Raw genomic sequence first — 71,697 nt, 5'->3', positions numbered from 1 at the left:
AAACCATTCCAAACAGCAGAAGCGTCTCGACGTGAGAAGCTTTTCTTTAGCTTCTTACTGTAGCTTCTCTTCGCTGCTTAGATCTCCTCAGTCAGTTTGTTCCGGACCTGCTTACACAGGGCCCGGTCCCCACTGCTGTGAGCCTCTTCCTTATCTCTGTGCAGCTTCCTCAGATGTGAAGTGAACCAAGGTTTATTGTTATTGTATGTGCAGAAGGTCTTGGTCTGCACACATGTTCTCACAGAAAATAATGTATGATGTCACCACTTCACTAAATTGGTTTAAATCAGTGGCTGAAGTTTCAAAAACAGTCCAGTCAGTCAAGAGGGCCTGTAACATCTGCTTTGACTCAATAGTCCACTTTTGAACAGTCTGAGCCACAGGTTTGGAAGCTAAAAATTTCTGCCTGTAGGTTGGGATGAGGTGGACCAGAGAGTGGTCAGAAAGTCTTAAAGCAGCCCTGGTGACAGCATGATATACATCCTTTAAAGTTAGTGTAGTTGAGAGAGTACAGAAAGGTCAACATGGATTCATTCTCATCAGAGGAGGATCCCTCATTATCATGGTTCTCCTCAATGTTATCCTCTGTCTCAGAGATGACTCCTCTGTGTCACCTGCATGTTCAAAGAGGTTGTGTTATGATTTGGGGTTGTTTGGTTTTTAGTATCGGGTTTTTTCCTTATGTTTTTCACTGCTCAAGTTTTGAATCATGCTTCTGTTTATTATTTTCCTGTTTATGCTTTTGTTTCATGTTTTTCTAGTTATAGTTCTATTAGTTTGTTTCCTTGGATTTGCGTTCTGTTCAAGCCATGTTTTGCTCCTGTCATGTTGTGTTCTCTGTTAATCAACTTTATTCGGTTCACCTGCACCTAGTTAATCTGTCTTGCTTCACCTGGTTTACACTCCATATATACACACCTGTTCTGTCATTCATTGCGGAAACATTTTTCTCTGATCATGTCTTGTTCTCATATCAAGTCTTGTTTTTTGATCATGCCATGCCTATCTCGCCTGCCTCCTGTTGAGAGTGAGTTTTTTGTCATTAAACCTTTGCACTTACCGTCACGCTGCCTGCTCCTCTGCATTCTGGGGTCCTATATCTCGCAAACCATAACAGGTTGACCACACCTCATTTACAGAAAACCTCTTAGAAGTCATTTTCAGTTGAGAACGGAGCAGAAAGGGAGTGTTATGGATGTATGATTCTGTGGCCTTTCATAATTATCTCTTTGCTGCCCTAATTAAATATCTCTGCCCTTGTTGCTTATCTGCCGCAGCGCTCACTGCTACAGCTTACACACCATAACTGTTGATTTCATATAAGATGCAACACATAGTCAAAGATAAACTGATGCAAGAGGATGACCTTTAAGAGGGTTAAGAACAGGCATAGATAAAAGCAGGACTCACGCTCCATTCGTTGCTCCTCTCGGTTCATCCCTAAGATGGGCTGAGGGGGGCCCGGTACCGAAGGTGAATGTTACTGTATCTGTTCAGTTGTATACTCTGTACACTGATCATTTTGGCGTTAAATCTTACTTAACCATTTCTCAAAAGAGATGGTTCAGAAGGTTCCTGTGCAAGTTTTTAAGCTTGTGCCACCCCTAAGTGGTATGAAGTATCAATATCTACACAGGAACGGTATTTTTCCATCCCGATAGCATGAGAAATATAAAACTTCTTGCAGTGTTTCCCGTTCTCCATGTTGAATGAACTGTCAATGGTTCACGCACTGATATAGTTATGGTTATGTAGGATAAGAGCCCTAAAGTTTTTTCAAGATGAGAAAATGTCATGTTATTGTGACCTCAAATTGACCCCAAAGAAAATAGAAGGACATCAAACTTCTCAAAGTTTTAATTCCTGCGTATCACTGCTTCATGCTGTTTAATTTTTGTCTCTGGTCTCCCTGATCTCCTCCAGTTTGGCTAAACCAAGTCGAACCTGAACCTGCAGATTCTCAACAGAAACCTCCAGCTGTTTTCTTTCTCTCAGGGCCTCATTTGCAGCCTGAGCTACAAAACACACAGCATCAATTTCACTGACCTCCTTACTAGAGAAGAGGTTATGGAGCTGCTCTGTGATCTCCCAAGAACCGAGATGGTGCAGTTACAGTTCATAGATTTCTCTCCAAAATGGAAACTTTCAATTCAATTCAGTTTATTTATATAGCGCCAATTCATAACACCTGTCGTCCCAAGAAACTTTACAAAGTCAATTAATCAAATCATACAGATTCCAAGTAAAATACATACATTTCAGATTATACTAGTTATCAAACGATGCCAAAAAATTCAGTAAATTATTCAAGTTGGCAAAAACGTTTTGTGGAAACCCAGCAGATTGCATCATGTCACTGACTTGCAGCATTCACTCCTCCTGGTTGAGCACGGCACCCTTTAATGGTGATTTGTTTTTCTTCTAGTGGAACTTTGTAAGCAGGAAAAGGCCTGTTTGTGATGTAAGCAGAGGGCTTTCTCCTTTAACAACATCAGCCAATCATTTAGCTTCTGGCTTTGAATCAGTGCAGATCTGATTTAGTCCCACTGACTGACTGGTAAAAATCTGAAGCTAATATGAATAAATGTTTCAGTGGGAGGATGTTGAACCAATGTAACCAAAGTGTTACAGTAACAATGACCAACAGAGTTGTTGTCAGTGAACTTGACAAAATGAAAAATGATGTGACAGTCAATGTTAGCGCTCCTGATATCTTAGGATCATCTAATGCTGCCATGACTACATCTGAAACTTTCTTGCTGTGAGTAAATCTGTCAGGGTGATAATGTTCTTCCAGTGTAACAAAAGTAGTAGTGTAAAAACCACAACAGTGATGAGAGTTCTTATCAGTAGCAGACACATCTTGATCGTCGGAGCTGATTCTTCTTTGGTGTCAATCTGCCTGTAGTCAAACATGAGAGGACAGACACAAAAATGATGAAACTGTAAGAAACTGTTGTTTTATTATCTAATCAGTCCTCAGGTCATTCATACAGGTGCATTAAAATAGTTTTCATAGAAACTGAGAAACTAACCATGAACAAATTACACAACATCCTCCATGATGAAGGGCTTGCTGGGTAAACAGGTTTAAAAGGTTTAAAACTAAGTAAACTTTTATTACATGTGTTATATATTTCCTAATGTGGGGTTTTGTTGCCACAGAATAAATGTACTCAGACTAAATCTTATTTGGCTCAATGTAAAATTATACTACTGTGATAAAAGGTGAATTTCTTTGAAAACTGTTTAGATGTTAGGGTGCAAATAAAGACCAATTATACATACTCAGTAAATTAGAATATGAGCTAAAATGAGACTTGTTTGTCAGATTAAAATTAGGTATTAAGCATACTTTTCTTTAAGACCACATTTCTCCATTAAATTACTTTTTTGGTCTGATGTAATTTTCTAATCTTAAATGTTGTGTTTTTATTAGCTGTGAGCAGAAAATCATCATAATTAACAGAAATAAAGATTTGAAATCATCCCTTTGTGTATAATTAATCTATATAATGTGTTTCACTCAGTGGTGGAGTTACTGGAATAAATGAACATTTCAATATTATTCTAATTATTAAGTATGACTTTATGTCTAGGTACTTTACTGACTCTATGACAGCTGACCTTTCTAAGAAATGTCAGGATTTGCTCAGTGAAACCACTTCGAAATTAATGTTTTCTAAGATATATTTTTAGTTTTCAGCAAGTAAATGCCAGTCAGGCAGAGGTTTGGTCTTTGCTGCAGCAGGTAACTCAGCTGCAAAATGACCAATGTTAATGATTTAATATATGTTAGATCTGTTGAGTTAAAGATGAATCGCAACAAACCTCGGTTGGGTGTTGGCAACACAACTTGCAGATCCAAATGATCTTAAAGTGTTGTCTGGATTTCCAGTCAGGGTCTGACTAATTCCTGAAAAACAACAACAAACACACAACCTGTTTATGTCTTCTTGATCAGCTGTGAGGGTAAATTATATAAAGATATTTTAAAGGAAATCAGGAAAATAGTAAAAATAGAAAATATCAAACACATAAAGTCCAACAGGTAAGGCTGTATTTGCTTTCTATAAGAGGAATGAATGTTAAATGTAGTTTTATTCTTGTGAGCTTCACATTTGAAATCATTAGGAAGGTGGTGTTATCTGAAGCATTATATACTTATAAATACTAGCAGTTGTCACTGCAAATGTCAACTGCATATCTGAAAATAGACCGTAGTTGCTCACTGTTATCACTACAACTTCATATGACTGGAGGTATTTTAGGAAATGTTTGTTCTCAAGACAAATGCAACTGATAAATGGAACACTGATGTAAACAATGGATAGTGAGAAAAACAAAGTATGACACAGAAGTTAGACGTTGAATACCAAAAGGTTGGATCCAAAGGGAGAGAAAGAAAAAATTAAGAAGAATGAAGAAACTATTTTTCCTGCAAATGGCTCCACCTTTGTATAAATGCAAAAAAAAAAAAAAAAAAACAAGTTTGTTTCCAGCACCCAGAGCGGTGACTACCCAAGAAGCAGTTGAGTACATCTTGGACAGCTCAGTCCATCAATGATCTAACACAGAACCACAGGAGACAGACAACCACACAATCCCTCCAAAGACCAATTGAAAGTCCTCAGCTAGCATGAACATTGGATTATGAGAAGAAATCGGAGCACAAAAAGGGTTCAACCACAGCATCACTTTGCCAACAGCTGATTCAGGCATTTAAAAAAGATACTACATTGATTAAAATAAAGTGGTGCAAACCTTTGTTGATCCTTCTCTGCTCTTTGTGGTTCACGTCCTGCAGGGTGGTGAGTTTTGTTACACTGGATTAATTCACAAAAATATGGGAAAATTAGTCATTGTTTGGATGAGATTTGTTTAAAGAAATAAGATTAGCTTAACAAACGTAATGATCCATCTCCTAAATCAGGGGTGTTAAACTCCAGTCTTCAATAACTGAGGTTCTGCTACTTTTAGATGTGTTCCTGATCCAACACACCTGAAACAATTGGCTGAATTAACTACTCATCATGTAGTTGGGTTCTACACGGTCCGACTAATGGCCCAATCTATTGACTAAGCTGTCTTTACATGTGACACGTGTAAAGACGGCCGTGTCCTACATCATGCTGAAGAAACAAATTCATCATTGTTGAAAAACTTACCTCCAAGGATTCTTCAGAGAACATGAGGCTGAGCTCTGTGATCTTTTACAGTTGCTCCTTTTTAAATACAAAGACTTGGAAACACACGCCTACTTCTACTCAGAATGAAACAAAAATCATTACACCGTTTCTGGCTCTCATTCAACTTTGTAAAGAAATATGTGAGACCGGTCTTCCCCCAAGCAAGTGAAACCTTCGTATACTTCCTTTAGAAAGAGCATCACAAAGTGCCCAGTTTGACTTTTATCACAAACTACCTGAGGCTCTGCAGTGTAGGGCTCAGTTTGAGGTATTTTTACTGTCGTTTCAGTGCAAAACAAATCTTGTCAACAAGGATAATGGAGGAGATGTTTTTGCACCGACATCTTAAAGTGGTGATTGGCTTCAAAGTTTGGTTGAGAAAACGGGTTTCAGGTGTGGTGGTATGTTGGAGTTTATGCATATTGTTTGTTTTCATGCACAGTATTACTGTAAACTTTAACAGATATAGTAATGTCCTCTGAGGTCTTTAATCATTCAGTTGATTTTGGTTCGGGAGAAATTAACAGTTCAATATAACTAAACGGACCAGAACATTTCTGATATACTTTTAAATCCTCGACTTTTCTATGACATTTTATGTCTTGAAGACATGCTTGTAGTCTATCTAACTGGTTGGGTTAATCAGGATTTATGGATAAGTAAAGCTGAGTGTCATCAGCGTAACAGTGAAAATGTATCTTATGCTGCCTGATAATTTTACCTATTGGAAGCATATATATAGTAAAAAGAATTGGCCCAAGTACTGAACCCTGTGATACTTCAAAATTAACCCTGTAGTTTAAAGATGATTTATCATTTACATGAACAAACTGGAATCTGTCAGACAAACACAGTGCTGCTAAGATTCATACACCAGAAGTTAAAACATGTGAGACTGGTCTTCCCCAAGCAAGTGAAACCTTCGTATACTTCCTTTAAGGAGAGCATAACAAAGCGCCCAGTTTGACTGACTTTTATCACAAACCTCCTGTATGCTGGACTTATTGTGTATATGACCACTAGAGCAGGCTATCATTAGGTAGCGTTAGCTTACACGTCCTCTAGCTCGTACCTGTCAACCTGGTACCACTCCATGGCATCCCTCTCTCTCTGGTACTGATCCAGAGTGCTTTGTCTGGCTGCCTGCAGCCTACTCCTGATCGTCCTCCACTGTGATTGCAGCTATAGAGCAGCAGTCAAGGCTGTTGTTGTGTTTGTGTCTCATATCAATTCAATTCAATTCAGTTTTCAATTCAATTCCGTTTATTCATATAGCGCCAATTCACAACACACATCGTCTCAAGGCACTTCACAACAGTCAGGTTCATACATTCTGATTAATCCTAACCATTGAACAGTTCAGTCAGGTTCAGTTATTTATTCAAATTGGATAAAAAGTGTTTCTGTCTAAGGAAACCCAGCAGATTGCATCCAGTCAGTGACTTGCAGCATTCACTCCTCCTGGATGAGCATGTAGAGACAGTGGACAGTCACTGGCGTTGACTTTGCAGCAATCCCTCATACTGAGCATGCATGTAGCGACAGTGGAGAGGAAAAACTCCCTTTTAACAGGAAGAAACCTCCAGCAGAACCAGAACCAGGTTCAGTGTGAGCGGCCATCTGCCACGACCGACTGGGGGTTTGAGAGAACAGAGCAGAGACACAAACAGAACAAAGAAGCACTGATCCAGGAGTACTTTCTATGGGAAGGAAAAGTAAATGTTAGAGTCTGAAAGAGAGCACATAGAGTTAGTTACAGTAGAAGCTCAGTCAGTAGCCATGTCTAGGAGAGAGAAAGGGTTAAACACTGAAAGACAGGGCTATGTGGATCATCTGTAGAAGGTGAGCATCAAGTTGTTGCCAGCAGAAGCTCGGACGATTCCCCTCTCCAGGAAGGTGTCACAGGTAGACACAGAGCCAGGCCAGGTGTAGCTTCTAGGAAGAGAATAGAGAGAACAAAGTTAAAAGCTGAAATAACAGCAAATAATGCAAAATCGGAGAGTAGTGTGAGAATGTAGCGAAGAGGGTGAAAGTGGTCATTATGTCCTCCAGCAGCCTAAGCCTATAGCAGCATAACTACAGAGATAGCTCAGGATAAACTAAGCCACTCTAACTACAAGCTTTATCAAAAAGGAAAGTTTTAAGCCTAGCCTTAAAAGTAGACAGGGTGTCTGCCTCACGGACTAAAACTGGGAGCTGGTTCCACAGGAGAGGAGCCTGATAACTAAAGGATCTGCCTCCCATTCTACTTCTAGAGACTCTAGGAACCACCAGTAAACCTGCAGTCTGAGAACGTAGTGCTCTGTTAGGAACATATGGACCAATCAGATCTCTGATGTAAGTAAGTAAGTAAGTAAAAGTTTATTTATATAGCAACTTTCACAGACTTTAAAGGTCACAAGGTTCTTTACAGAAGTGCACAATTTGTTACGGCTTGAGCAATGGACGAACCCAGAATGCAGACTAGCAGGCAGCATGATGTTAAATGGAAAAATATTTAATAACAAAAAAACTCACTCACAGGAGGTGACGGCAAAAACCGACATGGGCAGGCTTGGCAAGACAGGCTTCGTGTGAACAGCAGGACATGAGCATGAAAATGAAAAATGTTTCCGGGCCTACTAACTGAACAAGGTGTGTTTAAATGGAGCATGATACAGGTGGAACACAAAACTGATTAACATGGTGCAGGTGAACCGAATAAACTTAATTGACAGAACAAAACGTGACTGGAGCAAAACATGGCTTGAACAGAACGCAAATCCAAGGAAACAAACTAATAGAACTATAACTAGAAAAACATGAAACAAAAGCATAACCAGATCCAAAAACTTAACTTGACCGCACATGAACTAGAAGACAAAATCTAAAGCATGACTAGGAAAATAATAAACAGAGACACGATTAAAGACTGGAGCAGGGAAAAACATAAGGAAAAAACCAGAAACCAAAAACCAAACAACCCCAAATCATAACACAATTATACATTAAGATAAAACAATAAAAGCACAATAAATGTAAGAAAAACCATCACTATGATGGTTAAATATAATTGTCACAAGCCTATAGTAGCATAACTACAGTCGATGCACTGGAACTGTTAAAAGATTTGCAAAAGAGATAGGTTTTAAGTTTGCTCTTAAAAACGTCAACAGAATCAAGAGAACGTAATATATGATGGAGCTAGATCATTAACGGCTTTATATGTGAGGAGGAGAATTTTAAATTATATTCTGGATTTAACAAGGAGCCAATGAAGGGAAGCTAAAATAGGAGAAATATGATCTCTCTTTTTAATTTTCATCAGAACTCTTGCTGCAGCATTTTGGATCAGCTGAAGGCTTTTAACTGCATTTTGTGGACATCCTGATAGTAAAGAATTACAATAGTCCAGCCTTGAAGTAACAAATGCATGGACTAGTTTTTCAGCGTCACTCCTGGACAGGATATTTCTAATTTTGGCAATGTTCCGGAGATGAAAGAAAGAAATCCTAGAAACCTGTTTAATATGGGATTTAAATGACATGTCCTGGTCAAAAATAACACCAAGGTTTTTTACTTTATTACTGGAGGTCAATTTAATGCCATCCAAGTTAAGTGATTGACTAAGCAGTTTCTTTTTTAAAGACTCCGAAGATGACAACTTCTGTCTTGTCTGAATTTAGAAGCAAAAAATTTAAAGTCATCCAAGTTTTTATGTCTTGAAGACATGCTTGTAGTCTATCTAACTGGTTGGGCTCATCAGGATTTATGGATAAGTAAAGCTGAGTATTATCAGCGTAACAGTGAAAATTTATCCTATGCTGCCTGATAATTTGACCTATTGGAAGCATATATATAGTAATAGAATTGGCCCAAGTACTGAACCCTGTGGTACTCCGCAATTAACCCTGGAGTTTAAAGATGATTTATCATTTACATGAACAAACTGGAATCTGTCAAACATACACAGTGCTGCTAAGATTCATACACCAGAAGTTAAAACATGTGAGACTGGTCTTCCCCCAAGCAAGTGAAACCGTTGTATACTTCCTTTAAGGAGAGCATAACAAAGCGCCCAGTTTGACTGACTTTTATCACAAACCTCCTGAGGCTCTGCAGTGTAGGGCTCAGTTTGAGGTATTTTTAGTGTCGTTTCAGTGCAAAACAAATCTTGTCAACAAGGAGAATGTTTAATGATAAAACCCATGGTGGATTACCTCTAGGAGGCTATATTGTGAGGAGATGTTTGTGCACCAACATCTTAAAGTGGTGATTGGCTTCAAAGTTTGGTTGAGAAAACGGGTTTCAGGTGTGGTGGTATGTTGGAGTTTATGCATATTGTTTGTTTTCATGCACAGTATTACTGTAAACTTTAACAGATATAGTAATGTCCTCTGAGGTCTTTAATCATTCAGTTGATTTTGGTTCGGGAGAAATTAACAATTCAATATAACTAAACGGACCAGAACATTTCTGATATACTTTTAAATCTCTGACTTTTCTATGAAATATCTGGTATGTGGTTCAGCAACTTTACCAGGAAGAACACATATTTGCTTAGCTATACTTTAAATTCTCAACACTGGTCTGTTTTTTACCTCTGGTTAACATTTTGAAAAAAACTTCCTCTACTTGTTTGCACTATTTAATGAAAGCAAACTTTCAGTTTAAGTTAAATAAAATAATTAAAAGGTATTACAAGAAATATTAAACCTGCCATTTATCCAGTCAGCAGAAGATAAAACTAAATGTAATGATAGTTGTGATTGAGTGACCATCAATGTTTAGATAAGTTTATTTATAAAGCACCGATTCACAATAAAAGTCATCTCAGCGCACTTTAAAGACACACAGATCTAATTTATGTTCAGAAATATGAAGTCAAAACAAACCAGTTATACTGACATTTGAGTTATAATACAAAGCAATCAAATTGAGTTTATTAGTCTAACTGGTCAAATGTTTTCTATTGGAACCCCTCCAGTTACACAGAGTTAGCATGTGGCTTTAATTGCACAGTGAGTTTAACAAAATAAACAGACATTTACAGCTCCTGGAATAGTTTCACTTTTAATATTCTATGGTGCAGGATTTATTTTTTCAAAACTTCCTTAACTGTATTTTCTGTTTCCTCCTGTTGTATTTGTTGCAGTCAACACTCATGATGGTACAGATCACTTGTCTTCAGGAATATTGGTTTTAAATATCAGTCAACTATAATTACAACTATTACCACCTAACGTTGGATCTTTTATTAACTCCAGCTCTTCTGAACATGCATTTATTATGTTGGCCTAAGCAGGCCTAACTTACCTGAGGGAAAACCAACATGTCGATATTATTTGCCTTCCTCCCTCCCTGTTGGATGGAGTAAGGGGGAGTCAGGTTTAGCATAAACCAGCTCAGTTATGATTGAAGTGCAAACACACCCTCCATTACAATAACAATTAAAAACATCGCCTGAAGGATGTTAAAAAAATAAAATAAAATCAGCCCCACTCCATGCTTTTCAATAGTTTATGGAGCTGGAAGCTGTTTGTGTGGAGCTTTCCTGATGGGCCGAACGAAAAGTTTCTCTGGCACTGACAAAAATAAACCAAATCACTTCAATTCAGTTTATTCATATGATGCCAATTCACAGCAAATAACACATTTCTCAGTTATATATTTTAACAGATATTTTTATTTGACTGCTAGAGTTAATTAATGAAACAAACACAGGGCTGCTAAGATTCTTGAACCAGAAGTTAAAACAATGCATTATATAACATTTAAACAAGTTACAACAAGATGCACAAGGAAGGAATAACTCTCCTCTTCATAAATGAATAGAAAAATAAACTTCCACCTTAACACCAAGGAAGGAAGACGTGTTTAAAACAACAAACAGCAGGGGGCGGTAAAGATACACAAAATGATTCCTCAACCAACGTTTACATTAATAAACTGCTACAACTTCAGGCTGAAATTCAAGAAACCTTTTATCAGCTGGTTCCAAATATTGTTGATCTAAATGTCACATTTAGATCCTGTGCTAGAGGAAAGCAGATAACCAAGCCCAAAAAGCATTTCACTGTACAGAACCTTCACAGAACACCTGAACAGAGCAGATGAAGCAGGAAGGAGGCTAAGCAGAGTTAAATGTGGATGATTTGTGTAAATGATCAGATTATAGTGCAGCAGGCATATCTAAGAGTTCGAGATTTCAAAAAGTCTTCATTGAAGGATCCTAGTTGTCATTAAATTTGTGAGTTTCATGTTGAGCAGAGAAACCGAGACATGACAGGATGTCTGAAACAATGACGATGAGTGGATGAAGCAACAGTCTATTAATAATATGGTACCAGGAGCATTTAAAAAATGAATTATTTAGTTTCTTATTCCTGGTCCAGAAGTGTTTCCCTTGGACTTCCAGTAGAACACCTACAGTTAAACCCAATCTTGTTAACGTTAATTAGCTAAATATGAGTTTAACGTAAAAATAAGAACTGAGCATTCAGCCACAGACACTTTGCACAATGTTGTTCAGGAAGACTGGAGGTAAAAGTTCATTAGTTCATCTTGATTCTCACTGTGGGTCTGCTTAAAATGTGGTTTTACAGCATCTATAATTATAATATTTTCTGTTTCTGGCTGAAATAATAGTTTTAAACCAAAGCAGACCGAGTAAGAAATGTACCACAGGATTAAAATCTAAGTAACCCCGAGGAGACCTGTTGACTTAAAACTTCACATCAAGCGACTCTTGACGGCTCAGAGGTTTTTCTCCTTTCTCCACCTTAGCCATGAACTCTGCTTTTTCTTTCATCTTCATCAGTGACTCAACCCGTTTTTTCCAGCCTGGTTTGGCTTCCTGTTTCTCTCCTTCAATGAGCATCTCAATGTACTCAGGAGTGGACAGAGGATTGGGCTTCAGTGCTATCTCTTTCAGTCTGTTCAGACACTTTGTCGACTTCTCCATCAGTTTCTTCACCTCATTCTGCATTATGTCATATTCACCCTTCAGTTGCCTCATCAGTCCCTCAACAGTCATCTTCTGCCCTGTGGCTTTTTCATAGTTTTCTTTCAGCTCTTTCACTGTCCGTTTCTCTGTAACATCTTTATAGTCCCACCTGTACCTTTGATTGAAATGTACGTTCCAGTTACATTTTCCTTTACACTCACGGCAGCGTCCAGTATTTTGGTCAATCGCCCAACATCCTCTTTTATTAGCATCATTTGGTATACCACAAGGAAAGTGACAGGTGACCTGACACTGCTGACAGTTGGTGATGTAGTCCCCAGAACCAGAGATATCAACTTGTACAGGTTTTTTGAGAGAGACATCAAACTCAAAGTTCTCATTTGTCTTAATCGCTGCTTCATGCTCTTTAATTTTTTCTCTGGTCTCCCTGATTTCCTCCAGTTTGGCTAAACCAAGTCTAACCTGAACCTGCAGATTCTCAACTGAAACCTCCAGCTGTTTTCTTTCTCTCAGGACCTCATTTGTCAGTGTCAAACTTTTGGTTTCTATCTGATTTAGAGCAGTAAAAAATCTTTTCATGCTTTTCGTTCCCATGTTCCAAAACATCTGATCAAAGTTTTCTTCGTCATCGTCCCCACTCTGGGTGTCTGCCGATTTATTGTCAGCAAACAGAGCAGAGTTGTTGAATTTGAAGTGAACTGGAATACCGTCTTTACTTTTAGGACATGGGACGCCTGACTCTATGATCCCTTCTAGAACTGGTGGCTTCTGACCATCTGCAAACGTCACCAGAATCCTGATGTTTTCTGCTATATCTTTGCCAAAGATTGAGAGAATGGAATCAAAGACGTATCTTTGTGTTGACGTGAGACGGGCTAAAGCAGCCTGAGCTACAAAACACACAGCATCGATTTCACTGACCCCGTCCTTACTGGCGAAGAGGTTCTGGAGCTGCACTGTGATCTCCCTGTCCCTCTCTATGCCTCTGGTGTCCCCAAAGCCTGGTGTGTCTATAATGGTCAGAGAGAAGGGAACCTCAAATCCGTCCCTGTAGAAGAGTTTGTACACAGTGACCTCGGAGGTCTGACTGTGAGCTTGGCATTTAGTTTGACCTTCGTCCACCAACTTGAACCGATATGTGTCTCCCCATTTAACACCTAGAATGTAATTTATCATCCCATTGATGAGAGTTGACTTCCCAGCACCAGTGGCTCCAAGAACCATGATGGTGCGGCTTTGTTGTTTGGAACCAAATTTGCTGGGTTCCCCAAAACTGAAGAACCTGCACCCATTTATTTTGATTTTCTCCTCTTTTAGAGGAATTCTATAAACAGGCAGCGGTCCTAGCTGTGGTTCCAGCAACGTGCTCTTAGCTTTAACAGCATCAGAAAACCTTTTTGAGCTCTCTGACTTGAAGAAGTTCATGGCTGGTTGCAGATAATCTTTTGAGAATAAATTGTTTAGCCAGATGACACAAAAATAGGCTTCACAGTGTGGACCTTGAGATTCTTTTCTCAGCCAAATCTGCAGGAAGAAACCAGAAATATATATTTAAAATTCTTACCAAGCAGCATGTTTGATATCAGTTCAGTTGTAAGACACGTTCCAGATGAAGACAGTTTATTATAATAATGCAAACGTCCATTTGTCTCTTTTTTTTCTAACAAGACCTGATCACGTTTAAATGAAATGTTCTGATCCTTCCAGTTTTCATATAGCTCACACACAGTAAAACACAAGTAGAGGCATAAGAGTTTTATACTGTCATTGACATCTTTCTGAAAAAATGATAGTTTACTGTATCATACTGACTTATTATTCAGTTAATGATATTTAGCATCTTCTATGTTATATTTTCACTCATATAAATATTTAGTATCTAAAGGCCTTTCTATGAAGACTATAGTTCCTTACCTGCCAAGAAAAAGAGGACGGATTCTGTCAAATGTTTTAACCCAAACCAGCAGCTGGGACGGTCTGCAGATAAAGGAGGACTGATTTTAGGATAACTTGTAGTACCATGTTCTAAATGAAACCATGAGTACAGATTGCATTTCATACCCGAATATTTGTATTCAGTACTACTCCTGCAGCTTAATTAGTTTGATTAAAATAACCATGTTGGGGTCATCCGTTTTGGTCGGATAGACCGACTGGGCCGCGCAGTTCAACAAACGTCGCAGCTCTGATGTCACCCGGAATTATAAAACCCGTGGAAACCTCACGGGACGACGCAACAAAGACGCAAATCTGGAGCGACAGAAACTCGCAGGCGAGTTAATTTTCTCCACGCAGTCATTCCCGGAAGAGCTTGAAAACTGGACTTCTGATAGAAGGTCAGAAGATTTAATTACCGATCAAAGACCACACCGGTGCAGGTGAAAAACCCACAAAGGTTTGTTGCCAAGGAGATGAGTTTTCCTCCTTGCTGATTCAGTCGACTGCAACGGTTCCTCATATGTTCCCCGTTTTGGACGGATGAGAACTTTACCGTTTTTGAGTTGATCACGGAAGCGTGTCACTCTGGTCCCCCACATCGATTTTCTTTAGACCTGACACATCCTCAAACCGGTGGAGAGAAGAAATCAACGTCAAAGTAGTTTTATTTTTTTTTTATATTAAATTGGATAGGTGAATTTAGAAGTCTGGGCAGGATGAGGCATAGTTAAGGTGATTTAGAATCACCATTAGTTAATCCAGGGTATCAACTTGTTGCACGCAATACTGATTAAAGTGTTTTACGCTGAGCTGTTTTGATTTGCTGTGCAGCTGAATCGCGGAGCGCGGATGGGATCAGCAAGGTGCCTGTTTTTGTCCGGCTGATCTCAAATCAGCCAGGAGTTAGAAGTTTTTCCATTCAAAGCAGCTGTGGTCCTGGCCTCGTGGCCCGACCACTCCTTTGTCCCAGTTTTAATACTGGAGTTTTTCCACTGAGTTCCCGCCGCAGTTTTATGACCCATTGTTCGAGATTTGGGGCAATCAGCTGCTAATGGCTAAGGCTGCAGCCCACAGTCTACCAGCTGATAGCCGAAATCGAGACGCATCAGCACACCAGGAGAGCTTCTCTGTCCAAGTTAACCCAAATTGCACATTTTGTCCATAAAACTGATGGTTTAATCTTCATAGACACTCAATGCGTATATTATTTTTCTTTTATTATTATTGTTGTTGGGTATTCATTTTTAGGTGAAGGTTTTTGGACCAGACTAGTTATTATATCAGGGCTATATTGGTGAAGCGGCTGATTAAACAGTGATGTTTAACGTGGTTTGATTGATAATTATCAATTATGAATGATAATTAACTATCTGTAATTATTAAGTGCTCTGAGCCCATAATCTCAACACCAGAGGACATCTCTGATTTCTATTCATAAGCAAGGACTTTTGGTTAAGAAAATTATTTTTTCTTAGTTATGATTTTTAATTATAATTTTTGCTAAATATTCATCAGTTAATAATCATAATCCTTACAACCAACTGTCATGGTTTTAAAAGATTTATTTTGGTGGGCAAACCAACCACCCCTAAAAAAAGCCATGAACCCTAGAGTTATAAAAAAATTTTTAAATCTAATAAAACAAAATTATTTAGGATGAAGATGAAAAGGTTGTATTGAAATGAGGGAGTCCCAGAGGAAACTCAGCTGACTGTTCCTGCTGTAGGTCTACTGCCTGTGGTTATGTCAGCCATTTCCCCATTGAGACAAAGCCATGTTTTATTTATAATTTAACTATGAATTTATATTTTTAATTTGATTATTTTGTTGATCAAATCTGACAATGTTTTGTTGTGCAACCTCTGTCTGCACACACAGCTCTGGTTGTAGGAGAGATATGCACAGAGATCAATGTTTCACTATGCATAACGTTTAACAGCTTTTAAAACGAAGCAAAAAGTATCTGAAACAAGAAAGTAGGTTTTTACTGAACAAAAGCAACTGTACTGAAATATGTCACAAGCTGAATTAGTTGTGTAATATTAAGGCGTGAGACACATCTGTATGGTTTGAGTGAGGATGGTTAGGCTATGCAAGTTTCAGGTGTTGTCGGATCATTTTCAATCATTTTTCTAGCAGAGTGAAACCAAGATGGAGACTTCAGCAACATGAACGTCAGACCTGGAAGGGCATTAATCCTGTTTTAATCCTCATAAGGTGTTTTATTTTACCACCCTGTAAAGTTAACACATTTCCAAGCATAGAAATGGCCATTTTATCACTAATCAGCTTTATTCATAGCTGAGATTATATCACAGAAAACATCCCAGTACTGCTACAATTTTAAGATATTTTTTATATTTTACTGCAGGTACAACCATAAACAGAAACAATATAATAACCATCTATGCGTTCTTCCATAGGAAAATATACAGTTACATAACTAAACATTTTAACTATACTGTTATGGGATTGTTCAGTTATCAGAAATACAATATGAAATAAGCATGATTTAAAACCTCTTTAAAATGCTCAGTGGACAGAACAGGAACATGGCTGATAAAGGGAAATATGGGACAAAGAGCTATGCACCTGTTTTCACACCTTTGCTTATAATTTACTAATGCATTTTTTTAAAAATGAGATAAAGTGGAACAAACCTTTGTTGACTTTTTTCTGCTCAGGTTCTGTAGTTTTTCTGCTCTGGATTCATCCACTAAAAATATCAATAGAGACAGGATTGGACCACAAAAAAACAACAACTTCAAAACCATGTTCAACACAGTGAGGATACCTACCAATCAGACTGCTGTGCATCAGAAAGTGAGGATGAATTCTGTTAGAATCTGCTGAACTTCCTTTTATACACATACTTGGACCCACCCATCGTCTCAAAACAAAACTGAAACAATGAAAGTCCTCCCAAAACGGACACCCACACCGTTATACATCTATATCATCAGTCTGACTTCAGAATAAGAAGTTAAACATTCAATGAATCAGTCATCCAGTGCAGTGTTGGCTTCTCTTTTGTATTTTAGATTTGAAATTATAGCTAAATTAAGGCCAGATAAAAAAAAAAATCATATTTTTGTTTACCTCATGATTTTATTTGACATTGAGCCATTTTATGTTAATATTGGTACCTGCATAACTGTGCAGGCTTTAAAAGGTGCAGTAAAATCTGGTAGCAGTCCTGAGAACTAATTATGCTCCACAGAAAGCAGAGTTGGATGAAGACCTTCTATAAAATGAGTAACCAGGAAGAATATTGATAAATTGGTCAACTACCAAAGTCAGCAACAGTTGCTACTCTTATACAAAGACATTCAGCTACATTTTATGTTGGGGGAAAAAATGCTCTGCTTTAACTTTACTTCATGCATCCTGGACAGGGAGAGGTTCATTTGCACCCTGCGAACAGACAACATTGAGCTGCACTATCTCTATAATCTGTGCTGTTATACATCTGGATTAACAGAACGTTCTGGACTGAAATGTTTGTGTAGTCATCTAATATTATATTGATCCTGTGAAGCTTCCTGAGTTATCAGAAATATTAGCTTCATCTAAACCTTCAACTTGTATGTTAGACCCAATCCCAACCAAATTATTTAAGGAAGTGTTCCCTCTGATTACCAGCCCCATTTTAGATATGATTCATCTATCTTTAGTAAATGGATCAGAACCACAGGCTTTTAAGTTGGCTGTAATTAAACCTTTACTTAAGAAACCTTCACTTGATTGAGATGATTTAATAAATTACAGACCTATATCCAATCTTCCATTCTTATCTAAAATTCTTGAGAAAATAGTTGCTAATCAAATGTGTGAACATTTATACAGCAATGACCTGTTTGAAGAGTTTCAGTCAGGTTTCAGAGCTCATCATAGCACTGAAACAGCTCTGCTGAAAGTCACTAATGATATTCTTATGGCCTCAGATAATGGACTTGTGTCTGTTCTGGTTCTGTTAGATCTCAGTGCTGCATTTGATCCAGTTGATCATAATATTCTCTTAGAAAGGCTGGAATATGCTGTAGGGATCAGGGGAACAGCGCTAGGCTGGTTTAAATCTTATCTGTCTGACAGATTCCAGTTTGTTCATGTAAATGATAAATCATCTTTAAACTCCAGGGTTAATTGTGGAGTAACACAGGGTTCAGTACTTGGGCCAATTCTCTTTACTATATATATGCTTCCAATAGGTCAAATTATCAGGCAGCATGGGATCAATTTTCACTGTTACGCTGATGATACTCAGCTTTACTTATCCATAAATCCTGATGAACCCAACCAGTTAGATAGACTACAAGCATGTCTTGAAGACATAAAAACTTGGACGTTAAATTTTTTGCTTCTAAATTCAGACAAGACAGAATTTGTCGTCTTTGGACCGGAGTCTTTAAAAAAGAAACTTAATCAATCAGTTAATGTGGATGGCATTAAATTGAACTCTTGTAATAAAGTAAAGTACCTCGTGTTATTTTTGACAAGGACAGGTCATTCGCATTTTAAACAAGTTTTCTAGTATTTCCTTCTTTCACCTCCGGAACATTGCCAAAATTAAAAATATCCTGTCCAGGATTGACGCTGAAAAACTAGTCCATGCATTTGTTACTTCAAGGCTGGACTATTGTAATTCTTTACTATCAGGATGTCCACAAAATGCAGTTAAAAGCCTTCAGCTGATTCAAAATGCTGCAGCAAGAGTTTTGATGAAAATTAAAAAGAGAGATCATATTTCTCCTATTTCAGCTTCCCTTCATTGGCTCCCTGTTAAATCCAGAATATAATTTAAAATTCTCCTCCTCACATATAAAGCCCTTAATGATCTAGCTCCATCATACATCAGAGATCTGATTGGTCCATATGTTCCTAACAGAGCACTTTGTTCTCAGACTGCAGGTTTACTGGTGGTTCCTAGAGTCTCTAGAAGTAGAATGGGAGGCAGATCCTTTAGTTATCAAGCTCCTCTCCTGTGGAACCAGCTCCCAGTTTTAGTCCGTGAGGCAGACACCCTGTCTACTTTTAAGGCTTAAAACTTTCCTTTTTGATAAAGCTTGTAGTTAGAGTGGCTTAGGTTATCCTGAGCTTTCTCTGTAGTTATGCTGCTATAGGCTTAGGCTGCTGGAGGACATAATGACCACTTTCACCCTCTTCACTACATTCTCATACTACTCTCCAATTTTGTATTATTTGCTATTATTTGAGCTATACATTTTCTCTATTTTCTCTCTTCATAGAAGCGACATCTGGCCTGGCGTTCTGTTTAGCTTCCTGGAGGGGGGGCATCGGCTGAGCTCCTGCTGCCAACAACTTCATATTCTCCTTCTCCTTCATATTGGAATAAGCATACTTGATGTGGAATCTGTCTGTATGACTGAACTAAATGGATTTTTTGGTAAAGTGGCTTGAATCAGAATCAGAATCAGAATCAGAAAAGCTTTATTGCCAAGTACGTTTTTGGACATACAAGGAATTTGTTTTGGCGTAGTCGGTGCAATACAATACAAATTAAACAGTATAAACATATCTACAATATAATATAAATATATGTGCACAAACAACATTGGTTGTAAGTTGGCTCTATATCTATGAACAGAATTGAATTAAACCCATTAAAGGAACAACTCCCACCATTTTCAGTCTATTAAAGGATAAATTAACAGTGCCTACTTTGATTCAGTTTTTGAGTCCAGGTAATGGTTAAGGACATATTTGTGGATGTATAAGCTACTACCTCCATTAAAGAGCCTTCTGCCCATTTTTGTTATCTGTTTCAGTCCGTTGAAAACAGAACCATAATTGGTCCAAACCACAATCACCAGGTCAGATCTTAAAGAAAACCAGACATCATTATGGGCACAGTGATGGTAATAATTTTAATAGAATAAGAACTGGTGTAATTTGTGCTTTTTTACATAATAATATTCACATGTATTTTTCATTGCAACTGTACATTTCAACACCCTTTTTCCCCTGTGTTTAACCCATAACCTACAATCCAGTAGGCTGCCACTGTGCAGGGGCCAGGGAGCACAGAGTGGATGGCTGTGTTTCAAACCGGGAAACTTGCAGCCTCTACAAGGAGCAAACATCCTTCTCTCTTAACACAAGGTCACCACTTCCCCAGACAGTTCTTGATCCAAGGGTGGGGGAGGGTGATACGATTTGCTCTTTAGCAGTTTGTTCAAAGTTTATGGGCCTACTTCTACTCAAACTGAAACTGAGGGAATAATGCAACAGTTGATATTCAGGATGTGGTTACTAGAGGGTGTGCAATCTGTTATCAGCAGGGACCGTAAACCCCCGATGAGAGTAATCCTGAGACAGGCATAGCCGGGGGGGGGGATGGTTCAATGGTTCAAACCATTTCTAGGAAATGAACCTATTTCTCCTTCAGCTTTGCCTCCATGTCCTGAATAAACATTAAGAGGAGTGTCTCCCTCGCTGAGGATAAAAGCTTGAAGATCATACCTCTGTGTTAAAGCTCAGACACATTTCTGCAGTAAGTATCCTTTTTCTTTTTGGTCTTTGCTTTTCTTTTTACATTTGGTTAAATCAAATTTACTCCAGCTTTGAAGGTATTTTAAATGATTTCTGATCTGCTTCTTGTGTAGTCAGTCCTTTATTTGGACAGTTTTTTTAATGTTATAGGACCTCCACATTAACTTACACTAACAGTTCATACTTTATAATTGCTTCTCAGTGTTTAGGGTAATGCTGAATTCATGTCAGCCTTGCTATGAAAGTATTTTCCTATCTTATAAGTTGTATACAATCACAACCTCTTTTTACAGAACAGTTTCTGCCCCCACCCCATCCACCCACCCCACCCATTCTCTTTTTCTCTTCATTAATGTTGTAATTATTATTATTACTATAGATTTTAGAGTACTATTTGAGAGTACTTTTCTGAACCTTTTATGCTCTAGAAAACAAGATGGACTCTGAAAGAATGATAGAGGTGGCCACTCTTGGCAGACCATTCAGCCTTGGGATGCTGTACGACTGCCGCCAGGACACAGTCATTCCTGGTAAGGATTTACATTTTTTTTATTTTCAAATACAGTATATAGTTAAAGAACGATGAAATGCTGCATCTAGAACTCTCACAGGATTTTGTCATTGCACACATACCTCGGGATTGTCTCTAGCTTTGATTGTGGGACTTCCCTCCTGCAGATATTCTGTCAATTCTTTCCAGTCACTTAATTATATTGTTCTATCAATCATTTGCTGGACTGCCTTATAGGCACCTTTTCACAGCCACCATCTTTGTTCTTGTCTGAGTATGGTGGACATTCGTCTCTATTGCTGTAAAATAATTAATAGCACCTCGCTTCTGTCAAAAGTTAAATGACAGGTTGATGGATTAAAATCTCGATCAAAATAAATAATCAATGATTTATCACCCGTATCTTTCTTCTCTCCCTGCCCAAACCAAACCCCACCCTAACTGTCACCTTATCTCCCCACCCACCAACACCTGGACCCATCTTAGTGTCACTTAATCCCAGCCAAGGCTCAGGGGTTAATGAAGGTCACGGAAAACTGGGTAATTAATAGTCACTAAACTATAAAACCTTAAAAATAACTAAAGCAAGTGAATGAATGAATAAATAAATAAAGAATAGTTTAATTCATTTGACTATATTCATATACAGACAGTGGAAAGGTTTTGGGCAGGTGTGAAAAATGCTTATCTATAAATCCCTTAGAGATAGGGTGAGGAACTCGGCCATCCGGGAGGGGCTCGGAGTAGAGCCGCTGCTCCTCCACATCGAGAGGAGCCAGTTGAGGTGGCTCGGGCATCTATATCGGATGCCTCCTGGACGCCTCCCTCGCGGAACCAAGATGCACCGGCAACAGATCCGACTAAGTGCGGGGAATTCTTACCAAACTCCTGCTCCGCTTGTACAGAGACCGGATGGCCCCTAATAAAGGGCCCATGACTCCGTACTCCTGGAGCACCCCCCATAGGGCAACATGAGGGACACAGTCGGATGCCTTCTCCAGGTCCACAAAACACATGTGGACCGGTTGGGAAAACTCCCATGAACCCTTGAGTACCCTGCAGAGGGTGTAGAGCTGGTCCGGTGTTCCACAGCTGGGACAAAAACCACACTGCTCCTACTGAAGCCGAGGTCGACTATCGGCGGACTCCCCTCTCCAATACCCTGGCATAGGCCTTCTCAGGGAGGCTGAGGAGTGTTATCCCCCTATAGTTGGAACACACCTCCGGTCACCCTTCTTATGAAGGGGGACCACCACCCCTGTCTGCCAGTCCAGGGGCACTGTCCCCGACCGCCACACAATGTTGACGAGGCGTGTCAACCATTACAGCCCCACAACATCGAGAGACTTCAGGTACTTGGGGTGGATCTCATCCACCCCTGAAGCCCTTCACCCATAGAGCTTTTTAACCACCTTCCTGACTTCAGCCTGTTTGATGAAGGAGTCCAACCCCAAGTCCCCAGCCTCTGCCGAACTCATCTCAGGCCAGAGTTTTGCCTCTGCCAGAGCCGAGGCTGCAGCACGCTTGGCCTCATGATACCCGTCAGCCGCCTGAGGAGTCCCAAAAGCCAACTGTCAGGTTTAACCAACCTAACAATACTTATAACAACACAAAAAGAAAAGAGAGACAAAGTATTAGGTATTTTACTCGCTTTGCGAGGAGAAACGGTCAAGATATACCCAGTTACAGATCTCGCACCGCTCTGAAGCCTATCCGACCGCCTCCTCTTTTTATTGTCTTTCGGGGGTCCCTAGTTTACAAAAACATTGTTCTCTAAAGGATGGGGGAAAACAACAACTGCATCGCAAACAGGTCATAAACAGCTTTATCTTTTAACAACACATTTCCCACAGTCTCCTCCAACTTGTAGGGTCAGTTGTGCCTTTTGTTGAGTGTAATCAGCCTTCATCTTTATGACCTCCTCAACTGGACTGCTTCCTTCTCTGCTAGCTCAGCACCATTTATGACCTTTGCCTGCAGACAAACTCACACATCCTTTACTCACACAAACATCATGAAAGGTTATGAGATCAAATAGTCAAGTTAAAGAATAGCAGAAAATATAAGATAAATCTATATTTAATTATTCCAACACCAACCACAGCCAGTAGGACTCCTTCTTCAGCTTGACAGCATCCCTTAATGCCAGTGTCCACCACCGAGTTCTGGGATTGCCCACATTCCAGAACGACAGTCAGAGACCTGTCCACAACCCGAAGGCACAGGGATGCGACCCTCTCATCCACTGGGGTAAACCCCATCACGAGACGGCTGAGCTGGGGGGCAACAAGCAAACCCACCCCAGCTTGCCGTCTCTCCCCACGGGCCACTCCAGAGTAGAAGAGAGTCCACCTCTCTCGAAGAGATGGGAGGTGGAGGTGAGCCCAATTATTTCTAGTTGATATCTGTCGACCTCCTGCACAAGCTCAGGCTCCTTCCCCCCAAGTGGGGTTACATTCCACGTCCCTAAAACCAGCGCAAGCATCCAGAGATCAGGCCACCGAGATCTCCACCTTCATCCGCTGCTCAATCCTCTTTGCACTGGTCTTTCATGGTTCCCCCTGCAGGTGGTGGGCCCACTAGGGGATGGGCTCGCGTCTCTATTTTGGGCTCTGCCCGGCCGGGTCCCGCGATGAGCAAACCGGCCACCAGGTGTTCTCCGACGAGTCCCTTCCCCAGGCCTGGCTCCGGGGCGGGACAATGGCTCCACCGTACCAGGCGACGTCACATGCCTCGATTGTGTGGTCCTCATGAAGGTGTCTTGAACCGCTCTTTGTCTGACCTGTCACGTAGAGCCTGTTTCCCATGGGAGACCCTACTAGGGGCATTTATGCCCCGGACAACATAGCCTCTAGGATCATTCGAGCACTCAAACCCCTCCACCACGTAAGGTGGCGGGTAAAGGAGGGGCCGCCAATAGTAAGGACTATTGGTTTAGTAAATGTTCACATGGATAAAGAGTTAAACAGTTGATAACACAGTGACATTTGCTGTGGTTTTGATTCATAATTATAAATTATTAATGATAATGAAGTAATTGTAATTATTAAGTGTTGTAAGCCCAATAATCACACCACCAGAGTGTATCTCTGATCTTTATTCGTAAGAAATGATTTTTGGTTAGAATTTATTTCATCCAAAGTATGATTTTTAAAATTTAGATAAATATTATAAACAATAATCATAATTCTTACAAGGGTGAGGCAAGTAGCTCCTTTGCCTATTTTTTCATCACTTGACCATTTAGATTTTTTACCCACTGCACGGTCTCTAACTATTGGTGTGTTTTCTCTTCTGCTTGGGTATGCATAACAAGCAGAACACTTTCCCCTAATCTTTAATGTAGTTTCTTAGTTGCACATCCACAGCAACATTGTAAAAATGTAGATCTTCCTCAGCTAAAAGGTGATGTTATGTTTCTGAATTTACTTTTAGAATTTGGATTTTTGTGTCCATTTAAAAGATAAAGCTAAAGATGAGACTGAAAGTTTGACCCTGTATGTATGATTTAATTTATTAAGTTTTAATGTTTGTTTAAAAGTTAATTTAAAAAAGTAAAAGTCAAACAAAGAACTTCGTAAAGAACATTTTAAAGTTGTTCAAAAGTTTTAGGGACACAACAAAATTGTAGTAGTAGTTAGCTTACACATTCTTTAAGACAAGGATAGGAAAACAGAAGAATAGAAACAACCTTTATTGTCAGCAGCAAAGTGAGAGGCAAGGCTAGCAGATTCACACAAAGGTAAAAACATAAAAACAGAAATTCTCCTTTTTACAGCAAAAGAAAACAAAACTCTGCAGTTATTCAAAATGGCATACTCGGATTCAAGACCTGTAACTCAGTGATAATTTTAAAAATTTACAAAATGTGCATGAGCATAAATAAAACAACAGACAACAAGAAGTGAAAATGCAACCACAGATTTAAAGAGGCTCTTCAGTAGCGCCCCCAGTCTCCTTAGCAGGTAGAGTCTGCTCTGACCCTTCCTGTAAAGAGCATCGGTGGAGTGAATCCAGTCCAGTTTATTGTTCAGGTGAACCTCCAGGTACTTATCAGAGTCCACTATCTCAATGTCAGTTCCCTGGATGTTCACTGGTGTCAGTGTGGTGGGTTTGCACCTGTGGAAATTCACCACCAGCTCCTTGGTTTTATCCGTGTTGATCGGGTTCTGCTGACACCAGTCCACAAAGTTAATTATTCAATGTTGCCTACAACTGAACCAGCACCCAGCCAGTCAGGTTCTGCTCCTTTAGCCAAATGAATATATGGTGTTGTTGGGACCCACAGCCATGAGTTACAACAGGAAATGTGGTACGGACTTTTCTGGAACTTTCAAAATGAATTGCATTAACCTACTACCGGCACAACTTAGGAATTGGGGGTAGCAGCGGACTTCCCATGATGCCACTGGCTGTATAAAAGCACCCCCCTTTCCAATGGTCCGATCTCTTCCACACCGGTGATCATCGGGATAGGGGAGGCAAGCGCACTAATGTCTCTTTACTGGCAAACAGACATAAACTCTTCAAACTGGATCCAAGGGTGTCATACAATCATCGATCATATGCACTAAGATAAGTACAAATGAATCACTCTGTGTATCCGGTAGATTCATTCATGGAAGGGAATTAAGGTACAAGCCTGGCTTGACTTTCTCTCTGAGGCCTGGAGAAGCAAACGGTGTTCCAAAGGAGTCCCAGTAGAGAATCTGTCTCTACAAGCCGAGTGAAGCGGTTTTCCCTCCCTGAGAGAAGGACAACAGGAGCCGCATCACCATGGTTACGGTAACGTGCAGTTTGGCCGGCCGACAGAACAGCCGCCACAACCTACAGCTAAGGAGGTTAGCTATAGCTAACCATTGTTCACTGTGGATGCTTTCTTCAAACTTCGCCTCCCTGGACAACGTTCCTCACCACAGTTCATGAGTTTAGGTGTTTGGGCAGAATAATACAGGTCCTTCTCAAAAAATTAGCATATTGTGATAAAGTTCATTATTTTCTATAATGTAATGATGAAAATTTAATATTCATATATTTTAGATTCATTGCACATTAACTGAAATATTTCAGGTCCTTTATTGTCTTAATACGGATGATTTTGGCATACAGCTCATGAAAACCCAAAATTCCTATCTCACAAAATTAGCATATTTCATCCGACCAATAAAAGAAAAGTGTTTTTAATACAAAAAACGTCAACCTTCAAATAATCATGTACAGTTATGCACTCAATACTTGGTCAGGAATCCTTTTGCAGAAATGACTGCTTCAATGCGGCGTGGCATGGAGGCAATCAGCCTGTGGCACTGCTGAGGTCTTATGGAGGCCCAGGATGCTTCGATAGCGGCCTTTAGCTCATCCAGAGTGTTGGGTCTTGAGTCTCTCAACGTTCTCTTCACAATATCCCACAGATTCTCTATGGGGTTCAGGTCAGGAGAGTTGGCAGGCCAATTGAGCACAGTGATACCATGGTCAGTAAACCATTTACCAGTGGTTTTGGCACTGTGAGCAGGTGCCAGGTCGTGCTGAAAAATGAAATCTTCATCTCCATAAAGCTTTTCAGCAGATGGAAGCATGAAGTGCTCCAAAATCTCCTGATAGCTAGCTGCATTGACCCTGCCCTTGATAAAACACAGTGGACCAACACCAGCAGCTGACACGGCACCCCAGACCATCACTGACTGTGGGTACTTGACACTGGACTTCTGGCATTTTGGCATTTCCTTCTCCCCAGTCTTCCTCCAGACTCTGGAACCTTGATTTCCGAATGACATGCAGAATTTGCTTTCATCCGAAAAAAGTACTTTGGACCACTGAGCAACAGTCCAGTGCTGCTTCTCTGTAGCCCAGGTCTGGGGAATGCGGCACCTGTAGACCATTTCCTGCACACGCCTGTGCACGGTGGCTCTGGATGTTTCTACTCCAGACTCAGTCCACTGCTTCCGCAGGTCCCCCTAGGTCTGGAATCGGCCCTTCTTCACAATCTTCCTCAGGGTCCGGTCACCTATTCTCGTTGTGCAGCGTTTTCTGCCACACTTTTTCCTTCCCACAGACTTCCCACTGAGGTGCCTTGATACAGCACTCTGGGAACAACCTATTCGTTCAGAAATTTCTTTCTGTGTCTTACCCTCTTGCTTGAGGGTGTCAATAGTGGCCTTCTGGACAGCAGTCAGGTCGGCAGTCTTACCCATGATTGGGGTTTTGAGTGATGAACCAGGCTGGGAGTTTTAAAGGCCTCAGGAATCTTTTGCAGGTGTTTAGAGTTAACTCATTGATTCAGATGATTAGGTTCATAGCTCATTTAGAGACCCTTTTAATGATATGCTAATTTTTTGAGATAGGAAATTTGGGTTTTCATGAGCTGTATGCCAAAATCATCCGTATTAAGACAATAAAAGACCTGAAATATTTCAGTTAGTGTGCAATGAATCTAAAATATATGAATGTTAAATTTTCATCATGACATTATGGAAAATAATGAACTTTATCACAATATGCTAATTTTTTGAGAAGGACCTGTATAGAAGTGATTTAGATTGAAATGATCTAAACGTTTTTCATTTTATGAAGTTTTGTTTTGTTTGTGTTGAACTCAGCTATCTTGGTGCTAGCAGGCTATCTGCAGCACACGTGCTCAGGTTGTGTTCTGTGTTTGTGTGTTTTCAAAGTTCAGACAAACTTTATTTAAAGGGGTGATTTTAAACACAGAAGATCGGCCATAACGCGCCGTCCGCGATTATGCATTTTAACCCTTTTATTAACTGTATTTTAAAGGTATGTGTTTGATTCTGGTGTTAAGCTATCAGCCTCCTTTGTTAGCTTCAACTGCTAACAGCTAAGGACACGTGCTTGCTGCCAAATAATATTTACCCAGAAAGGTTAGTTTTAAATCCAGTAAATAATGTGTCCCTAACATCATTTTACTAAATCTGATAACTAAGTAATCACCATTAAGCCCCATTTCTCCAGAAAGATTTTGCTCTTTTCCAAAATATTCCCTTAATAATATTTCTTTAAATATTATTTCAATAATATTTCAATAAAAGCCCTATTGGATCAGCAGAGAGAAATGAGATTAAATGTTAAGTTAATTTCCCTCATTTTACTCATTTGGATAATTGTAGCTCAGTTTCTCTTTTTGCTTTTGACAGTTTATTCATCCATTCTCCATGTTTCAGCCTTTATATTAGACAAGTTAGGTGAGGGATGTTGTTGGAGATATCATTACCTCCTTTCAAAACACTGTGCCTTGATACGTTACTGAAGTTTGCTATATTGACTCCCTGATTAATTTATTGATTGATTTAAAAAAGTGCATAGGTTATTAGGAAATGTAAAGCTATTTTTGGATACTCTAAAAGTGAAATGTTATGACTTGTCATTAATGGTAACTGCTAGTATTCCGACTCAGCATATTGCCTCTCAAAATCCCAAAATATACACATCTTCTGTCTTTTTCTACAGGATTAACACTGTGGGACTGTGCTGACTTGGAAAAAGACACAAGAGAAAGCCCGAAACCAAACAGTGACTTTGAGATAGTTGCTTCTGAATCAATTGAGGACAAATCTTCATCCCTGGCTGTTGAAGCATCTTTAAAAGCAAGTTTTTTAGGTGGACTAGTTAAAGTTGAAGGATCAGCCAAATACCTCAATGATCAGATGACATCCAAAAATCAAGCCAGAGTTACACTGAAATACAAAACTACCACAAAGTTCCAAGAATTGTCAATGAATCATCTTGGAAGAGGAAACGTGAAGCATTCATATGTTTTTGAGAACAAACTAGCAACACATGTGGTCACAGGCATTCTTTATGGAGCTCAAGCGTTTTTTGTCTTTGACCAAGAAAAATCTGAGACGGAAAGTCATCAAGACATTCAAGGCAACTTGAAAGTGTTGATAGAGAAGATTCCATGCCTATCCATTGAAGGTGAAGGTTCCTTAAAATTGGAAGATAAGGACATTGAAAAAATAAAGAAATTCTCTTGCAAATTCCATGGAGACTTCCTACTTCAGAAAACTCCAACAACCTTTCAGGATGCAGTAGAAGTCTACCAAAGTCTGCCGAAGCTGCTGGGAGCCAGTGGAGAAAATGCCGTCCCAATCAAGGTCTGGATGTTGCCTCTGACAAACTTAGATTCTTCTGCAGCTAAACTTGTTCGTGAAATAAGTGTAGGATTAGTTCAAGAAGTACAAAGTGTCCTGGAGGAGCTAAGTGAGCTGGAAATAAGGTGCAATGATGCAATGAGAAACATCACAACACAGCAGTTTTCACAGATTAGCAAAAAAATTAAAAGTTTTAAAAGCATGTGCTCTGAGTTCAGGCTTGGATTTCAACAAACATTAGCGAAGAAACTTCCATCAATCCGAGGAGGAGGAGAAGAAGAGTCTGAGCTTGCAGATGTCTTAAAGGGGAGGCATTCCTCACCTTTCAACAGCAAAAATCTAAATGAATGGATGGACTGCAAAGAGAGAGAAATACATATCCTGAAATCTTTCACCAGGATGATGAAAAACACCAAAATCATCCCGTCTCAAAATGAGGTTGATGAAGAACTTCTCAGTGCAGACCATGCTTTATGTTTTGTCTTCACCTCACTGGAAAGACATGAACCATACCTCTCTGCTTTGTCAAACCACCTCAAAGGCAGAACCGGGACAGACGATTCACACATTTATGATGTCGAGAAGGAACAATGGTATCTCTCAAACAATGTGGCAGATGAGATGAGAAGAAAAGTGAAACTCTTCAGTGATTTTGCAGAGGCTAACAAGGAGAGTACTGCATTCCTGACAGTAGGTTTAACAGATAAGAAACATGAAGGTTCGACCATCTACCTTTACAAAGACGGACTTTCTATCAGTGAAAACTTTGAGCCTCCTTCAAAGCCTGAAAGTGTGACAGCAGCTGACATAAACCACAACAGTGTGACTCTGAACATTTCCCCTCCCTTATTTGGAGCAGAGAACATCACCTCCTACTCTGTTGAGTACCGGGTCAGTGGAGAAGATGAATGGAAACAAAAGATAGAACCAAAATCTGCAGAACTCACAGTGAGCCACCTGAAGCCAAACACAGAGTATGTGTTCAGATGCAGAGCAGTGACCTCAGCAGGTGTTGGACCAGCCAATGCAATCAATGATCCCATTAAAACTTTACCCTGCAGTCCTCCTGGAGAATCTCAAGTTGAACCAAACTCATCTGAGATTTCACTTAGTTGGGAGAAACCAGCTGAGCTCGGACCAGATGTTCAGATTCTGAGCTACATTGTGGAATACGCAAGCACAGCCAATAGTTCAAAGGTAGAAGATCTCCTTTGGAACCAAACAAGGTCAAGAGGTGAAAAGGCCACAATTTCAGGACTTCACTCAGAAACACAATATTCAGTCAGGGTCAGATGTGACTGTGGTGGAGCCGGCAGAAGCAAGGAAAACAAGATTGTTAAAGTTTGTACAACAAAGCGGGAATTTGGGCGACTTGCTGAATATCTAAAAGACATAAGCAAGAAAACCAACTCCAGTCTCCCATCAGTTTATGAACTCCCACTGAGAAAGGATGACATGGACATAGATGGCTGCCAAAGGTACATATTTGGTAAAGAAAGTCTAAGACCCAACCGTACCATCATGCTCCTTGGAGCAACCGGATCAGGAAAGTCCACTCTCATCAATGGGATGATCAACTACATTGTTGGCGTCAAGTGGAATGACGGTTTCAGATTTAAATTAATTAATGAAGATTCATCAATGTCCCAAGCTCACAGTCAGACCTCAGAAGTCACTGTGTATGAAATCTACCACCAGGATGGGTTTAAAATCCCTTACTCCCTGACTGTTATAGATACACCAGGCTTTGGAGATACCAGGGGAGTTACAAGAGATCGGGAGATCACAGAGCAAATCCGAAGGATTTTTACCTCTGCTGAGGGAGTCACAGAGATTGATGCAGTATGCTTTGTGACTCAGGCCTCTCTGGCACGTCTAACGGCTACACAGAAATATGTGTTTGAGTCCGTTCTCTCCATCTTTGGTAAAGACGTGGCAGAGAACATTGTCATGCTGGTCACTTTTGCCGATGGAAAGCAGCCGCCAGTTCTTGAAGCAATAAATTTATCTGGCGTTCCATGTCCCAAAAATGACTTAGGATTTCCAGTTCATTTCAAGTTTAACAACTCTGCACTGTTTGCACATACTAAATGCCATGAGAGCAGAGCTCATGATGAGGAATCTGCTGAAGACGAGGATGAAAGCTTTGATGAAATGTTTTGGAAGATGGGCGTCAAAAGCATGGAGAAGTTCTTCACTGCTTTGGGGAAAATGACCTCCAAAAGCCTGCTGATGACCAAGGAAGTTTTAAAAGAACGAAAGCAACTTGAGACGGCCATTGAAGGTTTGCAACCACAAGTCAGAGCTGGGTTAGCAAAACTTGAAGAAATTAAGACAACCAAACAAAAGATCAAGGAGCATGAAGCCATCATAACTTCAAATGAAAACTTTGAGATTGAAGTGGATGTTATCAAGCCAATCCAAAAACAGCTCAGTGGGAAAGGAGAGTTCATCACCAACTGTCAGAAGTGTTCAATAACCTGCCACTACCCATGCATAATAGCAGAAGACAATAAGAAACATGGCTGCAATGCAATGGATAACAAAGGGATGTGTACTGTTTGTCCTGGAAAATGCATTTGGAATGTGCATTTCAATCAAAAATACAAGTGGGAGTACGTTCAAGTAAAGGAGAAGAAGACAGTACAGGAACTGAAAAGCAAGTACGAAAAAGCAGCAAAAGAAAAGCTGACTACTGAGCAGCTGATTGAGAGGCAAGAGGAAGAGATTGCTCATCTGCAGGACATAATGCTTTCTCTCATGGATCAGTCAGCCGACTGTATCACTCGTCTTCAGGAGATCGCCCTGAGGCCAAACCCTCTGGCTGCCCCAGATTACATCGACATGCTGATTGAAGGAGAGAAAGCAGAGGCTAAAAAGGGCTATGAGGCGCGAATCAAGTCTTTGGAGGAAATGAAGGAGAAGGCCCAACTCATGTCCAAAGTGTCTCAACAAGACAAACTCACAAAACCAGAAGAGCAACTTTCTGCAGAGAGACAGAAGAGGAAAGAAAGCGGGGGATATTTAAAAAGGGTTTTAAATTTCTTTGGATTTTCAGGATAACTCCAGCAGGTCTGTGGATATGTTGGAACGGTCGTGAGGCTTTTACCAGAACCGATGGATCAAATCGTTTGAAGTGGAATTGTCCCCAAAGCAGAAAAGTGTTGTTTGCACTTGTTAAATTATACTCAGTTTATTAAATACTTAGTGTTGATGGTGAATCTGATGTTATTAAATGTTTGAGATAAAAGTTTGTAAATCTTTATAATCAGCAATGCACGAATTATACAAATTACAATATTTCGGTATGATTCCAATATTTCTAACAATTATTTCAAACACTTTCAAGGCAGGAATTCAAGCCATTGATCTGTTGTAAATTTCTGACTGCTGGCTTTATGTAGTTGGGTTAGTAGAAGTGTATTTAATGTGTTTGGGCCTATAAGACTGGGTTTGATGCTTATTGTTTACTGTCGTATTTTATCTGCTTTGCTTCGATTATTTTGGGTTCAGTTGTTTCTTCTTTTTCTTAATCGCTTCTTTAGCCTGATATCTGATTTCATTTAGTTGGTACTGGTTTCCTGTCAGGCTGCATCTGGGCACTTAATCCAGGCCCTTTAACCAGGTCTTCTGTCAGGTAGAAAGGATTGAACTGTCAGCTCTTAATGGTGCGCTTCATTTCGCAGATTTTTGTTGTAATTTCATTTTAAGGAAGAAATAAACCTTGCAAACATCTGCATTAAAATATCTGTAAAATGTCCCTTATATGAAAAATCTTTGAGAAAATACTGTTTGCCTGTGTGATTAAGTGTTGTACTGAAAAAATAAATGTTTCAATACTGAATGCATTTAGCCTCCTTTGCTTTAAAGTCCTCTGTTTAAAACCTGAGTGTAGACGGTATAATTGTTAATGATAAGTGAAACCATTTACCTGGAAGAAATGAATTTCTAATTAATTTCCATATAATTTTATTGGAGAACCAGGAGCATCGAGACACAAATCTGGCCCAACTAAAAATGTTCTGTTAACGTTTTATTTTTTAAGGGGGTTATAAAACAGAACATTTTAAAGTTAACTTTATTTTTCTGGTCTTTGTTGTCACCTTAATTCTCATAGCAAGGCTGATAAAAGCACTGGTCATGTAATAAAGGAACGACAGATGAATGTTTATTTAAATAAACTTATGCCAAATTAACAGCTGCTGCTTTATTGGATTTTTAACAACAACAAAAAACACTTATTAAATGTGGGCAATTTTTGCCAAAGATTAGATTATAATGCAGCAGACGTTAAACATTTCTAAAATCTTTCAGGGAAGGATCCCGGTTCTCATTAAATTTGTGATTTAACTTTGTGACTAAAGGAGCTACATCCATTAACATTTACTTTTCCTTCCCATAGAAAGTACTCCTGGATCAGTGCTTCTTTGTTTTCTTTGTGTCTTTGCTCTGTTCTCTCAAACCCCCAGTCAGTCGTGGCAGATGGCCGCTCACACTGAGCCTGGTTCTGGTTCTGCTGGAGGTTTCTTCCTGTTAAAAGGGAGTTTTTCCTCTCCACTGTCGCTACATGCATGCTCAGTATGAGGGATTGCTGCAAAGTCAACACCAGTGACTGTCCACTGTCTCTACATGCTCATCCAGGAGGAGTGAATGCTGCAAGTCACTGACTGGATGCAATCTGCTGGGTTTCCTTAGACAGAAAAACTTTTTAACCAATTTGAATAAAAAACTGAACCTGACTGTTGTGAAGAGCCTTGAGACGACATGTTGTGATTTGGCGCTATATAAATAAAACTGAATTGAATTTTTATTTTGAACAGAAAGCACACATGACAGGATGTGTAAAAACCAGCGACTGGAAGGAGCAGTCCACCAGTACAGTGGTGTGGTGTTTTCTGTGTGGGTGCCATCAGGGATATGATGGGCCCGCTGCCTGCCACCAGGACCAAACTGGGCTCTGTTGGGTTTTCTTAACTTTTAACCTGCTTAGGGCTAGATTAGCAGGTGAGTTGGTGCCCACTCCTCACCTGGGGTGGTGGGGTGATGGTCTCTCCTGCAGGGGCAGTCTTGCTGCCATGGGCGCTTATGCGGGTGCCAGGCCACCAAGGTCGCTGGGTTCTAGACTTGACTTGAGTGGAGGAAACTAACAGCAACATCATGCTGGGGGTTGGGTGCTTCTTCTTCAGCAATGACAGGGAAGCTGAACAGAGTTTATGGGGAAGATGGAAGGAGGTAAATCCAGGACAATCCTAGAAGCTGCAGAAGACCCAAGACTGGGGTGAAGTTCACCTTCCAGCAGGACACCACCCTGAACATCCACCCAGAAGACCAATCCTCCCTTTAAACTGGACAGAAAAACTGCAAATCAAAACCTAAAACTGCAAATCCAGCTGAGGTTACCTTCATAAAAGAAAAACTGAAACATGAGATGCCATGTTTAATGGATTTTATTATTCCAACGTTTTCCAAGCCTTTGAATCACTTCTCCCAGATTTCAGAACCAGATCAGGTGGAAACTTAATGGAGACTTTACAGAAACATCACAAATGTGTGTACATAACGTTACATGCAAGTATTTACAGTTTCATGTTGTACATGTTGGATCCACAGTGAAGTTCAAGTGTCGCGGTGTGAGCAACCTGCGAGTAAACTTTGACCTAAACATCAGATCAGTCCGCCTGAATCAGCGGGATCCGTTTCTACTTTTATTTCTATGAGCCGCCTTCTTCAGTCTGAAACCACAGAACAAAGAAACTCTTCAGATCATGGCTGAACTTTTCTGGTCTGGATGTGTCTGAAACATGAAACAGTTTTAAACGATCCTCTGATGAAGACTACGGACTTAAGGTGCATTCTGCTTACCGAGAAAAAGACGGTTCTGATTGGTCTTCATTGGGTTATTTCAGTCCTGCTCAGGGAATCAAAATCAGCCAATGAGAACAGAGCAGCTGTTGGGTCAGCAGTTCATAATAAAAGGTCATTCTGGTTAGAGTCTGGGTATGTCCCAGAGCGATCAGTGATTGATGCCGTTTGTTTAATTGGCGAAATGAAACCAACCAACCAGGAAGGACTTCATAAATCAAACATACGACTCAACCCTGCATTTCTGACCAATATTAGTGAACCGTACACTCATAGCACTCATCTTTTTAAGTTCTTTTAAATATGCAAAACTATAAATTATACAACAGAATCAAACTGGCTTTAAACTTTCACCCATAAATACAAACAACAGGAATCAGAACATAAGGCTGAACATTTAAACCCAAATCAGCATCTTTCCTTCAAAATAAAAGCAGCTGCACCATATCTAGACAAGCTCATACTGTAACAACCTGGGAGTCAACCTCCATGATGAGGCATGAACTCAGGACACTTCCTGGAACATGAGCTTGTTTCATGTTTCTGACGTCTTACAGAAACAACTTTAATAAAGCGGAGCTTTAAAAGCAGTCTGGCCGTTTCTTTATCCTTCAGACTCTGAAGAACTTCCAGCGAGCTGAAACAAACCCTGGATGTTGATTCTGTGGCTCGTATGAGTTAGCAGTTCTGTCACTTTAATTCTCTTCAGTTTTATGTGAATCACTTTCTGAGCTGCAAGCATCTTCGACGCTTCAGAACCTGATGAACCCTGCAGCTCGTTTCTGCTCGGCTCCACACCGTCCTATTAACACCTCAGAGGAGCAGCTGTGTTATAAACACACTCCTGTTTAACTTTGGTTCTGGTCGGAGTGCTGAGAAACGAAGATTCAACATGAACAGAAACACCGAGTTACGCTTTAAATTCACTGCAGAACTCTGCTAGAGAAAATAAACAGTTTTTTTGTAAAAATGATTGACCAGAAATCTAAAAGAATCAGAACAAGTTAACCTAAACTCTGCCTGTCCTTCAGCACCGAATCATGACCCGACTCATTATTAACCACCTTCCTCAGCAGCTCCCCTCACATTTTACACAGAACAACATTTGTGAGGAACTGTGATGTAGAAAGTTGTATCGTTGTAACACTGATCAGGTTTGACTCAGCAAAACGTAAAAAAATATTTCTATATAAAACTAAACTAATTGACTCAGAAGATGAAGGTCAGAGGGTATCGTTAAAAGAACCGGGTTCACAGTAAAAGTTGACCCAGAAAAAACTCCCAGACTCTGGAGCTGAGGTTCAATCTCCATTTGGAGAAAGGAACGGCACCTCCTCAACTCATCTCCAGCTGCAACATCTGAACCAAACTGAGAAGCTCCATCAACAGCATCAAAGATTCCTTCAGGGTTCATGCAGCTATTTTTAAACTAAACGATGTGAAAATGTAAACTAAAACACAATGACGACTGGAGGATGTAAACGACATATACAAACGGTTTCCCGCTCAGTATCCCAGATCCAGCTGGATTTTATGCTCGAACATAGCGATGAGCAGCATGATGCAGAAGCCCAGCAGGATGCCGGCGTTCTGCAGGAGGAAGAAGCCACAGTGGCTGAAGCCGTTGTCCCCGGCGTCGTTGTGCAGCATCTCTGGCACCTGAAGCAGAGGTTCAAAAAACAGACAGGAAATAAATCATGGACATTAGGTGCCAGTTATATTGCATTCAAAGGGAAGAAATGATGTAATGTGATTAATCGGGCAGAGGTCCAAGTCTGGTTCCTGGAGAGCTCCTGTCCTGCAGCCTTTAGAAGACTAGACTCATGAGCTCAGACTAAAAATCTAGTTTTTTAACAGCATTTGCCACCAGAGGGCAGCCTCAGGCAGGTTGGTTGAGTTTATGAGAAGCAGCTGAATGTGTGTCATTAACCAGGCTGAGCAGACGCTGACCCAACAGCTTCTCTGCTCCGTCGGTTCCGTCCAGAGGGTCGAACTCACCATGTCCACGAGAGCCACGTACATGAAGAGCCCGGCCGTGAGGGCGAAGATCCACATGCAGATGTTTTCAGCGTAGTGTCCGATCAAAATGCCCGTCACCATGCCGAGGTAGGCCATCATGGCCGACAGCACGTTGTAAAGGATGGCCTGACGCACCGTCATGCCCGCCTTCAAGAGCACCGCAAAGTCACCTGGAGACCGAACACAGATCATCAGACGTGACCTAAGACAGAAACTGTCACATAGCAACACTTTCAGGAGAGTCTGTGAAAAATATCACAGCAAAATTAGGTTAACCACTCCTTCAGTTTGTTCTACGTCACTTTAAATCATCAGATGGAGTCTAAAACTCAGAGATGAGTTTGTCTTCAAGCAATATTTCTGCTGCTGTTTCCCCCTCTCCGCCAAACCGAGTCTGGATTTAATAAATGATCCGAAGCAATGAAAGGCTTCAGTTTAGCACAGCATCAGGGTAAAACTCAAGGTAACACCTGGAAACTAGACGCTACGCCTGCAGAGAGGTATTACAGAAAACTGCTCCAACTGGTTTCAATGGGATGACCATCAGTGTTCAGTCTGCCGTCCAGATCGACACCAAAGGGTTTAAACTCCTCTACCAGCTCCACTTCTTGTCCCATGATGAAAATAATGTTTTCATTACACCTTCAAACATCCTTAAATCTAAATAAAATATTTTAGTCTGAATGCTGCAGATAAACCCGACCCCAACACTGGAGACATTTTTGTGTCGTTGTTTCAAAAGTTCAAAATAGATTCATCGAATTTTTTCATTAAAAACTCAACTAAAAACATCCCATAATGACAACCTGATTGCTTTTCATTTCTGCAATTATTTTCTAAATAAAAAACTAAGAAAACACATGTACATAAGTATTCACAACCTTTGCACCGAGGCTTAAAACTCAGGTTCATCCTGTTTCCGCTGATCGTCCTCGAGATGTTTCTGCAGCTTAACTGGAAACCATCTGTGTTAAACTCAGTTTGACTGGGCGGGATTTGGAAAGGCGCACACCTGTCTCTAAGACCCCAGAGGTGACAGTCAAAGCACAAACCACACAGGAAGACGAAGGAAACGTCTGTAGTAGTCTGTAGACAGGATTGTCACAAGGCACAAATCTGAGGAAAGGTACAGAAATATCTGAGAGGCCTCCATCATCACCTTCAGGACTTCTTCCTAGAGAAGCCGACCGTCTACACTGAATTGGGGGGAGAAGGGCTTTCAGTGATGGAGGTGACCAAGAACCTGATGGTCACGCTGTTAGAGCTCCAGCACTGATCTGAGGTGAAAGGAGAACTATCCAGGACAACCATCTCTGTAATAATCCACCAATCAGGCCTGTATCTGGTCAGAAAACCAGGTGGTTCTTACCCTCACAGTGAAGCATGGTGGTGGTAGCGTCATGCTGTGGGGATGCTTTTCAATGGCAGGAACTGGAAGACTAATCGGAACAGAAGGACAAATAATGCAGCAATGCAGAAACATCCTGGATGAAAACCTTCTCCAGAGCGCTCTGGCCCTCAAACTGGGGCGACGGTTCATCTTCAGCTGGACAACGACCCAAAGCATCCATACAAGATCTCACAGGTCTGGTTTCAGAATGCCAGGACTAACCCTAACCCGGTCCTGGAGCGGCCCAGTCAGAGCCAGACCTGAGCCCAATGGAACATCTCTGGGAAGATCTGAAAACGGCTGCACAAATGTTTCCCATCCAACCTGGTGGATCTTGAGAGGTTCTGCTAAGATGAAAGGGCCAAATGGGCCAAAGATCGGCGTGTCGAGCTTGTGGCGCCATATTCAAGACGACCCTAAGCTGTAATTGCCGCCAAAAAGTGCATCAACAAAGTATTGAGCAAAAGGTGTGAACACTTATGTCCAAATGATCTCTTAAATCTTTAAGTTTAGAAATATTAGAACCATTTTTTGTCTTCATTATACGGGGGATTTGTGTAGTTTTGATGGGAAAAAATAACTTTGGAAAAAGCTGCAACATAAAAGAAAGTGAAAAAATGAAAGCGCTGTGAATACTTTCCTGATATATCACTGACAGGCATGTTAAACAGTGCAGTGGAGAGAAAGATTACACTACATGTACTTCTACTAACGATGTCAACATTTATGCTGACATTAAACTGATAACGTTAATGAATTTATAAAAAGAAACAGAACCTTTTCAGATTGTTAGAAACGTTTTCCGTAGTAACGGTGCACCTTCACCTGAGTGGTGGTGTTCAGTTCCTTAAACTAAAGTACGTTTTTCTGATTAAGGTAAAACTGTTCGAGGAACCCAAGTATACCAACATATACTGTCTGCCTGTCTAGAGATGTTATTTGTAAGCCGGGGAACTGAGATAGAACCGAGTTGGATTCAAAGTGATGTACAACGTCTGACTGCACCACTGGAACTGGAGCAAACAGTAGCAGCAGGAGCTTTGTGTGATGGTGCTGCCTCTCCTTCCAACGAGCAGCAGGACTGGAGGTCTTACCCAACTCATGAGGCAACTCATGGCAGAAAACGGCCACAGACGTACTGAGTCCACTGGACAGACTCTCAGTGAAGGCAGCTCCTGCAGAAAGACACGGAGACATTAGAGACAAAGGTCCAAAGGTCGCACAAAAACAGGTTTTCAGCTGTGATTCCCTCCGACTTCCTGAGTCATTTTGAGATTTTTCAGCCTGAGCAGAAAGCAGCTCACCGATGGCGAGGCCGTCGCTGAAGTTGTGCAGCCCGTCACCCATGATGACCATCCAAGCGAGCGTGGCCACTCCGGCCTGCTGGAAGTGCTGCTCCGAGTACGAGTGGGAGTGGCTGTGCGGGTGGTGGTTCTGGGAGTGGTGGTGATGCAGGATGTGGTGGTAGTCATGGTGATGGTGATGCATGCTGTCGGCCTGGCCCACCGTGTCATGGAAGTGGGAGTGGCATTTGTTCTCGCAGTCCTCCGCTAAGTACCCTGCGGCGCCACCTGAAGGTTGGCCATAGCTCTCTGGCGAGACAATGGAGACCTGCGGCGTCAACATCACCTGCTCCTCCTCCGCCACGCTGCTGGAGTGGTCGACAAACGTGCTGGCGCCGTTAGTCTCCACGTCTGCGCATAGAAAACACACATCCAGACCAAACAGACTGAAATGTCTCCTGCACCAAGCTCAGTATTGATGTTTTAATATCAACTCAGATGCTGTTTTTCTCCTGGATGTCGCCTCACCTTCACTTGGCTTCACCTCGCTCTCCTCCAGAGCGGGCTGCTTCTCTGGATCTGACTTAACGTTCTGGTCCCATTTCTTCTGGATCTGTATGGACACCAAAGATCATCTGTTTTATTAATAAAGGTGCATCTGGCGCCATCTGCTGGAAAGTCTTTTAGTGTCATCTTCCTAAAACTGCATCAAAATAATCATCAGCAGATATTTTACTGGCATAGAGAGCGGAGAGGCGTGGTTAGGATATAATCAGCTACATATTGTGCAACCCTTCTGCATGCGGGACGACCCAGGAGTTCACCGTCAGTTATCAGCCCTTTATCACACCAGAGTGAGCATTGATGAAAAAGATCTCAGGCGAGTTTCTAACCTTCTGTTTCTTGTCTTTGTACATTTTTCCCAGCGTCAGGAAGTGTTCAATCAGGAACATGAAGTAGACTCCTCCCAGAGCGGTCAGGCCTTTCCACATGCCATCCAGGTTTTCCCCATTTCCTTCATGGAGGTGATGTTCTTCGAGGTCCACACCAGGCTCCTCATGGTGATGGTGCTGATGGCTTCCCTGAGACTGAAGAGAGGAAAAAGAAGAACTTTGATACACTGCAGCTGCTCCACGTCTGGAGGCCCCGTCCTGTTTTAGTATCTGTAGCATCTCCACTGATGTTGGTACATGGAGTTAAATTAGTGGAAAGAAAAACTGTCTCGAATCAACTAACTGATGGTGTCTGATGTACCAAACAATCAGGTTTTCTCTGCAGCGCCACATGGTTAAAGGTGTGTGGCTGAAACCACTAAGTGTACATTATCATGCAAGCACAGCAGGTGGAAATTTAAGTGATGTAAAACTTGACACGTTTTTTAGATGTAGGATTTATTCCTGTCCTGTACGAGTTTCTCTGCATGTTTAAAGATCTTTAAATGTGACCTTGGTTTGAAACTGAGGTTAGACACCTGGACTGCTGCGGTCCCCAGCCAAGAACTGAGCCTGGAGGACAAACCAATTTAAGGCTTTGTCAAATATTACGTGAGGAAGGAGAGCTGTTAGATCAGTGAGGCTCCATTACTCACAGGAAGTTAGGGATACCTGGCTCTCATTATAGTGATATTATATGAGGAAACATTTAAGCAGAAGCATGCAGTGGTGATTTCCACATCTCCAACAATTTATTGAAACAAAAGCCAACAACAGTGGTGGATTTACCACAACATTATATGTCAATGTCTAAATAACGTGTCATGTGACCTTCAGCATCAACTACAGCTCGACAACAACTTCTCGGGCTGTTCAGAAGTCCACTTATTATCTTCTGAGGCATGGCATCCCATTCATTCCTCAGGTCACTGAGGTTCTGTGGTACATAGTTACGAGCCTCTAGACGGCGACTCGGCTGATCCAATGGGTTTTCTGTGGGATTCAGGTCTGGAGAAGCTGCAGGTCACTCCATTCGAGGTACCTGAGTCTCTAGTAGCTGTTCCCTAAAGATGGGACCTCAAGGAGCTGGAGCATTGTTATCCATGAAGATGAAACTAGCCCTGTTTTGGTCATGCAGGGTCACAATGACTGGATTAATATAATTCAGGTAGTATGGGCTAGTCACTATACAGAGTGTAGGGTGGTTCTGTATTGACCAACAGTGGCTGATGCATACCGCTCTCCTTGATGCCATCAACATTGTTGGATCATCACTTCTGCTCAAAGGGAATTGATTTTCATCAGAAAACCACAGTGAGGTCACTGGTCACCCATCCAGTGGAAATGCAGGTTGTCCATCACGTAGATCAATTTCTGTGACTCTTCCAGTCTCTGTATCTTTGTCGCAACCTGCTGACGGCACTCTGTGACTCTCTAAGCTCATTGGCCACTTCAGTCTGAGAACTTCCTGTTTGAAGCCTCGAAATGGCTACTGTTGATCAGCTGTTAGGTGTCGTCAAAATGTGACCAAACACCTGTTGTGAACTTTGCTGTTAAGCTCCCTGTTAGGGACAAGTACTGAAACGCTGAACATTTGGACATGTGCGTTCAAAGGTTCAGAGGTCATCCCATTAAGTTCACCTGGAAAAGCTTTAGAGTATTTTAGGTTCATGCTGAAATTTCACTCAAAAGCTGAACATCAATGACTTTTAGTGAGTAGTGAATGTATCTTTATTTTTTGAAAAATAAACAAAGGGTCAGATTATTCTGATCAAAATGTAGAATTCAAAAAGACGGGACCAATGACTCATCCTTGCGGTACACCATAAGCCACGCCGAGGTAGCTGGTTACTGACAGTGATAAAAGTTCTACAGGTAGAAACGCTGAAAAAAATTTGATTCTGAACTTTTATTCTAAAATTTGGAGAAAGACAAATGGTTTAATTTACAACAGCTAGACTTTCATCTTATAAGAACATTATTCTCTTATTAATCCATCTCTCCACCAATGTCACAGATTTTATGTTACCGTCCATTAAGGTTGTAAATAAATCTGAGAGTTTAATTCTTTAATTTCTTTAAAATGACAGCACCAACTCTAGTGTACGAGAAGTGGTCACCTTCCTCCACATGGACTCACGTGAGGTATGAGGTGCAGGAAGGCGTCGCCGCTCAGCGTTCCCACAGCCAGCGCCACCAGGAAGCTGAGGAGGAACTTGAAGAAGACTTTGTTCATGAGCGGGATGAGGACGACGCCGAGCAGGGAGAGCATACTGATGATGGTGATGGCGAGGAAGCCGCCGACCCACGCTGCAACAAACCAACGTATGGCAGAAACTCAAACCGTGACGATCAGCCGTTAGCTGAAGTTCAAACCAAAACGTTTAGTTCAGGCAAAGGTTGGGAAAACTGGTTGGAATCTTTGAAAGGTAACAAAACTAAAAAGCCTTAAAAGTTGTTTTTTATTAAATTATTAAATTATACAATTATTACATAAATGTAGAATTATTAGAGACAGTCTAGAAATGTAAAACCTGAAGAACTGCTGAGTTTTCTCCTCTTTGCTGTGAGTCTGTTTAACGCAGCCGGAGACGGCGAGGAAATCTGACCCGTTAAAGAGGAAAGAATCAGTTCCAAGCATTTTTCTGCTCCATCACTAAGCCGACCCGTTTCCCTTAAAGCCTCAGTCGGAACTGGTCTTACCTGCCGTGATGTGCTTGGTGGTTTCTCCGCCGCCGTGCTCGCTGTGGTTATGGTCTCCATGGTGACTGTGAGAATGTTTATGCCCTGAAAACACAGAGAAATACGTTGCATCAGACAACTTAGCTGCTATGATCTGGTTCAGGTTTAGACTGGACCCGACGGCGAGCAGCTCTTCTGTAAAGACTTTATTTTTAAGCACTAATGCAGAACTTTGCTCAGTTTGTGGCTGATGTTAAAACTCCCGCCAATCAATACAGGTTCGTCTCAATGAATGAAAATATTTTATTTTAGTAATTTAATTCAAAATGTGAAACCTAACATGTTTAAACGAATTACCAACTAACTTATTAGTAAATGGTAAATAGCCTGTATTTGTTTAGCGCTTTTTAAGTCCCCAGAGACCCCAAAGCGCTTCACGCTACAACCAGTCATCCACCCATTCATCCACCCATTCATCCACCCATTCATCCACCCACTGACAGTGCTGAGCTACCTTGTAGCCACAGCTGCGTCACATCCAGCCTAAACGTGTTAAGACAAGGAAGTCTGGTGACCAACAGGAGCACCTTCAGCTCCATCGGTCTGATGCCATCAGCCTCCACGCCTCCTGCTGCATCTCCCTCCATCTTCCCTCCTTTTATTAGCTTGACTGTTTCTATGGATTATGTTATAGAACATTTTAGTTCCTTGCTTGATTTGCTCCTTGATTCTCTACAGGAACTGACAAAAGTCTTAGAACCCCTCAGTGTTGATCCATTCTTCTCTTATTTAGTCTTAGAGTAATGGTTTCTCAGCCTTGCAGCTGTGTGAGATAATATGTACGCCACGCTGTTAAGATTATGTCTGGGACAACAGGTCTCATGAAAGTCAGCTTGAAAACTGTTGTAGCTTCTAGGAGAACCTTTGCTTTGTCTGGTCAGAATGATTTGGCAGCACTACTGAGAACTTCTCCAATGCTGTAAAATCCTTCTCTCTTGCAAGATTAAAATAAAACTGATTCTGAGTGACAATCATCCGTCTCTGGATACGAATTTTTCTTGAACAATTACGTAGATATTTGACGCTGGATGAACAAATTTAACTTTTTAGGGTTTCTTTGGACCTGCTGTGTTTATAAAAACACTCAGAAGAAGCTAATCTGCAGTTATCTGAACTACAGAGAGCGCTGCTTCCTGCCTCAAACCGAACCAGAAGAGAAACTAAACCTGTTTAACCAATTATGATGAAGTCTCTGATTAGAACCTGTTAATCCGGATCACTCCACAAACACAAGGTGTTTACGGTAAAAACAGTCGTGAAAAGCTTGCTGTACAGGTGGACAACACACCTCTCACTGTGACCTGTCTCAGCTGTACCCTCACCTCCATTTAACATCAGCCAGGTTTAACAGGAAGTGTCTGACGCTCCTACCTCTGTCCTCATAGCGGGAGGCGTCTCCATGCAGGAGACACGCCCCACTGTCGATCTGGTTGAGGAGGGCGGGGCACAGGTAGACGAAGTCTCCGAGGGCGACGACCCCGTCTTGTGACATCCCGTGTGAGAAGAGGAGACCAGAGGCGTTCAAACACTGCAGGAGAAAATAGCGAAACTTTTAAAACATCTGACCTAATCTGGGTTCATCCAAATGAAAACCTGAGTTTAAAACATCTCAACTTTCATCCAATTAATTAATCAGCTAAACCGTCACTAAATGCTTTTTGTCTTTGGATTTTTCAGCAGCTGCAGGTCATCAAATTCAAAAATCTGTTGCAGCTTCTCAGCTTTATTTCAACATTTAGTCAACAGGAGACAAAATGAGTGATGTACCAATAAATCCAACAGTGTGATCGGCACTGAAATTAAAAAATAAATTCATGTAATGAATTCAAACTTTGATCTCCAAACATTTACAGTCCATAAACGCATCAGGAAGCAGCCTGGTTGGTCTGATTAATTATCCGTTTTAATTTTAGTGACAATCAGATGAAGTTCAGGGGGACAGGCTGTGATGCAGGAATGGAGAAAAACTCCTGATTTCTTAAATTTTCAGTTGGATTCAACTAGCAGCTCTGCTCTGCTACCTGCAGGACAGTCTTACCTTTAAGGGTCATAATTGTTATGTTTCCTTGTTGAATTTATTATTTTCCTTTAGAAAATCAATTAAAAATTGTAATTTAACAGGTCAGACCTCAAAGGAAACAGAATCGGCCGCTAAAAGCCTGATGGGTGCATCTATAGACAAGCTGCTCCTTTTAAATCACTTCCTGTTTCATGAATAACATCTACAGCATCAGGAGTCGCACCTCTTCAGTGTCCAGGCTGCGGTTCTGCAGATGATCCTGATCCTGGTCATCATGGTCGTGATGGTGATCGTGGTCATGACCATGACCGTGATGGTGGTCGTGATGGTGATCGTGGTCATGACCATGATGGTGATTTTCTGCAGCCGTCTGTGCTGGCCTCTCTTTAACGGCCGTGGCGGTTCCTTCTCCAGATGGACCCGCTCCATCCAAGCTTCTCTTTTGTGTTTTCACCAACAAACCGGCGCCTTTCCCCGATGTGGTTCTGACATCCTGACCTGCCGGTGCTGAGATGTTGGGTTTCATCTGGTGCAGGTCGAGGTGACTGTCCGATTCCTCAGTTCTGTTCTGATTTGCAGTCCGGTTCCTGTGGACATGGTGGTGATAGTGGTGGTGACCATGTTGGTGATGATGATCATGGTGGTGGCCTGCTTGTTCCCGGTGCTTCACCATGATATTCCTGATCCGACCGAGACCGACGCTCCGCATCAGACGCTTCAGACCATCCAGAGAGATGGTTCCGTTTTCTCCGTACCTGTTTGGACCAATAAAACATGGCGGTTACAGCTCGAAGAGAATGTGGAGAACCAACTTAACGAAGGTGACCGGGTTTCACCAGGAGCTCTAACCTCATGGGTTACTATGATTAAATAATGGATCTGAACCAGCTCTGATGAGTTCTGTATCACTTTGGCACCACTTTGTTGCTTTAAATCCGCCGCATTCTTCTGAGACTGATACAATATTTATTTCTTGTCATTTTAATGATTTGTTTCTGAACTGAAATATTAAACTTTTTCACAGTATTTCCATTCTTTGAAATGTCCTTGTAAATAAAGTTGACCTTGACCTTAGATCCATCGGACTACAGTTGAATTCGTTGTTCAACAGACCAACACAAAGAGGCGCATCATGTGATGTGAAAGGAAACCGATACATGGCCTCAGTTTAGTCCACTAACAGAATCAGAAGAGTGTATTCAGCCCCCTCTACTCTGATACCCCAGAAGAAAAGACAAGAGTCTATCTGTGTGTAATTTCATTTAATTCGGTTTATTTATGCAGAACTAATTGACAATAATCACCATCCAAGGCGCTTTACAGGTCCAATTTATTTCCAATTATACACATAAATCCATTTATATGGACAGACTGGACCCAAAAATCCGGTCCAATCTGAACCTAAATGTAATACAAGACTGTATAATTCGCTTTATAGTGCTAATGGGTCGAAGGTCATCTGTGTAAGGAAGCCCAGCAGACCCAATACCTTCGCAGCGATCCCTCGTTCTGAGCGAGCATGTGGCGACGGCGGAAAGGAATGGGTCCAGTTTACCAGGCTCAGTATCTGGAGAGACCAGCTGGACTTTCCATTCCACATGAAGCCCGCCACACATTTCAGAACCATGGATCAGTCTTCTTCCACCAAACAATCACGTGTTACTTGTGCTGTTCTCTCACATAAGACCTCAATAAAACAGTGAAGCCTGTGTCAGCGTGGCGAAACAACGAACCTGGTTTATTACAGCTTTTAGAAAACTTTACAGCCTGTGGAGCTATAATGACCCAATTCTTCTCCGGCTTCGTTTCTGTATTACTGAGCGTTAAAAGACAGACTTTTAGTACGACTGTTTACATCGGCAGCAGCCAACAACGATACAAGCACTTTACCCAGCAACCTCACCTGTGGAACAGCGCCTCCAGGTGTTCCCTCCTGCTCTGCTCGGCTCTCTGAGAGTCAACCACAGCCGACAGGAACCGGGAGCCGCCGGGAGCCTCCGTGGTGGATGGGGAGCAGTCTGAAGCTGCCAAAACGCCGCTCGCAGTGAACAAAAGCATCACAGCCAGGATGGCTGCACTCATCTGCTCGTTCATCATCTCTGCTGAGACAAAACATCATGTCTGAATTATCAGAGTACAGAAAACTGTGGTGAGCAGCAGTACAGATGCCTCCATGTTTCTCTTCTCCTGCCAAGCAGCCAGACTTTTCTGAAATCTTTTCAAACATTTTTTTCCTTTCTTTCAGGAGACCTCTCACAATTTTTCTTTGGACTTTGGGTTTCAGTCCTGTCTTTGTACCTGACATCATGCTGTGCAGAGTATGCATGAAAGCAGATGGCCGCAAACCTTTACCCAGAAGATGAACAGCACCTGCAAGTCGGTCTGAGTAAAATAAGCGGACAAAGTTCAAAGAAAACCTTAAAGACCTGCAGAAGGCGCAGAGAAAAGTGAGAAAAATAAAAAAATTCAGGAACGTCTTGAAAGGTTTCGACAAAGCTCCAGAAATCCTGCTTTAGTTTAGAGGAAACCTGCCACAGACCGGTAAGGAAAACAGGACCCGCTGTGGTTCTGTTGAGGAGTGTAGAAACAAGAGCGGTTCTGCAGACTAACCAGCCAAAAGGAAGTGAACTACACTGTTCTGGTGAATCAGATACCTGCTAAGTGATTCCAGCATCTGCTAAATGTAACAAGTGGTGACATCAACCTCCTCATATGAACCAGACTCAGTTTTCCTTCACACATCAGAGCAGAAATCCCCACATTTATCATCTCTAACCTTTAAAACCAGTTTTCAGAGGAAGGAAGTGAAACAGCGTGCTGACTGGGCTCAAAGGGGAACTCTTCTGAACTACTTGGTCTTTTACTTATGTGCAATACGTCCAGTATTTTATATTTTGTCAACTCACCTAAACACTTACTAAGGAAAAAAGATTTGGCCTGCTGAGGGAAGGAAACTGAATTAAAAACGGTTATAATCTGATCCAACAGCAGCTGCAGATCTGGCTGTTATAAACAGTCACTTTTAAACAATAGGAGCCACATGTCAGGGTAATTATGGAAGCAGATTACTCTAAAAACACCAATTATTCTAGAAATCCTGTTAAAGGATGTTCTGAACATCCCTTAAACTCACTGTGGAGTTAATAAAAAGACAGATGAGATCAGGAAAATATCGGGTTTATGGTTTGCTGGAAGATAAGCCGAATTAAAGAAGAGCTTCTAATAAATATCGTGGCATAAAATCATACTGCTCTTCATCACCGTGGCAAAGAAATATTTAAATGTTTGCTTTTCAGAACAGAGTTCGGCTTAGATTTCAGAAAGAGAAAACCATGTCAGATTATTACTTTAGAGCAAAATCAGCGTGATTGTACTAATTATTAGAGGAAATAGAGGTAAATATCTATCATTGGTTGAGATAAACTGTATGTTAACTGGGTTATCCTACTTGTTATCAGCCCGAAAATGGTTTCATAGCTCGGTGGATGCTGACAGACGGGATGTTCCAGGTGGCTGCGGCCCGGAATCAGGCCTCATGCTCCCGCCCAGTCCGGACCTCTGTCTGCCGGTCAAATCTAACCATAAAACTTTAATGAACACCGTGTACAGCGGCCACACACGTCCGTTTTCCACTCCAGACCCACTCACAACCCAGAGGTAAACAGAAACACGTTGTTTTTGTGCGCTCCGCACCAGTCCGGTGCCGTGTGCACAAAGGCGGTAAAACCCGGAAACTGTGCCGCTGAATGCTGCCCCCGCTGTGCGGAGAGGACCGCAGCGGAGCAGCAGGAGCTCCAGGCGGCAGAAAACTCAACTAAACCGACAATTAAATATACGAAACCGACTTACAGCGGGGGAACAGGGTCCTTTATGGTCCTCCCAGGTTCTGCTCGGTGTCTTCTGGTCCTCCGCTTCGGTCAGTATTGAATGAGCACTGTGGCGCCTTCACGCCCTGTCGGAAATCTGGGCTTCCCCCAGGGATGGATGAGTCTGAGGAAGATGCAAATCTCATCATCCCCATCCAGAAACATTCTGGATGGGGATGGATGGGATACCTGTCAAATAAACCAACTAAAGGAGAGAAGAACATTTTTATTTGTACCAAGGTGGCAAAATCTGCTGTTTTAAAGCAACAGAATATCTAGACCTTACTGAAAAGAAAAATGTTAATATAAAAAATAATTCATTCTGCAAAATAGTAACAATTATCAGGCTGATTTATTTTAGATTTGAAAATTGCATATATAATTATTAAACAAATAACCAGAAGCAACGTTGAAACTTTTACCCAACTAAGAAACTGGCCATGTCTGAAAAAGAAGATGACTTTTTTTATTGACTTGTATTATGGATCTGTGTATCTGTAACAATTTCTGCTGGTATATAATGTTTTCATATATCCAAACTTTTAAAAATCATTTCCAGGCTCACTTACAAACTCTTAAAGAAAATCCCACAGACATCTTTTATTTAACTGGTAACCTAAAACTGAAATATTAGTAACTGAAGACAAAACCCCACCCCTCCCACATTTAAATGTCGAAACATTTCCATATGGTTGGATCGTGAAAGGTGAAGAACCTACCTTCTAATGATGTCTAAATGGGATGAAAGGTGCTTGAGGTCCGTAAAAACAGGCCAAGCCTGTCTCAGGTTAAATTTGGAGGGACCACTGCCATAAAAAAGTCAACATTTTCAATAATTCTTCATAGGCTGAAGAAAGACAAGCATTGGGGACCTTAAATCGGCATAAAAAACATGTCCATGTCTGGATGGTAGTCATTTTAGGCTCCAGGGAGAATATAGTGCTGCAGACTTTTTTGTCATTGTTGCCTGAAAAACAAAGAGGAGAGGAAACAATCCAGACTATTTTAACGTGTTTAAATGTTTTATCTGTGAACTAATATGTGATCTTTGTGATTGGGAGAAATGCCATCAACTTCAAGTGTTATGGCTACACTGGATTATTTTATTGGCCATAAATGCTTGAATCCCACTCCAGTGTTGTGTGTTGACTCTTTTATTATGTGTGCTGTGTGTTATTACAACCCAGAAACTGTTGGGAACCCAAACCGTTCTTTCTTATAGGAGGACAGAGATTTTTGTGCATATGTTTGTGAAAAAAACAGTAAAATCTTTGCTTTTCTGCAGATTTTCAGATCTCTTATCAACAAACAGAGATTTATTGTAGAAATTCTCCACATTGGCTCTGATCTGTACGCCCAGATGTGTTGTTCTAACTTATGAAGCAGTTTATTATACAGGTCCTTCTCAAAATATTAGCATATTGTGATAAAGTTCATTATTTTCCATAATGTCATGATGAAAATTTAACATTCATATATTTTAGATTCATTGCACACTAACTGAAATATTTCAGGTCTTTTATTGTCTTAATACGGATGATTTTGGCATACAGCTCATGAAAACCCAAAATTCCTATCTCACAAAATTAGCATATTTCATCCGACCAATAAAAGAAAAGTGTTTTTAATACAAAAAACGTCAACCTTCAAATAATCATGTACAGTTATGCACTCAATACTTGGTCGGGAATCCTTTTGCAGAAATGACTGCTTCAATGCGGCGTGGCATGGAGGCAATCAGCCTGTGGCACTGCTGAGGTCTTATGGAGGCCCAGAATGCTTCAATAGCGGCCTTTAGCTCATCCAGAGTGTTGGGTCTTGAGTCTCTCAACGTTCTCTTCACAATATCCCACAGATTCTCTATGGGGTTCAGGTCAGGAGAGTTGGCAGGCCAATTGAGCACAGTGATACCATGGTCAGTAAACCATTTACCAGTGGTTTTGGCATTGTGAGCAGGTGCCAGGTCGTGCTGAAAAATTAAATCTTCATCTCCATAAAGCTTTTCAGCAGATAGAAGCATGAAGTGCTCCAAAATCTCCTGATAGCTAGCTGCATTGACCCTGCCCTTGATAAAACACAGTGGACCAACACCAGCAGCTGACACGGCACCCCAGACCATCACTGACTGTGGGTACTTGACACTGGACTTCTGGCATTTTGGCATTTCCTTCTCCCCAGTCTTCCTCCAGACTCTGGCACCTTGATTTCTGAATGACATGCAGAATTTGCTTTCATCCAAAAAAAGTACTTTGGACCACTGAGCAACAGTCCAGTGCTGCTTCTCTGTAGCCCAGGTCTGGGGAACGGGGCACCTGCAGCCCATTTCCTGCACACGCCTGTGCACGGTGGCTCTGGATGTTTCTACTCCAGACTCAGTCCACTGCTTCCGCAGGTCCCCCAAGGTCTGGAATCGGCCCTTCTCCACAATCTTCCTCAGGGTCCGGTCACCTCTTCTCGTTGTGCAGCGTTTTCTGCCACACTTTTTCCTTCCCACAGACTTCCCACTGAGGTGCCTTGATACAGCACTCTGGGAACAGCCTATTCGTTCAGAAATTTCTTTCTGTGTCTTACCCTCTTGCTTGAGGGTGTCAATAGTGGCCTTCTGGACAGCAGTCAGGTCGGCAGTCTTACCCATGATTGGGGTTTTGAGTGATGAACCAGGCTGGGAGTTTTAAAGGCCTCAGGAATCTTTTGCAGGTGTTTAGAGTTAACTCGTTGATTCAGATGATTAGGTTCATAGCTCGTTTAGAGACCCTTTTAATGATATGTTAATTTTGTGAGATAGGAATTTTGGGTTTTCATGAGCTGTATGCCAAAATCATCCGTATTAAGACAATAAAAGACCTGAAATATTTCAGTTAGTGTGCAATGAATCTAAAATATATGAATGTTAAATTTTCATCATTACATTATGGAAAATAATGAACTTTATCACAATATGCTAATATTTTGAGAAGGACCTGTATGTATAAGCTCAAACAAGCAAATGAAACCCCATTTCTACACTGTGAGGCTACAAGAGGTACAGAATTTGGATTACACCCAGTAACCGCCATGAGAGAAACATTTATCCAGACTGCAGAAAACCAAACCTGTAGTTTTCATGAAGATGTGAATTCCTTTCAGTTTGACCTCTTTTTGCTGCTGTCGGTATTAAAAACCAAACATCTCTGTGATAATAATGAGCTGAGTCTACTCTTGCAGCCCATGGAGCAGCACCTATACAGGAAATTAGCGTCTACATGTTCCTGGTATTGCCTACTTTATTATTGTTTTTCTTTGGACTTGGTCGTTTTTACTCATATTTGGTATTTCGAAGGCATTAAGTTGAAAACTTGTCTATGCAGATTAAACACTTTCCTAATACATGATTCCTACGTCCCATTTAAGTTATTTTTCTACAGCTACAAAAGCATCAAACAGGCATTTAGAAAAAACTCTAAATAAAATAGAAATGTTCTGAAGTTTGCCACCAGAAATATGAAACATTGATTATGTTTGGGTATTAAAATAAAGACAATATTGTGATGAAATTCAGTGTTTTAAAAAATGCTGGGATCACAGCAGAAAAGGAGCACCTGAATGCTTCAAAGGAGGAGCTGAAGGAGGACAGGCTGGACAACATGTGACTGCTTCAGGAACATGTGATGGTCTCGTCATGCTCAGATCTGATGGGAGGGAGGAGGAGAAGAAGAGGATTAGTTGGGAAAATACTGTCAGCGTTACTCTGCTTTAACTGAGAGACGTCCAGTCAACCTGGAACAAAGGACTTAATAAAGAAGCTGTCCTCTACGTGTCCCCTGACAAACTTTATTCAGGACCTCTTTTCTTTCAACAAAAATCCGTTTATTGGCTCAAATCCTAATTAAATACATAGTTTGTTGTACTGTGAGAAGATGTGAAAAGGTTAAAGGTGTAAATACTTTTGCTCTGTACTGTTTATGCAGATTGTGTCCTTCAGCTGATGTTGCATCCATATTTTTAGAATTATTTATCATTATGATGATTTATATTCCTTTTAAAGTAGTTTTCAATGGGTTGTGGTTTAATAGTAGATTCTGTTTGAGTATTAGTGTCATAATGAATGTTTAATCTTAGTTCAGGTTCTGGTTTGAGAGCTTTGTGTATTTTCACCCTCAGCTGTCTATATTTCACCAGTTTAGCCTTGATCTTCTCCACATGTCTGGTCTTCATGTGTTTTTGTGCTAATGTTTCATCCATTAATGAATTTATGACCATTTCTCGTCATTTATGTGGTTTATTGGCTCTTCTCTACTGTTTAATAATAAAAGAAACTTTATATTTCTTGTTTTTCATCTGTGTTTCTCCAGTTTGCCCTCCGTGGTTTCTGATGGAGCAAAACACTCCTGCTCCTAAGCATCTGTTTTCCAAATAGAGAAAAGCAGCAGCTTTTCTTGCCTCATGATAAAAACATATTTCTGGAAAACCATCCAAGCAGAGACATTGTCCTGCATGTCGTTGTTCTGCTTTAAAGAAGAAGACATTCAAGCTGCAGCTGTCCTGTTGCTGTGGAAAATCGCCTCGTTTCAGTTGCTGCTTTTTCCTCAAAGAAAACATGGGATCAGATGGTAAGAGTCTCACACACAGTCGAGATAACAGCTTTCCAAGCTGATCCCAGATGGATCCCAGCACCCAGATTCGTAAACAAACCCACCCAGAACACAAACATAGGAGAGGGCCCTCTGCTTCCATCTGACTGCTCTGGTCTCACAGCTTAGAGCCTCAAACAGCTCATGTGGACGAAGATACCCTGGAGTGAGCTCTTCAGGACGATTTCACTGACAGTTTCAATCAGCTGCTTCAGTACTGCTCTCAGTTTTCAATCTCACTGTCAGAAATGATGTGCAACAATCAACAGGTTAAACATCGAGCTATCTAGTACATTCAGTCAGTCTGTCCGTCCGCTGTACCGTTACACGTCAACAAGAAAGCACTGCAACCCACTCCAGCACAGGCTGAGGATCATGGCCTAAAGATGAAGTAGTAGAGGATACTTGTAAGAGCGCGTGATGCCATGTTCATTGTCTATGAGTGTCGGGGGAGGACTGTGGGTCGGACCAAAGCGCAGACAAGAGCTCGGTAGCCGCATCATAATTTATTCCACACTCCAGGTAGTATGGCAAAACGTAGCAAAACGAAGCATGAACAAAACAGTCATGGTACACGTAGCATAAACGAAGCATAGACATAGAAACGTAGACAACACCGACATAGAAACAAGGAACCAGCGAGGAAATAAACAAACCAACTAATATACACAGAGCACAGAGAGGGGAACAAAAGGCAGGTAATCAAAGAAACGGAACAGGTGTGACAAATACAAAGGCTGAGGACGGGTGAAAGGACTAAAACAGAAAACACAAACTAAGCAAGAGAATAAATCAGAGGAGGAAATAAAGAACTAGAATAACTATGAACTAAAGTAAACAGAGAAACTAGAGGGGAACATAGAAACAATAACTTAAGAAATAAACAAAGAGCCATAAGGAGAATCAAAATGACAAAATAAACCAACAAGTCCAAAATGTCACTCCATGACAATGAGGAGATAACAGAAAGGTGTGCTTTATAAAATCTTGGCTGTGTAACCTTGGATCTTACTCATGCTGCCAGCCGACAACAATCAGTCTCCTTCCTTTTAATGTCTTTTTATTTTGAAAGCTGAAAATCAACTAAAGCTGGTTTTTTCTGTCTCATTAGTGACATTTCTGTATGCAGGTTTCCTATTTTTTACTCTCAGATAGTGTAGAGATGAAAAATTGTGAAATTTCAAACAAAATTAAGTACTCACCAAAAAAATAAGAATGATCGTGGGTTAATTTCATCACTAAAAAGACCAGAGATGAAGAAATAACTTTATTCAGGCATTACGACATCACATGTTGGGAATAAAACTCCTGGATCACAACCATTCTTTGTTTTTCTCTCCCATGAGTTTTACTTTATTTACTTTATTATTGTTTTCATGCTAAATGTGCAGGTTTTATGTTCTCTGGCTGGAATTATAGGGAAATTGTTCCCTGTGTGAACAAACAATGGTGAGATTATATCAAGGAGGATGACCTTAAACTACTAAACAGTCCCAAGAGAGCTCAATAAATCATGCTGTGTTAGAAGGCAACAACCTGAAGCAGAAATGAAGGAAAAGTCCTGGAGAAACACAGAAAAAATCTTTAATGATCATTTTATAAGATATTTATTCCTTTGTGTAGGTTTAAAATCCTTCTCTGAACAGATACGTCATTTCAAACTGAGAACTCCGGAGGCAGGTTATTCTGCTGGATAGAAACAACTTACTACATTGTTTTGCATCTTAAACTCTTGGATGAAGTGTCAGTGGAGCTGTGGACAAATAGTTTAAAGATCTTGATCTCCTCTCAGAGCTCCTCTCACCCTGCCCACAACATCAATATTAGCCTGAGCTTGTGCTTCTGTGTGGGCGTGGGGACTTTCCAAAGTGTCGTAACTCTGTAAGCTGAAAGATCTTCACTCACTGCAAAATCAGACTCAAAGTTGAACCTCAGAGCTTAAGCTGAAGGTTTCGATTCAAAGCTTGCCTTCATTGAAGAACGGAACCAAACATAAACTACAGAGGAGGTGAAATCCCAGTATGAAACCACCTCCTCCTGCTAGTGTCTCACTGTTGTTAAAATGATCAAAGTATTAACATGAACTGGAATGTTGTCCCGTTGGGTCTCTGCTCACTAAACAGCTGATGTTGTGCATTATTCTGTCTGTGCTCACAGAGAGGTCAGAGAGACAGGTCAGAGACAGGTCACCAAGACATCAGAGACACCAGAGATGTCCATACCTTTTATTCCCGTTCAAGATGAGATGATTGTTTCTACACCATGCCACAAAGTGGTCCACCAGATCCCTGTAGTCAGCTTCTTGTCCATCTCTGATCCACCCCACGACTGCAGAATCATCCGAGTATTTCTGCAGATGACAGGAGTCTGTCTTGTACTGGAAGTCTGAGGTGTACAGAGTGAAAAGGAATGGTGAGAGTACAGTCCCCTGTGGTGCTCCTGTGCTGCTAATTACCTGGTTAGACTCACAACCCTTCAGTCTCACAAACTGTGGTCGGTTTGCCAGGTAGTCTTTGATCCAGGAGATTGTTGAGGCCTCCACCTGAGTCTTCTGGAGTTTCTGACAAAACAAAACAAATCAGATTGATTGTGTTAAATGCACTGGAGAAATCAAAGAACATGATCCTCACAGTGCTGCTGGCTTTGTCCAGATGACAGTGGGTTTGTTGCAGCAGGTATATGATGGCCTCTTCAACTCCAACTCCACAGCAATAAGCAAACCGAAGCAGGTCCTGATGGTTTATTGTTTGCTTACTCAGGTGGGCCAACAGGAGTCTCTCTAGGACCTTCATGATGTGGGATGTCAGGGCAACAGGTCTATAGTCATTGAGGACTGATGGGTGAGTTTTCTTTGGTACCGGAACAAGACAGGAGGTCTTCCACAACACCGGAACCTTCTTCTGGGCCAGGCTAAGGTTGAAGAGGTGCTGCAGAATCCCACAGAGCTGCTCTGCACAGGACTCTAGGGCTTACATGATCTGGACCTGCAGCCTCATTACGATTCAGTTTCTCCAGTTGTTCCTTCACCTGACTTCTTGAAACACACAGGTGGAAGGGGGAGGCAAAGGGAGCATCAGCATCTTCTGATTTGGTTGAAGGCAAACATGTAGAAACAGAAGTGTCCATGGCTGACGTGGAAGATAAAAAAAACATTTGAGGTGTGACAGGAAAGCTGTGGGTCAAAGGAGGGTGGGATGTCTGTTTGGCTGTGAGCAGATGAGGAGGACGCTGAGCTTGTTTCTGAACTGAACCTATTGAAGAATGTGTTTAGTCCAGACATCCATCTGTCCAATCTTCCTTCTGCTTGAAGCCTGTGATCTTCTTCATCCAGACCACACATCTTTGATGTTGTTTTGCTCTCCAGCTTCTTCTTATACACCTCCTTGCTGTTTCTTATCTTGACTTTAGGTTGCTCCTGTATACTATTGAGTAATTCCCTGTCTCCCTCTCTGAAGGCTCTTCTTTCTTGTTAAGCTGGTCCTTCAGGTCACTGGTGATCCAGGGCTTGTTACTGGGGAAACATCTTACCGTTCTGGTGGGGATGGTGTTATCCACACAGAAGTTAATATAGTCGGTTACACACTCTGTCGTGGCATTGATAAAAGAACACTGGTGAATTCTGGGTAAAAAATATGGACGAAACCTCACTGCTAACAGTTCAATGTCTGGGCTGCAAAGACGACACTTCACAGTAATATGTGCTGATGATACCATCTGCTGTACACAAGTACTGCCAGTCCGTCTCTTTTGTGTTTGCTGCTCCTCTTTAAATCTCTGTCGGCTCAGATTCTCAGATGCTCCATATATCAGCCCCTTATAAAAGCAACATAGCTACTTTAAAAATGCATCAATATCAGCATCAGTGCAGCTCTGACAGTCAGGTGGGAATATATCCTAAAAGCATAGGTCTGCAACTCTCCCACGCAGATGGGTGATCTCTGGGGGTCCCTATCCACAGGGGTGGGGTGAGATAGGCTGGTAACCAGGTGGGGAACTGGGGGAATGGTGCTGGCATCTTAGCATCCACCTCCTTCTCCTGAACATATGCAACAGCACACAACAATGGGAGCTTGTAGGTGTAGGGGGGAGGGTACCTGACAGTGCCAGATGGAATCCTGATTAAATAAAGGAATAAAGGAGTCATTAATTAGGATACCATCTCCAGATCTCCTTTATGTAGAGCAAAGCTGCCTTGGAACATGTAGGCAACCAGTTTCTCCAAATGATACACCTGAAATTCCAAGAAAAGACACCTGGAAAAGTCCAGTTCCAAAAATGCTATAAAATCTTACAGACTGATAATTTATTAACATAAATCTCTTAAGCAACTTCCACCCAATCAAAAAACACCAAGCAATCAACAAGTTAGAGGATTTTTAATCTTTTAAATGAAATAAATGTTTGCCATGAAAAATTCACACAACATGACTTATTTCCATAAAACAAATGTTTTTGTCTGGGGATGCATGGTGGTGCAGTTGGTAGCACTGTTGCCTTGCAGCAAGAAGGTCCTGGGTTCAATTCCTGGCCAGGGGTCTTTCTGCATGGAGTTTGCACATTCTCCCCGTGCATGTGTGGGCTCTCACTGGGTACTCTGTCTTTCTCCCACAGTCCAAAGACATACCAGTTAGGTTAATTGGTCTCTCTAAATTGCCCTTAGGTGTATGAATGAGTGTGTGCATGGTTGTTTGTGTGTTGCCCTGCGACAGGGATCCTGTCCAGGGTGTACCCTGCCTCTCGCCCATAGACTGCTGGAGATAGGCACCAGCTCCCCTGAGACCTACTATGGAATAAGCGGTAGAAAATGACATTTTACAGTCCTGTAGTGACATAAAACCAGTTTAAAATGTTTTTCTGCCTTTTTTAAGGATTTTTTTCCTGATCAACATAGTCCAACACTGAATAATTATCAAGTTGGTGACCATTTAAATGTAAGTTTTATTACATAAGGACAACATCTTTGTAATGAAGAAATAATTGGATTTTCCATTTAACAGATGTATGGAGGTGGTGGATTTTTAATCACAGTGTTTTAATGACATTTTTTTTGTCGGTCTTGGAAATGCCAAGAGATTACCAAAACATTTGCTTTGATGCATTATCATTTTTCACAGCATCCAGTTTAAAATGTATTATTAAATGCCCCAGTGACTCCAATTAAAACATCCATTACCAAATGTATTCAAGGTATTATGCTTTTAGCCTGATTCTCACAGCGCAGTAATGTTACAAAATATAAAATATAAATTACAACAACATTATTTTCATTTAAAGTATCACAGCAGAAATCCTGGCTTAAAGAGAAACATTGTTTCCATAATGAAGCCTGAGGGTTAAACTAGAAGGATCTTTGTCAGATATATATTTTTAAAACACAATACCAGCAAACTGCCTCTGATTTCAGATGCTTGTGTTGTAGACCGCCTTTTAGTAAATCTCTCATCATGTTTGAAATGTTCAGGACTTCTGATGGTTTAACTCTGTAAAACTAACAATCTGCCAGTTCAGGGTCTTCGGCTGAACATAGGCTGTGAGTTCTGGTTCTGACATGACTTCAGCAGTCATATCAGAACCAGAACTGTTTTAGGGGGTGTGATATTTTACATGTCCACAAGGTGACGCACTTGACAGCATATTGGACTGAAAGGAAACTGCAATGTGTTTCCTTCCTACTGAGGAAGCTTTAGACCCTGTTTGAGTCCTCTTATTGATCCAGTTTGATCAAACATCTGAGGAGCAATTTTTATGCAAATCTAAATGTGGAGGTATACTATTTACAAAGTAAATCCAGATTCCACATCCTTATTCGTTGTGGTTCAGGATGACCTGGTTTCAGATAAAACTGAGCCATTTGGCCTGACAGAGCTCCCTCATAGGGAGAAGTTTTACCTTTCTTTCTGACAACTTGATCATCTTTTTCATCTCTTTCATCAGATGGAAGTGACAGGAAACGATGAAGCTGCAGCAGTTTGTTTCAACCTCTTCCTGTCTGAACGTCCTCCCTGTTTGCTGCTGAACACCACGGTGATCTTCAGGCGAGGCTCCTCATTGCTGCTCCTCTGATCAACCAGAAATTAGATTTTTACTGACCCTCAGCAGAATCTAGGATTATAAGATATTAATGAACATCATGCCAGGTTCAATTAATATCTGAGACTCTATGGGATTCTGGCTCAATCTCATGATCCATGTGTAGTTCACCTCAAACAGCACAAAAAGACTAATTCTCATGTAAAGTCCTGGTGAATTAACTCCTAACTACTGTAAAAACTGCAGAACAGAAAAACTTAGAGAAAATACAAAAAAATAAAGAACAAATTATTCATCTGCTGCGTCACAGCATGTATTGAATTAAAGGCTAACCTGCATTATTTCTTTATATCTGACGTCTTTGAGCTTTTTAACTCATTTAACACTTCATTAAGTTTATTCATCTTTAACTGATTTAAATCAAAAAGTAATTCACAAGAAGACAAAATACATTATAACAAGAGTATTGTCTTTAAATCAATAAACACATAAAAGTCAAAAGGAAAAAGCAAACAGGCTTCAGATGATAAGAGACTGACTTAACAGGAGTTCAAACCAATGAACTGTTAAAAGTCCCTCAGGGTTCATGTTTGAGCCTCGAAAATGAGATAAAACCTGAAATTTTCTAATGGATTCAGGAAAAAACCAGAAAACAAACTAAACTGGTGTCTGTTGTTCTCTTTGTTCCAGTGAGGAACCTGGCTGCAGAGTCCAGTTTTCTGTTTGCATGATAATAATCTAAGGGAGAACAAAATTAGTTTAAAACCTACACTTAAACTAGTTTTTACTTTCATAAGTACTTCTTAAAAGAAAAAGGTTTCAGGGCAGCAGTTTGGAAAGACTTCCAACAGCAAAAAGCAGAATGTATAACTTATTTTACTGTAAAATAGACCTTAAATTATTATCCAAGGTCAGAATTATTATCTAAAACAGCCAAAAATCCTGCAAGTCATGAAGTAATGAAGAAGAGACCCAGGAAGATCAGCTACTAGTTAGCAGGATGGAAAGAGCCAAACCGAACCAGCTGTTCTGACTGGGAATAGTGGAGCGGGATTTCTTATCTATCAGAGTGGTTTCACATGAAGCTTTAAGTTCAGCCACGATGTGAAGTTGAAGAAGCAGATCTTTGATCAAAGGAATCTGAAAGTATTCTGCTGGAACCAGGACCTGAAGCCAGATTCTCCACCTGAACACGGAAGAAGTTACCTTCAGTCTACCTGCTGCAGAATCTGTTGAGCTTCGATTGTTTCTGGCGGATTTTCAGAGGGTTTATTTTGCACTTGAACCCTCCTGGTGTGTCAGCCCACTGAAACACGAAGAGTGAAACATATATCTTGTTTCGTCTGTGTCACCTTCCCACCTCCTTCTTCATGTTGTTTTAATGTCTTTGGATTTATACTCTGCTCCCTGCAGCCACCGTCGTGCTCTCAGGAGCTCCTGACTTAGAGAAACAAAGAAAACAAGAGATTGCAGAGTCAATGTGACTTGCTTTTCACCTCCTGAAGGTTTGTGTGAATTACAGGATGAAAAGCTTCATTAATCTAACAGCTGTAAGAAACAACCTTACAGCTTGTTGCAACATGATAACACGTGTATAAAATAAAGGAATGTACATTTACTTGTGTAATAGTTTCTCTGTAATTATTTATAACAGTGTAGTCATGCCTGTGTGACTCTGGGCTCCACCTCCGAGCTCCATCACTCAATCAAGCTGCAGTTACTTCTGCAAAACTGCTTCAAAATGTCTAAAAATGAGTTCCCGCTTCTTTTTCTGCTGAAAACATCTCAAGCAGCCAAGCTGATCTCAAACAGGATGCTCTACAACATGATGGTTGTGTAGATCTCTGAAACAACAACACTATCACAGCGCCTCCTGCTGGTTAACCACGAGAATCAACTCTGGACTCAACATGTTGGTTTCTGCTGATGTCACTCTGTGTCTGATTTTAGTACTGATTTTTCTCGGTGGGGGTTTTAATGTTTAATGTGACACAAACTACGAATGTGTTAAATTTTTAGATAAAAAAAAACACATTTTCAGGTTAATTTTTCATGTTTCATCATTTAATATCAGTCATATTCAGTGCAACATGGCTGCAGTCCCTGGGTTGCACAGGTAATCTTTTCATATGGAACTTTGTTGGGTTTTTTTTCTTTTCAAAGGTTCCTCATAAAACCACCAAACATCATGTTAGCTTTAATGGCTGCAGTGTCTGCATTGTCTTTACAATAGTGCCGGTTTAATCATGTAAAACGGCAGGCTTTGACAAAGTTTCTGCACCTTTTTACTATCAACAACGAGAGCTGACTGGTTGAAAGGTTAGCAGGTTAGCACTCAACAACCAGAAAACTACTTACTCAAAATAAGCAATGCATAAATTATTTAACACACAGTTATTAGTATGTGCATGAGTCATGATTATTTTTTATAATTGCTGTATTTCATGCAGGGAATGCAGGACTCTTCATAGATTCATAGATGCTTTGCTGTTCCGGGAAGAAAATCCTGACAGAATTCCCTTCAGACTTTGCGAGATTTGGGTTATATAATTATTAAGCTCCTGAGTTTTCCAAATATATTCACCTCCATGAATCAAACGTTTGATGGATCGTTTGTTAAACTCTTGCTGTCTGGTTGCTTGTGTCCTGAAATGGATCGGTGTGTGGGATGAACTCTCCTCACCTTCTAACTGGATTCACCACTGGTGTTGAAGACCCTTTTGGATGGACTTGAACCTGTCCTCAGCTAAGGAACCAGCATATTTTTCTGACTGAACCCGAACTCAGAAAATCTTCTCTGCTCTGAAGCTCAGGAGAGCTGACAGGATGTCACTGAGCTCTTGAAACTCATCATCATTCAGATGTTTCTCTGCGTGATCTCTCGCGGTTTGTTCAGACTTTAAAATGAGCTGCTCTCATCATGCTTCTGAGAAACGGAACAATGACTTTTAGCTGAAACTGTCCTCCCACGACTGCCGTTTCTCGCAGGTTTTTCCTCTCTGCCACGTTCCTGGGAAAAGCACTCGGCATGTAAACGAGTTTGACAGTCAAACAATTATTGGAATCAGTGACTCTGAAGAGAGCGTTGAAATGTCACATTCAAGTTTATTCGTATTCATCTGCAGTGATGGGAGGAGGTTCATTAGACAAATGTTAAAGCTCATTTTCTGTCTTTATTTGTGTCATAAGAAGAAGCAGCTGAAGAACCAGAGCTGCATGTAATTCTGTAGCTCAGTTATTTTTGTGTTGTTTCTGATCATTTACAGTCAGAAACATTTTAAAACGCCCATCTGAGGAACACCAAACCCCCATCAGTCGCTTTATTTGCCTCATCCTTCCTTCTCATCTTTACTACAATGAAGAACAGTTTTATTCCTCCTGCAGCATGTGTGTAGAGTCTGCCTCTGCAGGTTTGCTGGGATGTGATGACACAGCTGTCACCTGCAGCCGGCCCATGTCAGCTTCAGTTTGTCCTTCCTGGTTTGGGATAAACTCCTTTATTTGTTGTACTGATCACTGTGATCATTGTCTCTGACAGTTCTGTGGCTCCATTGTCTTCATCAGCAACAAGCTATCCAGGTGCATCTCATAGGGTGGATGGATGGATGGATGGATGGATGGATGGATGGATGGATGGATGAGAATCAGAATCAGCTTTATTGCCAAGTTTGTACAAACAAACAAGGAATTTGACTCCGGTACACTTTGCTCTCTGTTGTTTTTTATTTTTATGCGTTATAAGATATATTTATGCATATATCTTTATGTCCTTAAATATACATATATACAAAGGTGCGTTCATGCTGGATTAGTAGCTGAAAAGATTTTATGTTTAATTTTCATGGTTTTCAAATAATTCAATAAAAAAAGAAATCATCTGTAAATATTGCATGACAGAAAACAGTGCAACATATTTGCTGTATGGACTAAATTCAAGAGACCGAAACTTTAAGAATTGATTTTCTCTTATAATTTACTATACTAACTATATTTCCAACATAATCCAATAAAAAAATCATTGTTTTTAGTCAATCACTGTATTAAGAGCCTGCACAGAGCAAAAGGCCTTGGAATATGCACATGCCTTCCTAGGTTATGTTTAAAGACAGAAATCTAAAATTCATTTCTCAATATATTTTCCACTCCTATGTTTAAAGTGTTGAAAACTAGCTGGATATAAGCTAACTGCTCAGCTAGTTTGTTATTTAGTGTCAGACTCGGCTGTTGATTTACTGTCACTCAAACATCTTTGCATGATATGAACTAAACTGTCATTTTGGTTGCCAATCTGACCCACATGCAGAAAACACTCATAGAGAAAATGAAGTTTAACGTGTTTATTTGTTCACAGGTCCGATGGAGGTGGGATCTGGGACTGGAACCTCTTGGCTGCATGGAAGGGTAACAGGTAAGTAGAGGATGATGACAATGGGGATTTTGCGGTGTGAGGTATCTTACAGTTTATTGCAGGTGCTGGTTCGCCAGAAGGGAGTTATGACCAGGATGGGTGCTTGAGAGAATTTTTGTTTCAACTGATGAAAGTCTCTGAATCAGCTTCCGGATTCCAGTTAAACTGGACCTTAGAAGAAGTTAGTGCAGTCAGGGGAGCAGCTGTTTGGCTGTAGTTGCGGATAAACCTCCGATAGAAACTTGCAAACCCTAGAAATCTCTGGAGCTGTTTGAATCTCCTAGCTTGATCAAGGAGATGGAGAACACCTGTCCAAACCCAGCGACACCTAGAGGCGAAGCAAAGTAAATAGCAGGCACAAAAATACAAACAGGAACTCCAGGAGCCCAACATAAATACAGTTTTATGAGTCTTTTGAGTCAAACATGAATATAAACAGAAACAGAAAAATAAAGAAAAAAGGAGCTCAAATAATTAAAATAAGCATAAGATAAAGAAACAGGATATTAATCTGTGTAATAAAATGTAAAATAAAATATTAAATGTAATAAATGTAAAACACCTGGGCCTGTATTCACAAAGATTCCTGGAATTTATCTTAGAAAGTTGTTCAGGAAGAGAGCTCCTAACGTGAGGAGATGTTAAGAGCAGTGAGGAGGACCTTTAGTGAGCCTAAGAGTGTTTGAAGGAGAGACGATGGAGGAAAGACAGAGAGAAAGGAGAGATGTTCTCCTCCAATGAACAACAGTGAGATCCACCCCCTAAACACTCAAGTCAATGAGCAAATAAACTTAAACAATCACAAAATTAATAATACAGAGATCAGATAAATGTATCATTATGGGGGAGATTAAGTAGTTTCAGCAGCAGAACCGGTTGAAGGTGAACCTCTAGTAAGTAATATTAGGAAAGATAAATAAATAATGGTAACAAAAATAAATAACCATAAATAAATAGTGAACCAAATGACAAACAATATTGTACAGAATTATTTAAATATTTACAGACTGTAAAATGCTTTGCATTTGCAAAAAATTGAAAAAACTTGAAAAAATGTATACTGTATATACATAAATACAAACTCTAGAGAAGATACAGTCCAACAATCTAAGCACTACATTCATAGAAGGAAGATGTAAATGAGGTGAATCTGCTGTATTGTTCATGATGATGTCAGCAGCCTCAGCCTAAATGGTCATCTCCAACGTTCCCCGTCTGTGGAGAAGTTATCTGGTGCTGCTATCTCCTCTCTAGCTTCTGAATGCAGCAGGAACCAGAGCTGCTCACATTCCAGGCTGGTGCTGAAAGCAGAGGAAACGATGCATTGATCTGCTGGGAATGCTTGTTTGACCAAATCTACCTTTCAACACTCCTCTCTTCACCACCACCAGCAGGCTCTGCTCCTCCGTTCAGTTCGGTTTTCTCCACCTTTATTTCTCCGCTTTGTTTTGGTCATTTTACCAAACTAAACCTCTTTAAACAAAATGCTGAATTTCAATATTAATAGGAAACAGATGTAGTATGAAAAAGACCAGCATGGCAAATAGACACATTAATAAGAAAATCAAAATAATGATGATCATGTAAAAAAGCTATATTTAAACATGTTGATGTTCTGGAACAACTAATTTGATTTTGCCAAATTTTATCATCATGATTTAAACATTTCTGACTCCAGTCTAAATTCTGTCATTGGTTAATTTCTCTCCACTGATTACTAAGAGTACATTTGTGTTTTTTTTTTTTTTTTGCAACAACCAATCACAGCCCTTAAAAAGACAGCGTCACACCTAGCAACGGGGTCAACCTCACCTAGCAACGGGGTCAACCACACCTAACAATGGGGTCAACCACACCTCCTCACTAGAATAGGAATCTCTGTCGTCTCCTCACTCAGAGTCGCTCTCAGCAGCAAGCTGAACCACTCTGAAGCTAGGAGACCTTGGCAGGACGTTTTAGACTAAGTTAGGAGCTCCCAGAGACTCTGAGGATCTTTGTGAATATGGGCCCTGGTTTGTTTGCCAGGTAAACCAATTTAATCTTGATTTTTAGCTCCTAAATAATACATTTAATATAGTTTTACGTTTTTTAAACTGAATCTTGGTATTTCCAAAGTTCACCTTGTTGCTCCATTTCATTTTCTCACTATCACCAAACTGAGATTCAGCGATGCAACACAATGTTTTATTTTTTATCTAAAGGAATCAATCAACATCAGCTGAATAGCCTCACAGCTCTAACTCGATGCTACAGTTTTCCCTCCTGCTTTCCGTTCTGATACCCAAGCAGACAGCCAGCGGTCACACAGCGGCGTCCTTGGGCGACTGGTGAGCAGCGACGCAGCAGCTGTCAGCATCATTTACTGTGAGGCGGCCCGAAGTGAACAGATTCTCATCAGAGGCTGAGATGTGCAGCGTGATGAGAATCCTTTTAATGCAGACGTTTATTCAATCAGGGCCAAACTCTGCCTTAATGAGACACTTCTGAGCCTCGTATTTATTATGCAGCACTTTGCCACCACAGAAATTTGATTTAATGTCAAGCGACAGGAATTCATTGCCTCTGTTTATACTGTTTTCCTGTCCTCATTTTGGGCTAGATCTACGTGGATTCTACAAGGTTGTGACAGTAAAGACTGGATCCATCTGTAAAGTTCTGATCCAGTTCAAATTTAATGAAGATGGAGGACAAAAGCAACCTGGATTGTTTTCAGACAGAAGCGATTCCCAAATATTCAAGATATTCCTGTGCGCCTATCACAGAATAAGTTGAACTGTATGAATAAACCTGTCTTTAAAAATCTAACTGTCCCAATTTTATTTAAAAAGTAGAGACATGCCTAGTATTAGTAAAACTCAAAATTGCAACAACCAAAGTCAAGATTATTTAATAATTCAAAAATAATTATTGACTCAAATAGGTTAAATTTAAGGGAGGTAACATGAATAAAAAGAACGAGGACTGTTTTAGTAGCATTTAATCTGGGATGCGTAGAAAGTCCAGTTTCAAGGATTGGAAATTCCTCTGAGAACAAGACAGTCGAGGCCTTTTTCTCATTAATATCAATCATTCATGAAAACCTCTGAACTTAATCTGAAAGCAGATTAAAGAGATGAGTGGCAGCTTCTGGTGGAGCATTCAGATATTTTAAGGAGGTATGCCCCAGGATCTGACAACATCCGCAGGTGAAAAGATCTCAAAATGCAACACATCTAAAAGAGATTTCAGAACAGATTTGAAAACTATAGTTTTTGTCAAAAAGACAAAAACTACAGTCTCAACCGACTCGATTTTTCGGGGCCAACAATTTGAAACTGAGCCCCGAACCGAAGCATCACAATCTGAGACCGACCCAAAAATTTGCTCTTGAGCCTCCATCGCTGGTTTTTAGGTTTAGAGGCAATTACGCATCATTATTCATCTTGTTTATCTAAGCCTAGCTAAAAAGTTGAAAATGTAACATGTTTCCAAAATGCCACAAATCTCCAAAAGGGTCATAATGTGATCATGTCCAAGACAGAATGTGAGGCTAATTTCACTAAACAAATTTCATCTTTCGTCTTATTCTATGTTTATGTCTATATTTGATTGCCTTGTTATGTCAAGGCATCATTCAGAATGAGGGTTCATTGGTCTTCATTCAGGTTTTCCCTGTTATATTTTTACCTATTCAGAGAAACATGCTGCAGTTTAAAAGGTTTAACATCTGGTTGGAGCTGACACATCTTGGACAAGGGAAAATGTTTCTGTTGTCAGAATTTCTTTGCACATTTGAGGAATCTTTGTAAGATAAAACATCTGAACAGGCCTGTTTCATCCCAAAGTGACTCAGTACAGACGGTCAATAGCCTTGCATTTATAAAGCAGTCGTTATCGCCTAACTGCAGCTCTGAGAGTCCTCTGAGCCTCTGATGGAGCTCTCCAACCATGTTATTACCTTTCTTTATCTGTTTCTGCTTTCTGTGATAACTGTGTGGGCGATTCTGTTCCCAAGAGGTCAACAGTGAGTTGACTTCATAACGTGTCGGGGGGTCAAATCAATACTGGCAGCTTTAGTAAACTCACGCTTTGATCTGCGACTCGGCTCAATTGAAGGTCACCTGGAGGAGACTTCAGAGAGCTGCTGGGAGGGGAGGACATTGGGGTGTGATATTACAGCCCACTCCTCCATGACCCACACCCTGTCAGAACACTGCATGGGTCTGGTGCAATGAGAGCTCTATCAATAACCATCCAGCTGCATTGAGGATTGAAGCTGCAGGTCTCCAAGAAAGGCTCTTCATTAACACATCGACAGCCCGATTGAGCTGAGGGCCTGAATGATGATCGATGCTAATGTGAAAGGAGAAGTACTGTACAGGTATAATGAGCTAATATGATACAGGCTGTAAATATGAAGAAAATAAAGGATTCCTGCTGGTGCTGATTAACCCCGTCAGAATGATCAGTATTGATTCCTATTATGGCCTTAAAATAATCTCAATGACTGATTAAATTGGTCTTTTATAGATCATAAGCTCACAGAGGTAAAATCTAGAGTTATCATGTGGTGATATGGTGAAAATACATTTATATTCCAGAAATGGCTTCAGGTTTTGCCTTTGATTCTGGTGCCATAATTTCCTCTGTAACACTGAACAGAGCTTTAGAGGAGCAGTGCTACAACACATCACACTGCTGGCTTCCCCCCTAACTTCCTGCTTCTGCTGTGAAATGCCTAAGAGCATCAATCACTCACTCCCAAAGCTGGACCACTACTGCCATCTATTGGTGGAAACATGTTATGGCAGATGCTGGTGTCTAAAGTAGGTCAGATTTGAAAAATCCAGATCAGAAAAATAACAAATTGAGATTTATCTAATACAAAGAACGTTGATAAGCTGAAGGAACTGTCAAAACCAATCCTCTCTTTACAGAATTGGTTGAGTCTTTTCCTTTTCCTACAATCCATCCAGAGCCTTCAGTAATCAGCATCATTAGATGGTGAATGTAACGAAGGAAGTTTCATTTGTTCATCATCTCACGCTTTAATCAACGGCAGCGTCAATCCAGGGGTCAAGTCTCAGAAAATAAACAGGATCTCTGATGCATCTTGATTCAGTTTTTCAGCTTTTTGTGATCAGACATGTTTTATGGAGATGGAAATGCGGTTCCCTTTGAAAGGATTCATGCTTTCAGGTTTAATTTGTTGAGTGAGTTCTGCAACAGATGGAGGGAAAAAGTGATTTCCTCCTCGGGCTCTGATGTGTGTGAAAGTGGAAGAAGGTGAATGAATCCAGGCAGGAAATGGATTCTCTGTATGGAAATCCTAAGATGTGCTCAGTTTCTTTAATGCTGTCGTAGGAGGAATGATAAAGCTCAGGTAGTTTGACAAATATCCTCGGATCTCACTGGGAGAATTTACTAAAAAATAAATTTATACATTTTAAAGCTTAAAAACAAATAAAGGAAGAAGTTTCTATGTGCCAAAACAATCTGTAAATATAACAATAATTTCATCAATTACAGTTGAAACTAATTTGTTGTTAAATGAAGAAGTATAACCTTTTTGTGTTTGTTAAATTAGAAAATATTTTCCCTGTAAGGTCCTTCAGGATTGGCAAAACTATTCTTAAATCAAGCTTCTCACAATATTTTGCAGGAATTTTGGTCCTTTCATCCTGACAGAACTGCTGCAACTGAGTCAGCCTTGCAGATCCGAGATCAGATCTTTGTGATTTAAGGGTTGTGGCTTCAAAATGCTGTCTTTGTTTATCTTAAATAACTTTGTAATTAATTTGACTGTATGCTCAGGATCACAATCCTTTTGGAAAATCTATTTGTGCCCAAGCTTTAAGTTCCAGGTGGATGTCTTGAGATGTTGCTTGTTGTGGTGAAGTGCACCAGTCCCTCCTGCAGCAACATGATGCTACCACCCCCACACGGTGGGACGGTGTTGTCAGGCAACAATGTAAATGTAACAATGATTATTAGGACATTCTCTTACCAGCATCTTCACCAGCATATTCTCCGGGTCACTTGGTTTTGTTCAGGGACTGATTCACGCATTTCACACCTAAACACGTTCTCCTCTGGGACACAGAACATGCCTTCTTCCTGAATGGTATGTTGGATGGACATTACCATGCTGTTTTCTGCTTGAATATAATTGTTTGAAAATATGAATGTGGCATCTTCGTGCATCTGGAGATCGTACCCAAGGATGAACCAGACTTGTGCAGGCCCACCCTTTCCTAACATATTGATTTGAACACTTCTTGAAACAGCGTGTTTGAGCTGTTACCTTAAAATACATCCCCAGGCGAGCCTCCATTCAACTCAGACGTTGTAAATCAAGGAATTAATCAGAAGCTTACAGCTCCATATGGAGGCACAACCACTTCCATGGCCACAGTTGTCTATAATCTATCACCTAGGCATACAGACACTTCCTACAAACATTTGTGAAAGAATGGGTTGCTCTCAGGAGGTCAGTGAACTCCAGTGCGCTACCATGATTGGTTGCAGCCTGTGCAATCAGCCATTCATGAAATGTTCTTACTATTAATTATTCTACAATCAACTATTATAACAAAGCGGAAGCAACAAGAAATGACAGCAACTCATGCTTGAAGTAAAAGGTCTCATAAAATCACGCTGAGGCACATTGAGAAGAGGTTGTGACCTTTCTGAAGAGTCAACAGCTGCAGACGTCCAAACTTCATGTAGCCTTCAAATTAGCTGAAGACCAGTACGTAAAGAGCTTCATGGAATGGGTGTCCGTGGTACAATGGCATCCATGACTTACATCACCAAGTAACAAAACCCAGTCTGGTACTGGCTGCTGGCATTTCTGTAACCTGGATGGTAAAAACTAAAGTTTTTAGATTTTGTTTCCTGAAGCTCTGACTTCAAAGACACGGTGCTCTTATTTTATCTTCATAGCCTTAATAAATCACTTTGATGTGGGATTGATATAACTGACATAAAATGGATTCTCTATGTCCGTTTAACGTTTTATGACAGATTTTATGAAGAGACTCAGTTTATGATCTTTTTACTGAGGATGGTTCGGCTTATTAAAACATTATGGCAGTCATTAATTATTTAACAGTAAACTACTGCGCACACTGAAATATTCCAAAATTACTCATCAACACTGTTGTTCAGCAGATAGAGATGAAACAAAAATATGTAGCTTCTCTGAGCATCTATTTAGACATGACATGCTTTAAGGAACCAGGAGAATAGTTGACCAGTGGAGAACAGAAGAAAAAAGATCTACCTGAAACTGAAGAAACTGTCCATTAGAAGAAAATCCGACCACAAAGAAAAAGCCCAGACAATTCTTTCC

The 71,697-nt window shown here is 40.7% G+C and overlaps 3 protein-coding genes and 2 long non-coding RNA genes across 8 annotated transcripts in view; 1 reads left to right on the top strand and 4 right to left on the bottom strand.

The window, feature by feature from the left end:
- Nucleotides 1–2,143: 2,143 nt before the first annotated feature.
- LOC124870483 lies at nt 2,144–5,879 on the bottom strand. Its single transcript, XR_007038786.1, has 4 exons — nt 5,169–5,879; nt 4,765–4,826; nt 3,832–3,916; nt 2,144–2,902 (listed from the first exon to the last, which is right to left on the bottom strand). It is a non-coding gene; the product is annotated as an uncharacterized LOC124870483 (long non-coding RNA).
- A 6,013-nt stretch (nt 5,880–11,892) lies between these two features.
- LOC124870141 lies at nt 11,893–16,907 on the bottom strand. Its single transcript, XM_047368665.1, has 4 exons — nt 16,872–16,907; nt 16,734–16,789; nt 14,050–14,112; nt 11,893–13,659 (listed from the first exon to the last, which is right to left on the bottom strand). Exon 4 carries the CDS (start codon nt 13,558–13,560, stop codon nt 11,893–11,895), a length of 1,668 nt encoding a protein of 555 aa, XP_047224621.1. The 5' UTR covers nt 13,561–13,659; nt 14,050–14,112; nt 16,734–16,789; nt 16,872–16,907.
- Nucleotides 16,908–20,465: 3,558 nt separating this feature from the next.
- LOC124870140 lies at nt 20,466–32,265 on the top strand. The gene is made up of 3 exons (XM_047368664.1): nt 20,466–20,584; nt 21,012–21,113; nt 28,559–32,265. Exons 2-3 carry the CDS (start codon nt 21,020–21,022, stop codon nt 32,263–32,265), a joined length of 3,801 nt encoding a protein of 1,266 aa, XP_047224620.1. The 5' UTR covers nt 20,466–20,584; nt 21,012–21,019.
- A 2,366-nt stretch (nt 32,266–34,631) lies between these two features.
- LOC124870222 (zinc transporter ZIP6-like) lies at nt 34,632–49,464 on the bottom strand. Of its 4 annotated transcripts, none has more exons than XM_047368775.1 (12): nt 49,300–49,464; nt 47,354–47,552; nt 45,674–46,205; nt 44,802–44,958; nt 43,392–43,475; nt 42,829–42,998; nt 40,650–40,844; nt 40,285–40,369; nt 39,778–40,167; nt 39,568–39,648; nt 37,063–37,253; nt 34,632–36,723 (listed from the first exon to the last, which is right to left on the bottom strand). In XM_047368775.1, exons 2-12 carry the CDS (start codon nt 47,545–47,547, stop codon nt 36,571–36,573), a joined length of 2,232 nt encoding a protein of 743 aa, XP_047224731.1. In that variant the 5' UTR covers nt 47,548–47,552; nt 49,300–49,464; the 3' UTR covers nt 34,632–36,570. The 4 variants fall into 4 exon arrangements, with proteins under 4 accessions (XP_047224731.1, XP_047224729.1, XP_047224732.1 ...); XM_047368773.1 differs by having other exon boundaries at nt 47,354–47,549; nt 49,300–49,461; XM_047368776.1 differs by lacking the exon at nt 49,300–49,464 and adding an exon at nt 48,899–49,179.
- A 22,162-nt stretch (nt 49,465–71,626) lies between these two features.
- The window catches only part of LOC124870239, a 2,722-nt gene continuing 2,651 nt past the window's right edge, over nt 71,627–71,697 (bottom strand). The window contains exon 3 of the long non-coding RNA XR_007038726.1: nt 71,627–71,697. This exon is cut by the window's right edge and continues 118 nt beyond it. This is a non-coding gene — a long non-coding RNA (uncharacterized LOC124870239).

The sequence above is a fragment of the Girardinichthys multiradiatus genome, chromosome 6 (genome assembly GCF_021462225.1).
Source record: "Girardinichthys multiradiatus isolate DD_20200921_A chromosome 6, DD_fGirMul_XY1, whole genome shotgun sequence".
NCBI classification, from domain to species: Eukaryota; Metazoa; Chordata; class Actinopteri; order Cyprinodontiformes; family Goodeidae; genus Girardinichthys; species Girardinichthys multiradiatus.
Note: the sequence above shows the minus strand (reverse complement) of the source record. Positions and strands in the feature narration are given on the sequence as shown.

Bases quoted from the DNA above. Each gene is read 5' to 3' on its own strand.
- LOC124870141 (XM_047368665.1), bottom strand. From the start codon at position 13,560: ATGAACTTCTTCAAGTCAGAGAGCTCAAAAAGGTTTTCTGATGCTGTT.
- LOC124870140 (XM_047368664.1), top strand. From the start codon at position 21,020: ATGGACTCTGAAAGAATGATAGAGGTGGCCACTCTTGGCAGACCATTC. The intron at 21,114-28,558 runs GTAAGGATTTAC...CTTTTTCTACAG, and splicing joins CCAGGACACAGTCATTCCTG to GATTAACACTGTGGGACTGT.
- LOC124870222 (XM_047368775.1), bottom strand. From the start codon at position 47,547: ATGATGAACGAGCAGATGAGTGCAGCCATCCTGGCTGTGATGCTTTTG. The intron at 46,206-47,353 runs GTGAGGTTGCTG...TGGTCCAAACAG, and splicing joins CTGGAGGCGCTGTTCCACAG to GTACGGAGAAAACGGAACCA. The intron at 40,845-42,828 runs GTGAGTCCATGT...TCCTCTCTTCAG, and splicing joins TCCTGCACCTCATACCTCAC to TCTCAGGGAAGCCATCAGCA.